Source organism: Maylandia zebra, linkage group LG5 (genome assembly GCF_041146795.1).
Source record: "Maylandia zebra isolate NMK-2024a linkage group LG5, Mzebra_GT3a, whole genome shotgun sequence".
Taxonomy (NCBI): Eukaryota; Metazoa; Chordata; class Actinopteri; order Cichliformes; family Cichlidae; genus Maylandia; species Maylandia zebra.
This window is the reverse complement of record NC_135171.1, coordinates 16,419,273-16,488,808: the sequence shown is the minus strand read 5'-3', so window position 1 is coordinate 16,488,808 and position 69,536 is coordinate 16,419,273. Positions and strand designations below refer to the sequence as shown.

Here is a 69,536-nt window from a genome sequence, read left to right as displayed (position 1 = left end):
TAGTCAGGTATGGGGAACAACAAATTCAGAGTCTGTGAATGGAGACGACAAGAAGCAGTGTATTTTGTAAAAATCTGAGATAAATAATCTGTGACCTGGCCATTTAGTGCTCTGTATGTTAAAACAAGAATTTTTAAACGAATCCTAAAATCTACTGGGAGCCAATAAAGAATATAAAATAGGAGTAATTTGAACTTGTTAGCTAGAACTTGTTAGTAGTCTGACTGCAGCATTTTGAATAGCTTTGAGGTGTGAAAGAGAGTGTCCGTGGTTAACTTTATTTATTAACAAGACATTATTCAGGTGAAATAATGACACTCAGACAAGTTCTGTTAAAATAGCAACGTGCACGGGTGAGCGGCTCTCAGGAGACACTCACACCGAGTGCAGGCGATAGCTCTTTATTTATAAGACACATCGCATATGCAAATACCTTCATCTTCCTTTAATACATGTTCTGTTAAAAACTTCCTGTGACTGAGTGTGTGTATGTTTGTATGGGGTCATATGAGTGTACTCTAATTTCGGGAACTGCTGTTAGAGATTTAATCTCTTGTGGTTAGGTCGCTGTCTCTGGCCTTCATCAACATACAGAGTTAAAATGTCAGTGTGCACAAAAATGAAAAGTACAGCATATTTGTGAAATATATGAACACATCAATATGAGCTTATAGTAAACAGTAGTAAATAAACTTATATATGTTAAAAATCTCATGACAGAGAGGATCTGTCCAAGCTGGTAAACAGAGCATTAAAATAATCTAAATGCGATGACACAAATGCAAGAACTATTTTTTCCAGCTCAGCTGAGGCGACAATATGTCGCAATTTTGAAATGTTCCTTAAATGAAAGAAACAGGAACAAGACAAAGATTTTATATGCAAGTCAAGGCCCAAAGAAGACTCAAATATTACTCCAAGATTTTGAATGTTGGTGTTAGTAGTTGAACAAAAAGAAGCAAGAACCCGACTGATTTAAGAATGTAGTTCAGGAGGAGCTATAATCATGGTCTAAGGTTTGTTAGTGTTTGAAACAAGGTAATTGCTAGAGAGCCAATCAGTAACCTGAGTTACCCAGTGGACTAAGCTGGACAGCCTATCCAGCTAATGAGGCTTAAAAGACTGTCATCGGCACAGAAATGATAAGAAATGTCACTAAAAGATTGAAAAATGCCAGCGAGAAAGAAGAAGCACCTAGAAAGAAAATAATGTATGCAAACCTGAACCCTGTGGAACCCTGCAGGTTAGGGAGGCTATGATAGAGGTGAACTTGTTTGTTCTAACAGAGAAGGTCCTGTCAGATAAGTAAGAAGAAAACCAGTCTAAGGCAGAGCCAGATACACCAGCCAGAACATTCAGCATATTAAGTAGGATTTTATGATCAATTGTATCAAAGGCTGCACTGAGATCAAGCAATATGATTACAGAACAATTCCCTGCATCAGAAGCCATTAAAAGATTATTATAAACCTTCAAGAGGGCGATCTCAGTGGAGCGCTGCTTTTGAAAGCCAGATTGAAAAAGGTAACAAATCTTTAATTTGCATAGTAAAGATCTGAACTGATTTTCTACAAGTTTTTCTAATAATTTGCTTATAAGTGACAATTTTGAAAATAGGCCAATAATTACCAGTAAAGTTGGGATGAACATTCGACATATTTAAAATACGATGGAACATAACTTTGCCTCAGTTCCACATGATAGACAGCAATGTGGGACCAATGCTGGTGAGTCCCAGACAGGAGAAAAGCAGGTAATGTATCTAAGGAGCATGACAAGAATTTCATTTTACCTATTACTGTAGTTAAGTCATTAAGTGTAATTGGAGGGAAAGAAAAGTAAATGACCCAGGGCACTGAGGACCATCATAAGGGAAGCTACTTGAGGAGATTTTGGATCTTAAGCCCATCACCTTATTTACAAAGTGATTGAGAAATGTATTGCAATCATCGTCAGAAAAGAACATAGCATGCTGGGTTGGAGGGGAAACAATCCTGTTGATAGTCTCAAATAATACCCTTGGATTATTCTTATGGAAATGTATGAGATTATTGAAATAAGAGGATCTAGCCTCTTTCACTGACTCATTATATATGTGAAGAAGCTCTACAAAGTATTTGTGATGGAAACTTAGACCCGTGCTTCCACAGATGTTCTGCTCTTTGACGGGAATGTCGAAGATCACAAGTTTGATTATCTAACCAGGGTGTGCAGGAACTGACAGAGCAATGACTACTCTGGTTTTGTGAGGAGCGATCTGAATAAAAGTGGCTATCAGGGTTCAATACAAGACTTAACAAGGAGCTCAACATGGTCACAAAAAGTTATGAAATTAAAAAGAAAACTTAGAAACGATAGCTATCAATAAAGCGCCTGTACCTAATACAAACTTGGGAAAAAGTTTAAAAGTTTAAGAGTCCATAATGCTCAGGAAATTCCTAGTGGTACTATTTGATGGGTCCTCTGCACGAATGTTGAAGTCCCCAACAATGATGACCTTGCCCAACTTAATAGCAGAAGTCTGACAGAAAAGATGCTGCAGACCCAGGTGGACCATAAATTGAAATACCATACATCGGTTGATCTCTTCCAGTTTTGATCATAATTATCTCAAAAGAGCTGTAACAGCTCGAAGAGATCATTTGGCATAAAAATGTCTTTTTAAAAATCACAGCTGTTCCACCTTCTCGTCCAGAGATCTGAAGTTCACAGAAAAATGAACAGTCTGCAGTGCATAGCTCTAAAAGATGTGAGACTTCATGCTGCCATGTCTCAGAGATAAACATAAAATCAAGCTAAATATAAGCTAAATTATATCAAATATAAGACTGTTGTCAATTGAGCGGCCATTGAAAACTCATTATTATACAAAATTTCAGTTATGTGAAAACAAAAAAAAATTAATTATCATCATTCAGAGTAACAATAACATTTAAAGTTGATATAGCAAGTTCCATTAAAAACACTTTCTAAATTCTGCTAGTACAAAATAGTCAACATTGTTTTTTGCTGTTATTTAGTGTGTTTGTTGGCCACACATACATGCAAATCCAATATTCTTTAACACAGCTTGGGTCGGGTCTCTACCACCTACTGGTAGAAGCATCTGTTCTTTGGGTTTCTGAATACACCACCAGCCAAAACCTAAACTGAGCACATGTTGTCACTAAAAACGTCATCTTTCACATACACAACCATTCAATACATTTTATCATATTACTAAAATGGCATGTCATTTTTTTTATCCATTAGCAAAGTATTAATATATGTACATAATAAATTTTGCATTAAATATGCAACAATATAATAAAAGTATTTACCTGAGTGCAACTGTTAATCACTGCTTGACTCTTTCAAAATATATATCTAATTAAAATGTGGTTGGCTGTTGTTTTTGTACCAGAGATTTCAAAGTGTGTAAATGGATGCAGTCGTCTGACTTAAATGACTTGTTTCAAATTCCTGAATGTTGTCTGCGTTCATCTTCAAACTAACAAGAAATCTAAAGAATTGGAACCAGATCCAAAGATCTGCATATCGTCAACATCTCCAGGTTTACCTCTGCTAAAGTGACTGATTTTGTCTTGCAAGAGGTCTCTTTCTCTCAGTAGGCTTTGCAGCAGGTTGTTGCAGCAGGAACATAAGTGGGTTGAATTTGACTGAAATTGCTCGGTCTGGCACATGTCTTCTATCACAGAGGTGTTGCAAGGAAACTGATTGATATCCTCTTTTGAATAAACTGGAAATAAACATAATTTTGGGGTCATATTTTTTATACTTTCCATCAGAAAACATGTTACAGTACTTATGATACATTTATTTTCCATTATAAATATATATTTGTGTTCACAACTTACCGGCAAGGTAGAGGGAGATATTGAGGATGGCTTGTAAGATACACAATACTCCTAAAGTTACAATCCCCATCCTCAGGAGTCTTCTTTCTGTAAACACAAAAACAGATAAATACATAGTACATTCACAATAGTGAGACAGCTTTCTGATTACTTCAAAATCGTGACTGTTTCTCTTTTAGTTTGCATTTTTCTCATATTCTTACCTGATTGAGCAGAGTTGATGCTGCTTGTTCCAGTTTTGACCTTTTTTCCCCCAAGGTCATGTATGGTGGAATACTCAGAAAGCTCTAATTCTTCCGCCATGAGGTTAACTTACAGTGAGATGGGTTAGTCGTGCCTCAGTTTCTGTGCCCTGGCATCTGTTGTTCCTCAAATGTGACGAGTTGCCTTGACGTTATTTTCTAAAGAAAAAGCTGCTCTTGATTTGAGGAAGTGTTTTCATTGTGGTTTTATGTTGATGAGTCAGCCTCTGGAAAGATTAAATTCAGATTTAATTTTAGTTTTGAAATATGTTTCTGTACATAGTTGATTAATCACATTTATCTTTTTACTTAATTTATAATCCATTTGCATAAATACCCACCCGCCTTTTAAAGACTTCATTCTTTATGCAGTTTAAAATGGTCACAAACTCAACAGAGAACCAATTTGTTAAGGTCTTGAACCAGGCTGGTCAAATTTGCTATAAATTGATCTGCAACAGCAAGCAGTTCATTTTGTTTGTCAATCAATGTTGTCAGCAGATTTCAGTCTACAGTTGTGATTTTGTAAAGGACAAAGGTAAAAATGTTTATTGCAAGAATTTTGATATTCAGGTTGTAGCATCCAGTCGAACTGAGAAGGCCAGAACTGATGGTTGTTGAATGACCTTTATTATTCCTTGCCGTGTATCAGACAACGAACCAACGTAAGAGCTAGACAAACAAATAAAACAATTACCATATTATTCATGTAACACCATCTAAACTGCTCATTACGCTGGTCTAACCGTTTTCTATTAAACTATATAATACATATTATGCATTTCAGATTGCTCAAATTAAATCATATACATTACAAACCTTGTTCCCCTGTCGACTGTAGCTAGAACCATTCGTCTTTGTACAATTTAACCATATTCTTCTCTCCCTTTTCTCCGTTAGCATTAGTTTTCCGTTTTCTTCCGTCTTTTTGTACATCAAGTTGTTTACCATTAAACAGAGGTGGGACCAAGTCATTGTTTTGCAAGTCTCAAGTAAGTCTCAAGTCTTTATCCTCAAGTCTCAAGTCAAGTCTCAAGTAATGTCAGGCAAGTCAGAGTCGAGTCTCAAGTCACTGGTGTAAAAGTCCGAGTCAAGTCACAAGTCTGAAACTTTGAATTTCAAGTCCTTTCGAGTCTTTAAAAAAAAAACGAAAAAATAATGTTGCAGTTATGCTAAATGTAAATATTAGACCATGTAATTTTAAAATCTGTGTTTTTCTCAACACATGACAAAATAGTGAACTTAGAAAATATACACAAATTGTGAAATTGCACCTCTTTAAAATGCAGCTCAATTAAACCTAGCTCCTAGAATAATTTTCACCGACAGTTCTGAGATACGCTGCATGTTATTCTTGGATGCGGTTGTAGGACCGGCTTTAAAATCGCATGACAAAAATATCATACACATTAAAAAGAACTGCATCACCAACGTAGCCTGGACAACATTTGCTAGTTAGATGAAGTCAGCTATCTCATTGTAGCATATTTATATGCATATTTATAATCATACGGTTCTTGGAGTGAGTGCATACACTCGTGAAGTTTAGTAACTTCAGGTCACTGCAACAAGTCCAGGTACAGTTTACCGACGGATGGGTGCAGGACCTTGAAATGCACCGTGTAGAACGAAAGACCATCGTACGTATCATAAGTTTACCAGTCTCACAAATTGTCGTCATAAATACACATTCGTTAACCGTTTATTAATAGGACCTTTGAGCTCAAGGGTAATTAATTAGTAGTGGAAATAATTTCTGGTAGCATCACAGAAATGTAACAGTGACAACAATATTGTATGCTGTAATCGTACTGGGCAATTAGTGATACAAAAAACCTGTTTTATCCTGTGAATAAAAGTATGTGTTTTTGTCAGTGTACCATAATAACAGAAGCGAAACGCAATATTGTGTCAGGACAATTCACTATTTATGCACAATAAACACAGGAGCATAGCGCGACAATTTCTGTTCAGCGCCAGACTTGCTTGTAACCTATATCACTAATTATGTTATGAAAGTGACGTATTAACTACTAAAAAACACTGACCTTCATGTAAATGCTTGGAGCAGACTAACCTGTGAGCTGGAGTGTTCTGGGACGTTATATTTGGTCTTTGAATGGCTGCAATCCAGGCCATCCGTCGCGTCTTTGTTACTTCGGAAACATGGCTTGAACAATTTCTCTTCAACGACGTAATCCGATAACAACCGATCTCTTTACCCGTCGGCTTCCCGTGGCTGTCATGCGACCGGCTATTGCAGTTAATCATACAACGGCTTCTTGACATTTTTGTGTTTCTTTTTATCGCTGTGTGACTGATTTCAATTGAAAGCCTGCGTGCGCTAGTACCGCTTGCCACGAGTTCCCAGAATCCTTTGCGGTTCTACCCGTGAATGACGTCACATTTTCAATCTCTATATAATATGCATGTTAAATTTTATATTTTGGGTAAAATATCAAGTCTTTTCAAGTAAACCGGTTCAAGTCCAATTCAAGTCCCAAGTCATTGGTGTAAAAGTCCAAGTCAAGTCACAAGTCTTAGAACATTTTTTCAAGTCAAGTCTAAAGTCATAAAATTAATGACTCGAGTCTGACTCGAGTCCAAGTCATGTGACTCGAGTCCACACCTCTGCCATTAAACCATTCACTTCCGGTCACACAAGAAGTTACCAAAAATAAAAGCACAAATGTTATATTGCGTGAATATGCGCTAGCTTTACATATCCGCCGTTACACAGGTAATATCACTTACACATACTTGTGATGTTATGATCTCACACTGTGTCCCCGGTCATGTCAGTTTAACTCTGTGCGCCATGCTTTTCGGCCAGGTTTCATGGACTCTGTGTGCACTACGTCTCGGACTACATCCTGTACAACTGTGTGTAGTGTTGTTTCACATCCAGCTTATCTAGACGCTGCTTGTGTGAGTTCTCCTGTACCTGTGGCTGCTCCTAAACTCACTCTTTCTAAGACTGCTAATTATGACATGGACAACTTAAGTACAGCAGAGTTGCTAGAACCAGCCCACCATAAGTCTCTGTTTACTGAAACTGTGTTTGGCTCCACTAACTTGGTTCACCCAGTGACTGTTACTGTTCCTGTGCTTCGCTCTCCGCCTCCAGTTCCTGTAACCAGGGCAGCGCGGGCCCGGCTTTCCCTTGCTCCCGTATCAGTTCCTCTGGAGAGGGTGGCTGAGGTCCAGCTGGTCCCTGCTTCTGTCCCCAGCCTGGCAGAGGCGCCGTTCATCCCGGCACCCGTACCTGCCCCTCGGGTGGGGTTGATGGACGCCCAGCCTATGCCTGCGCCAGTTCCGGTTCCCTGGGCGAGGTCTACTGTGACCCTGCCGACTCCTGCACCCGTCTCAGTCCCTCGGGTGGGAGCAGCAGAGGTCCAGCTAGCTCCTGCACCTACACCGCCCCCCAGGGTAAAGGCAGCCAGAGCCCAGCTTGTCCCTGCACCCGTATCTGTTTCTCGGGTGGGGATGACTGGTGTTCGGCCAGGCCCAGCACCCGTTCCTGTTCCTCGGAGGAGAGCAGCCAAGAGTCAGTCACCTGTTCAGTCACCGGTTCAACTACCTGCTGTCCCACCATCACTACAACCACAACTACAACTTGCACTTCAATCGATAGCACAGTCATCAGCTCAGTTCATTGCTCAGCAACCCGTTCAGACACTGCCCACCTCAGCTGGAAGCTTTGGTGAGCTTTCTCCGCCAGCTGGGGACTGCGTGGTGCTGACACACTTTGGACAGACTGTTTGCCCTGCACAGCCCCAGCCGTTGCATCCTAAGCCGACTGCGTGCCCTGTGCCGCTACAGTTAGCATCCGCTGAGCCAGAGGTCCCCGCACCTGCTGGCTCTGCATCAGTTTCCGCTGGGGGTTCAGGAGAACCTCTCCAGCCTTTCCTCGTCTCCGCTGGCGTCTCTGGTCAGCCCGGCCAGCACCTCCTCGTCTCCGCTGGAGGGTCCGAGGGGCCCGTCCAGCCGCCTGTCTCCGCTGGAGGGTCCGAGGGGCCCGTCCAGCACCTCCTCGTCTCCGCTGGAGGGTCCGAGGGGCCCGTCCAGCCGCCTGTCTCCGCTGGAGGGTCCGAGGGGCCCGTCCAGAGCCGCCTGTCTCCGTCTCCGCTGGAGGGTCCGAGGGGCCCGTCCAGCCGCCTGTCTCCACTGGAGGGTCCGAGGGGCCCGTTCAGCCACCAGCAGCCTCATCCACACCAGCTGCGGCCGCCGTGTCTCCGCCCACGCAGTTGCCTAGTCCAGCTTCATCAGAGTCTGCATCCTCGCCGTCGCCTGGTCCGGCCTCTGCTGCATCCTTGCCATCGCCTGGTCCGGCTTCGGCATCGCCTTCGCCTGGTCCAGCCTCAGCCTCAGCCTCAGCCTCGTCTTCGCCTGGTCCAGCTCTAGCATCTGCTTCTGCTACGCCTGGTCCAGCCTCTGCATCTGCTTCTGCTACGCCTGGTCCGGTCCCCGCATCGCCTTCGCCTGGTCCCACCTCGTCTGGTCCTGTGCCCACCGGGCCTCGGCCAGTACGCCTGACACTGGAGAGCCGCCGCTGCCTTCCGCGCGGCCGGCCCCCTGAACTGCTCCGTCTCCTTCGCCGCCGCCGCTGCCTTCCGCGCGGTCGGCCCCCTGAACTGCTCCGTCGTCACCTTCGCCGCCGCAGTTGCCTTTCGCACGGCTGGCCTCCTGACCGGCTCTATCACCTGTGTCGCCCGCCTGGTTGGCCCCCCGACCGTGTGACCCTTGAACTCTTGTGCCCGCAGGCTCCGGGTCGGCCTCCTGAACTGCACCACTGCTGCCTTCTGCACGACCGGCCTCCAGATACGAGAGGACGTGGCCTGTTGTGTTGCCGCCCTCCAGGCCGACCCCCTGAACTTTCTTTGGACTATTGTCTTGTGCTCCTGTGTTTTCTGTCGATTGTTTTGTTCCCTGTTCTGGTCCCTCCGTCCTGGTCCCCCGCCTCCCGCCCCGGGTGGGTTGTTTTCTGTTTTTCTTGTTTTGTTCGCAGGTTTGGGCTGTCGGGCTGCCAGCCCTTGAGGGGGGGGGGTCATGTCATGGTCCTGGGCCATGTGGGCCCAGTATTCTCAGTTTTTGTGTGTTTTGTATTTTATTCCCTAGTTATGCCTTGGTTCCTAGGATTATTTAGATAAAATGTTCCTTATTTGGTTACCTCCTGTGTGCCCCTGTGTATCTGTGAGCCCTCGTATCTCCTTGTGTTTTAATCTGTTTTCCCCAGCCCGTTATGTCTGTGTTTTCCCCGTGCTCTCTCTCCTCCTGTCTGAACCTCTGTACTTCCTGTTTTACTTTGCCCGTCTCCCGTCAGTGTTGCCTTCACTCTTGCCGTGTCTTGTTATGACTATCAGTGTCACCTGTGTTCCCCGTGTGCTCCCACTTCCCTCGTTAACCCTCTGTGTATTTATGTCTGCGTCTCCCTCGGTTCTGTGTCACATTCTCCCTCATGTTGTGTGTGTGTTCCTCCCTGTTCCTTGGCGAGCTTTGTATTTAGTTTTCCCAGTTTAGTTTTGTATTTCCTACGTTCTGCCTCTCCAGCATTAAAGCTGTGATTTTTGAGTTCATCCCCGAGTCTGTGAGTTTTGCAATTTGGGTCCTCCTCCTGCCTGCCACACAGCGATCCATGACACACTGTTCTGGTTGCAGAGACTTTTGCCGTTCAGTCATTTGGTCAGCTTCTCCTTCTGGACTGTGATCCAAACTAAGACTTTATCAACAAATACCCAGATATCTCAGCAATGAAATTGGGAATGGAAAGCCAAGGGCCATGGGGAAGAGTCATAATGATTTGACTGATCACCTACTTCTCATCTACTGGAACCATCAGCGAAAAGAAGAAAAAAGAAACACATCACGCAAGAATGATCTTGATCAAAAGAATTCAACAGATTTATTGAGCACATTTACTTATACTCCCCTACAGCACAAATCCTTTTAATTTGAGTACTCAATATACTTTCTCCAAGTTCCAGCCTCAAGCCAAGATGTCATTTTCATTTTATTATTGAAATGTTGCCATTTATATCACTGATGGAACAGATTTAATATTTCACAGTTTTGAAAAGCTCTAAAAATACAAAATTAGTTTTATACTAATACAGCTATAATGCTGCAGCCTTAAGGGATTTTTGTTTTCCTTCTGCAATCACTTGCATGCAATTTTTAAAAGTATGCTTGCATGCAAATCCAGACATATCTTCATTACTGCATTCAAAGCTAGTTGTGTTCAAAAGACTCCTTCATGGCTTTAAAGACAACTGACTTACCTTTGAATAAATAATGTGTGACTGTAGCAGAGTAATGCAGTAGTATTACTGCTCTATATAAATATACAATATCAAACCGAAACCAGCACTTTTTGCAACAAAAAAATGTCTTCAATGAAAAAAATCTTGTCCTGTCACTGAGGTAAACACACTCGCTACATAAGTCAACAATTTGAAGAGGGTGCGCATGCTTCATAGTGGGTAGTAGAAAGAGGGAATATAGACTTTGCCCATCCTATTGTTATAATCTGTCTGCAATGCGATGGCAAGATTCAGGCAAAAGTTTTTGCAGAGCAGTATGCAGTATCACCTGGCATTAAGAACCCAGCCTTGATATCCTTCAGCAGCTTTGTCACCAAATACACCTCCATCCATCGCATGTACAGTTAAAATAAAGAAAAAATGAAAAGGGTATGGAAAAGAAAAAAAATTGAACTGGTGCTTTTATTCCCAAAGACTTGATTGCCAATTGAAAAGCAACAGATGTTTGCCCATGTGAGAAACCAACTGATGGGTTGCATTCTCAATGGCAGTGATTTCCATGTAAACACATGAAACTCTTTGAGAGAAGAGATGGAGCACAGAAGTGTTTTGTTCATTGTGTTTCAACACCCAGTGTTAGGCTGCACAGCTGACAGACAGTGTAGCTGGTGTTTCACGGTCATTCTCTTTGAACGTACAGTATACAGTTTCCTAACAACACCAGGTGAATATGGAAAACTTTTTTTTAAAAAATCACAAACAGCACTAAATAATGGATAGAAAGATAAATTTCCCATGAGACATATTTTACCTAAGTCCTTTACACAGAGAAGAAGAAGCCTGTTATAATGTAATAGTAAAATGAAATAAAGCTGTGGCAACAGTAACAGCTCTTGGAAATTAGGGACTGTGAAATGAAATTAAATACGTGCTAACATATTACTACAAGCTGAAACTAAATCGAAGATGCATTTCATAGATATGTTTTAATTAAAAGGAATTATGCATTTGTTGAGTGTTACAACATAGAATAGTCTGTGTAAAACACACACACAGGAAATCCCACAAAAAACTGACAATAGACAACTGTCTGTTGAATATGCAGCTTTAAAGAATTTTCAATCATTTTTCCACCCAAAGTTTATTTTGTTTAAAAGGAGAAGGCAGCTTCTGACCAATCAGCATCTTCAGAGCTACCAGAGTCAGGGCACCTGGCTATCGTAGTGAGTCTACAGCAGGGGTGTCAAACTCAAATACACAGTGGGTCAAAATTCAAAACTGGAACAAAGTCGCGGGCTAACATTAATATTTATTGAAAAAAATTTTTTTCCTCCAGATATAAGAATGAATCTTTTCTTATGGACTCAAATACGTTTTGCTGGAAAACTGAATATGGAACAAGCAAAGCTTTATACTAAACAATATATATATTAGCTGTATAATACCAGTAGGCCAGCTCTAATAGTAATTTGGTATGGCTTCGCGGGCCAAATGTAATTAGGCTGCGGGCCAGACTAACCAGTTAACAAGCTAACAAGCACTGACTTTACTGTCTGTCTCTCTATAAGCCCAGAGGCTCCAAAGCAGTCTGTTTGGTATTCTTTGTCATACATGCTGCAGTTTGGGATGAACAAGCTAGTATCAGCACCAATGGAGATAAGTTGAGTGTACAGTTTTGTACGGGTTTGTACTACTGAACTGCCTCAGCAGCAAGAAAATACAGGGAGCCAAAGAGGAAAACACGATTACATTAGACACAACCTGTTCTGCTGTTAAAGTCTGTGATGTCTCCGATTTTAATTGCTGACAGTTAATTTTTTAACGGTAAAAAAACTAAGTAGGCGTTAGACAGGTAACACTTTTGTAAGTAAAAGCACATCTGGTGTCCTATTGTACAAACTTAGTTCATATCAAACCTCCAGGTATACCAGTGGAAAAGATGTGGCTGAGTATAGCATTATCCATGTTGTCATCTAACCATGACTAATCATAGCACTCTTATATTTTGTCTTTCAAAATGTGGAAATGCTATCTCAGTGTTTTTAAGCTTACATAACAAAGATTGCACATTTGACTGGCATAACCTTCTACCCAAAATGTAGTGGTATGCAAAAACTTGTGTCATCATATGCAGGATCAGCCACCGCCTGTCAACCTCAGGGCGAAGCTGTAACAAGGTACATGTGAATTACACATGTGATGGGGCTCCTACATACACTGACGCCTGTTAAGCTTACATTTATGTATGAACTCTGATCCAGCCAATTTAATTTTCCCCAGAGGTGAAATGCTTGGGAGGAAAATGCTAATATATGTCACCTGAGTAGACTGCCACTGTCAAAGCAATACTTTATCATTTCAAATTAAAGCTTGAGTGCTGCAAATGATACAAATACTGACAATGCTGTACCACTCCCATATCCTCCTAACAACCACATGGGAGTCCTACATGATAGAGATGTGGAGATGGGTGAAATTAATGGGTGTGTTCAGACAGAGCAGCACTGCTTCGTGACATGCAAGTGGATTACAGGAGGCAACAGTGCATTCTAGTGGCCAAGAGGAACATAAGTTGCATTGGGTTGTAGTTAGTGCCAGAATTTTGGGGAAAAGACGCTTTTCAAATGACTAAAACAGTGATCCAATGTCTTTGTATTTTTGATATTACATGTTTACAGGTTTCCTTTTTAATCAAAAAATCATACCGTCATGCTGCTAAGGCTCAACTTTAACTAACCTGGCAAAACCAATTGGTGATTGGTAGTGCTCTCACTCATGACTAGAGTGAGAGCACTACCAAAAAAATAAATAAAAGATGATTTTGGGCTGTGTGGCTTTGAAAGATACAAGTATATCATACGGTATTTATAGCTGTGTCCATCCATGCAGAAAAAAACAATCCCAAAATCAGAGGCAGAGGCACACACACTGCACACATGGTCACTGCACACATTCACTAGCAAACACTGAGCCTTTCATGCATACCGCCGTCTCCCAATATTTCATATCATGCACCTGTGCACACACACTTTCACATTCAGTTAAATGTATTCAGATGCACTGGTGCAGGAGGGCACGCAGAAGGATCCAGCAGCACACGTACAGTTATTTTAGTGTGTGTTTGCACACAGAGCTGGTTTTTGAAAAACAATACATTTATCGTGGAAACAATAGAAACAGAAGTCATAGGTGTGCAGGTGTGTGTGTCTGGATGTATCCACTAGTGCTTACACTGTCATTCAGCTGGCAGGAACCACATATATCAACGTAGCAGGTATTTGAGGGACTGCTTTTAGCCAGCATACTAAACAGATGCCTCAGTATATTTAATATTATTTAGCGTAAAATGTTTCTCAGGGTTTTCAAAGCACTCTTGGCAACCAGCTCTATTTTTTGCAAACCATCGCCTACAATTTGGTTAGTGTGCAATGCCGACTTCAAATACAGAGTGTGCGTATATCATGTGCAACTTTGTCTACCATAAAATCGGTCAGGATGACCGACAATTCGTCTTCTGCGAAAGAAACGAGCCTGATGTGACATGTTGTTTCTCATTAGTGGCGTGCAGCTCACTCCTTTCCCTCTTAAAACAAATATTCTGCCTTGAACATGTGCGTGACAGCTGGAGATGAGTACTCAGTTAAGTGGAAGAAAATAAATCAAAGCACAGTTGCCATCTTTTTGTGATGATTTGTCTAATTCTTGTGCGTCCACGCAGGGGAGGGGAGGAGAAGAGATGGAGAGGTAGCAAGGGAATGAGGAAGAAGAGGTGGTGTGTGTGCGTGTGGCATGGAGATTTGTGAGAATGTAAGGTGGAAAAGATGGGCACAGAGCGAGTCAGAGAGACAGAGACAGAGAGAAAGTGTGTGTTTGGACCAGCTGCACAGCAGATCTGTTTATTCTGCACAATTTGGCATCAAACACAACAGACTGCTGAGTGCTTGCTACTGCTTGTGGTGCCCCATTAAAATGGAATTTATTGCTGCCTTAAGAGCAAGCCCGAATTACACATTTTTCCCTCTCTGCTTCGTTCTTCTTTCTCTCTCATTTGCACTTTTTTTCTCCGGCTGTGGTGATGGCAGTGCCTCCAATTCTTGCACCACCTGTCAGACAAGTCAGAACGGCTCATTACAGACCCAAACAGGCAGGTATTGTAGGCATGCCCACCCATAAGTCAGCCATCACCACCATCTCCACTGTCACCTGAGTGAGTAGCACTGAGACATCACTGGAAAGAACCTGGAGTTTTCATGAATGCCATGATAATATTGCGGCATGCAAATGCTATATAATACTTGTGTTTCCTTTTCCAGCACGTCTCCCGCTTATTTCGTTGAAAAATGTCATCAAAACGCGCAGGCCGGCTTATAATAATCAAATATTTGGTTGAACATCAGTCTGCGAACGTTTCCATTAACACTTGTAACCAGAACTTCTGCGGCAAAGCGAGCACGAACTCTGTGCCCACATCACGCAACATAAATCTCCTCAACCAATGATAAATTCATATTTAATGACCATTGCCATCGTCTGGGAAGGAGGTGCATTCTTTCATTATTGCCTCTTTCCCCTGCTGCTTGGTTGAGATAATTGATTTCTCTGTGGTAACAAGGTATCGACCACAAATGGTAGCCAGCTAAGACAGCGGTTCGATTCAAAGGAGGGGTGGAGAGGGAGTGGAGTTTAAAAAAAAAAGAGAGAACAAGGGATGGAGCTGAAGACGAGAGCGCAAGAGTTCTGAAAGTCAAAAAGCCACACAATTATTTGCAGTTAAGCAAACACGGGTGGGTGTAAATTGGACAATGATTCTTGTCCTGTTTTCAGGCTTTTTAAAGGCAGAACATAGTTTGGTATTTCAGCTGTTCGCAGTGCTGTGCATTTAATCCGCCAAATGGAAAGCATATTGATCACACAATCTGTCACATAATTCATTGAAAAAAGTGTCAAAAACAAATCTGGAGGACCACTTTTCAAGCACATGCTTAGCCTGCTAAAGAAGCAGTTTATTGGCCCCGTTTACGAATATGCACGACCGTACCTTTGCTCGGCAAAAAACCTGAATTAACAGCTGGTTCAGCCCAGCTCCTTTTCTTGATATGATTTTAAAAGTATACCTCAATGATGCCTTGCCTAATTCACAAACAGGTTTTCCACTCTGAAGATCAAGTTCTCAAAACACAGAATTAACGTGTACAGAGCATTTCTCTGGTGCTTTACTTGACTTTTTTTCCTTCAGAGATGTATTGATTAGATGCGTTATTAGATGTTCGGATTTGACAGTCATCCATTTCTTTGACATCAACCTGACCTTAAGCAGACAATGGTGTAGACGGCGTGTACATGCCACACGGCCGAAAGGTTGACACGTACACTTTATTTTCACTCAATAATGGCAATAAGTAAACCTTGTGAATTGGGTAATTTATTGATTACATTCAGTTTCCAGAGACGGTGGTGGTAGTATTGTTGTTCCCTTTGCCATCACTGCCTGCAATTCACTGTATAAATAGAGGAATTAAACAGTGTTGTTGTTATGTGTTTACCAGCTTACACTGTAATTTATTTAAGAGCTCTTAATTGGACTACTTACTCATTTGGCCCTCGCTGGTCCCATAGCAGAACGGAGCTCTATCACTGCACACTGGGGCATGCTGGAATATGGAGCTACAGAGACACACTGCACACAGCCAGCTGTTTGATGTCTGCAACTGTAGAGTGTATGCTGCACCGTACAGCATAAATAAACACACAATCCCCCGATGAGAGGACAGATCGACACACAGGAGACCTTATTTCAGGCTAATGAACTATTAATGCTGATTTGAAATTCAAACATTTTTGGAGGGTCTTTTTTTTTTGCAGTCATTCGAGGCTCGCTGTGTGTGAGACAGAGAATGAAAGGAAGGGAGAACAAACCAATTTGGATGAACTATGCGCACACTATTTTCACACGCACGCACACACACACTCGACACAGCTGGGCTTAGATCTCTGAGGGGCTGATGCGTTGCTGAAGCTCTGTATTAAATGAGGCCATAGAAAATCTGTCAATGGGTTCAGCCTGGCTTAGCACTCTCCACAGCAACTGTTAATGGAATAACTATAAGATGTATAAATGATCACTGCTTTAATTCATAATAATGTTGGACCTCATCGCCTGCCCATTCAGCCCAACAGATTATGGAAATAGCTGTAATGACTATTGGAACAATGAGCCAAATTGCATTATCATTCAGTGCCACGTCAGCTTTGGAATAGCTGGTACGGTGCTTTTGCCCTTTCACTGAAGATCTTCAATAGCAATGGCCAGCATTCAATTTACACCAGGAAAAATTAAGCATTAAACATGAAAGGTTTTAGGCTGTGCATTAATAACCTGCTGATTTAATAGGGTAATACTAATCCATGTTCAAGTATAAGAGGGTTTTGTTTAGACTGAATTACCAGTAACAAAATCATATCCTACACGTCTGGTCTTACATGCTCTACAGTCTTCTTTCAGCCGGGTTCCTCAACCCACATGTCTAACCTCTTGCACAAATACCACCTACCAACACAAAAGAAACACTCTTTGCGTTTTATTTTTAGTTCAGGCATTGACTTCCACGTTATATGAGCAAAGACAAAGGGATAAATGTTAAGATTCACAGGCTCTCTGATGAATGACAATCGTTTACACGTTATTTCATTAGAGAAAAAGAACCACATGAAGGAATACATGTACAAGGATGTATCAAATATGCATAAAATAATGCAGTATTACAGGATTCTTACAACCACAAACAGCAGGATGTAGTTTTCATAAGTCAAAATGTTTCAGTTTTTATCCAAATGAATATCCCCAAATGCCTTTATTTGAACCGGTACCATCACACAGAGATTTGCTACAGGTGATGATGAGAGCAGAAGACTGACTTTTCTTATCGTTAGTCTAATGGTGCAAGAAAACTACAAATACTTCACTGTGCATACATGCAAATGAGTTTTCACAGTAATACAATAAAACAGCTGAAGCTTTATTTTGTTATGACCGCATAAATGTGAGTCACAGATCTCTTGACTTAACCATCCCACATTAGTAGAGTAACTTCTAAATATCTGCTGATATATTAAATGAAAGGAGTGCCAGGATTTCTGACTGATTACGTACATAGTATACAGTATGGTGTCTTTATAGGTTACGATTGCATATGGAAAGTGGTGCAACAGCAGCCTCTAGTGGTAAATGTTACCATGTAGAAAATACACTTTGGTTTTTACAGTGTGCAAAAAGCATTCTAATTTCCCAGTGGGTATCAGTGTTTACACAGAATATATTTTTTAAGTATTTGAAAGTTTTTCTCAAAAAAATGCCATGATTGGTAAAGATCAGAGCGTGTCAACATGAATATATAAAACAAAACATAAAATCATTAAAACAAATGTTTAAATGATATGGCAACCAATGCTCTCAACAAGCCAATATTAGTGATTCTCACCTCTTTGTTCATTCTAGCTCTTTGTGCTTTTCATGTGTGCTGATGCATACCAATGACTTTCTTATGGTCTATGATGCATCCATGTAACTGTGGTTACAACCACATGTTCAGGGAGGGGGGGGGGGCAGCATTGAAAACAGCATTAAACATCACATGAAGTAGGAAATCTCAATCCCTAAATTAGTGTGAGTATGGTTGCTCGGTCATTAAAAACTCTTATAATCAGAGACGGAGCCGATAATAAAACATTAGTGATTAAAGATACAAAAAAACAAAAAAACAAACCACAAATCCTACATTCTCTCATCTTTTAAAAAGAACAAAAATCTTGTTAGAAAGCTTTCTTAAAAAATATCTTCAGTAATTAAATTGGTAAAGTTATTGTGCTAAATTTGCATAGTCATATTCCAACATGATTATATAAATATACATATATATTCATTTACTGCAGTAAGTAACCTAGAAGCATAATGTAGTGAGGGGTTTTTCTTTCGTTACCATTACTTCAGCTGGGGGGAAGCAAAGAAGCTTCCTTGGCGATTACAGGCAGATGTCGCTTTGCTCTTGCTCCCAAATCTAAGGATGAAGAGGTCGGGGTTGAAGGGAGCACACAGAATTACAAGGTTAGTAAAAGTCATTTCAGACAAACAACTGAATCACTATTAAGATTATTGTTTTCAGGGAAAACCAGGAATCAATTCTTTATATGTGGACAACTGAGTTAACTTAATTTGATTATTGACTGCTCTCTATGCAGGCAGTCATGTTACCTACACGTGGCTTTTAGCGCCCTGAAAAACTTTCACAATCCAACATTTTCCAATTCTCTCTACCTAAAATATTGAGAGACAAATTTCTGCATATCCAATCTGAAGCCTTTAGTTAATATCATAAATGCATAGGAATATCCACAAGATGTTTTATTTCCCGCTGATTAAATGACAAGAACAGCAATGGATCTGCTCTAGTCCAGAGTCTCAGTAAGTACTGCTAGTGGCACAGCATGTTGTCGTACTTTTTACAATGTGACAAATTGAAATGTGTCATGTCTCTTGGAACCTATGAGGGAAGAAACAGCTTCACTTTTTTTAGACAAGTATGTGGATTTTGAATGCTGAAGTTCCAAAATCCTGAAGTCTCTACGTGATGTTGCTCACAGGATGAGATGTGAGGTCAAATATGTCCAATATTCTGTCGTTTTGCCAGTTGATGCATCATATACAGTACCAAATAAATTATAGCCAGAATCTTTTTACTTATGTATTTTCTTGATTGCTTATCCACCTCAGGGTCTTTGTAATAGTATACAGAAAAATAAACTGGAAATGTAAAATTTGTCTGTCTTTAGCTCAGAATTAAAGTGTGTGTTTTGGAACTTCCTGAAGCTTGTTATGTTAAGGGCAGAGATGTGAAAAAACTAAACCATCAGATGTAAATTTGACTGATTTAAACTGATAACATTTCAGTCTGGATAAGATGTATGTTCGATCTTGTTTACTGTGAAAAGAATTGGAAAAAGAGAGTGAACTCACAAGGTGGTACTGGAGAGGGTGTGCTTCATGCGCTGAGACAGTGAACTGGAGGAAGGTGTTTTGGCCATCATCTGGTGCTCTGGAGTAGTTACTGGCCCCAGTATGCTCACTACAGATAAACCCATAAATCAACAGAACCTCAATTTAACAAGACAATATTATCAAATCTGTTGAGTATAAATGCTGAAAAAAAGGATTAAGGTTGGTTGATTTGATTCGATTTTTATCGTATGCCCATTTGCTCCACCAGTTCTAAAATCTAATCAAACCCACTTTTATCGGGGTATTCATTTTAGAGGAGCCTTAATGTACCTTTCATTGATTTACCTTTGTGGTTTGGAGTGTCAGTGTTGTGAGCATTGTCAATGCTTGCATTATCTGGATAAGCAAACTGGCTCCAATAGCTGTCTGGAATACTGAGCAAGCGCTCTATAACCTAAGAAGACAGGAAATAAATCCATTATTTATAGTCGAACACACTGAAGGACAAACACTGATCACTGAGGTACAACCATATACACCCACACACACACACTATGTGCTACTTTATAAGACATGCATTAGAGTTCTAAACATAATGCCTATTCTGAGAAGCCAGTCCTTATTCTTCACTTTACCCTTGGTTGCCTGTTGGTGTCGTGCAGGATGGTCATAGGGTCTGGGTTAGGAACAGCATGACCTACAAGGGTGGGGCCAAACACCCTGGCCAGGTTATTTACATCCATCTTGGTGTCCACACTTCGAGACACCCTGATAATAGAAAGAAATTCAGTCTTCTTGAGCTGACCTTATAATGCAGATTCAAGATATTTCATAATTACAAACTGTAAATCTTGTGTGTTAAGCAGAGTAAATTAAAAAATAAGATAAAAGGATTCTTAACACGACTAAAGAAAGGAATGAAAATTACTTCTGCAGATGGATCATCACACATGCCAGTGTGTCTCGGTTTGGTTGAGGCAGCTCACTCATTGTCTGATACAACATAGCAAGACTGTTGTCATCATCCTGGATTTCTACAACATCCAAAAAAATAAATTAATAAATAATAAGTACATAAGATATTTTATATTCATGGATACTCTTCCCTCTATCCCAGGCAGGAAATTCAACCACTCAGTGCAAATTCAGCTCTCTTAAAATAAAAGCGTCAAACATTCAAACACATACGAATTCCTGCAGGTCCTGCAGTCTCACGAACTCACCCGCTGCTTCCATGAAGGCTTTGTTGAGGTGGAAGGTGAGCAGTGGCTCTGGAAGGTTTCTGAGGAAGTCTTTGAGGACGCCTGCAATGACATTGATGTCTTCGACTTTGTTAAGAGGAGGTAGAGTCTTTCCTCTAATGAGCTTTTCCTTCAGCTCTTTCACCACACGCTCATGGCCAGAGACTCTGTACAGGCCAACCTGGGGTAAGGAGGAAAAAAGAAACTAGAGCTCAGCTCTCACTGTCCAGCCTTACTGTGACTCTGCTTTACTTTGAAGTAAAATACCTAATTAGATGGAAACAATCTACTGTAATCACTTAACGGAAAGGATTGAACTGTTAACATGCAAACAACAAGTAAACAGGGCTTCAATAATGCCTTTCCCACCTCATGTAGGCCTCTTTTTTCAATCTCCTTAATGCAGTAGATAACCAAAGCAGGGATCATTGGAGCAGTGAGTGGAGCAAAGTCAGCCAGAGTAGACTACACAAGAATTATATCAATTAATTACTATGTAGGTGTGAAAAAAAAAACAAATCATGCAAAATATATGGAATAGAAGCGATGAGACCAATAAGAACAATGTACCTCTGTGTTCTTGACAGGAGTATTAAGAGCAGTAGGATTACAGGGCATGGGACACAGGTCACGACACTCAGGATGGGCCACAGCCCTGCAATCCTGGCAGCGAAGATACAGCTTGCCAAACTTTGTTCTTCTTCCACATGACACACAAAACTCTGACCGGATCACCTTAGTGATAGAGGGAACACAACTCAATTAAACAGGCCAGTAGGGATTAAGAAGATAGAAATATAATCTCAGTTATTTACAGTGAATTCATTTTAGTCAAGAATTTAGCCGTACTGTTTTGGAGATGAAGTGATGTTTCTTTCCTCCTTCATTAGTTTTGGGAGTCTGGAGTTGGGCTGGAAATTCTGAGACAGGTGTTCTGGGAGCCTCGCTGACAGTTTCAGAGTTGTCAGTAGTTGGTGTATCAATCCAAGATGGAGCAACTGCACATGTAAATCAAACCCCAAAACACTGAGGAAACTCACCAGTCCAAATCACTTATTTCAAGCGTACATTGGTTGTTTGGTATGATCATGTTGCTTTCAAGTGTGTTCGTAAGAGGCTATAAATAAAAGATGAAGAAAATTCTTACCGCTCTTCTTTCTGCTGCGCATCCAGTAGGGCACGGTCTCAATGGTGGAGACGGCCTCAACAGCGCCACCATTTACAGGTACAGTGATGGTTGTTTTGGCCACAATGGATTCATTCATCTGAAGTGTAAGGAAGGAGATATTTCATACTAATTCATAGATACAATCACCTAAACTTAGGCTTTCAGATCCAGACTTTTTTTAATGTTATTTAGCACATCCAGCTGCAGAGGTCAGTATTACCCTATCTGATGGGCATCCAGTAGAGCGAGGCTTCTTCACTGCCTGCAAGTGACCTTCTGAAGGTTTTCTGGAGGAACGCTGTGGATTGAAATTGAATTTTCAGAACCAAAGTAAATATCAAGAGACATCTGATGTCCCTTCTGACACTGAAACATGTCAAGATGACAGAAAATAAAAAAAATCAATGCAAGAAAAGATTCATGTGTGCAACATGTGATTTAAGGCATGACTCACTCGTTTCTGTCGTCTGCGCAATCTAACATTCTTCATCACAGATGAATCCCAGTCCTGCAGAAAACCACAGCATTTTACATTCACTTGGCCAATTTACTATCAATGTTTCTCAAAAACAAAAAAAAAAAAAACAACAACTATGCTGTCACACCATTTGATCAGCAGTTCTCATAAGATAAACCTTTAAGGATCATTTTACCAAAGAGTCATCCGTATGGTCGTAGCTGATGTCTGACACCAAAGAAGCTGATTCATCAATAGTAGTCAGTCTGTAAGACAGATCAAGTTAGTTGTCTGTGTATATGCCAAGTTTAAGAATAACACGGTTTTAATCACGCATATGAAATTCTCTCCCTTAAAATGTTCATGCATATGTCCTAACCTGCTACACGCAATAAAAGTTTAGCTTGTCTTTGCTCAGAGTATAGCCATTTCTTCTCAGCTTGTTTTTGTCCCTCTCCCATGCAAAGAAAAAAAGGAGAAGAAGAAGAAGAAAGAAACAGAAGTGTCTCCTTCTGACCTTCGGCTGGAGTTGAGGTTGCTATTTGCAGCTTGTGCTGCCTGGGAGTGGGCACTGAGGAAGGCCAGGGCTGAACGTTGTTCCTCACTGAGGAGGACGCTGCCACCGTTGTTCTCTGAAACCAGCAGCTCTCGGATCAGCTGTAGCTGCCGCTCCTTTTATACGCAAGGTTGAAAGAAACATAACTGTCAGTCAGCAACAAATTAATATTGTAATCTTCACAGTGAAATGGGCATCGTCATTATCTGAATATGAATCTTCATCTATTCTTTCTCCATCTAATTTCACATCAGCAATCCTGCTGGTTACATAAAGAAAGAGTAGAAAGAAAGAAAAACAGAGTAGCACTGACTAGCTTCTCATATACGGCCTCAGCTTTCTGCCGCCGGCGGATCTCCACGTCCACCTGGTTTCGAGCGTGTTTTAGTTTGACCTCCAAGGCTCCCCTCTCCGTCTCTGCTTTAGCCAGCATCTCCTTACTGGAAACTAACTCCTCGCCTGCCTGCAGCCATTTCTTGCGGCAATCCTCAAAGTTCACTGCCATCTGGAGGAACTCTGGAAAACAAGACAAGGGGATTGCTGTATTGCTGCTGTGCACACTATACAGTTCATTATTTTTATTACAAAATGTATGTATAAGTTCAACAAGGAAGATCTGTATCTCCTCATCTGTCCATTTTTACAGTGTTTGGCTGTTAGTCTATTTATTACATCACTTCTACTTTCCCACGCTGCAAAGCTCAATGCTAACACCATTGCTGTAGTCCAATCATCTTTCTTCAAACCAATTACCCTCAACTCTTCTTTAAATAGTACTGCTTATCTTTCATTCTCTCTTCCAGACTCCTTTGTGCAACCCACCTCCTCCCCATCCTTGCTTCATCCAAGCCTCCATCTTATCTTCAACGCCACAATCAGCATCTACACTCAAGGGGATCATGTCTTAATTCCCATCACTGCTGGGATTTTGTTCTGTTGTGATGGATCATTGGATTGTAATCGTCAAATAGCATAACTGAATTCTCTGTTACAATAAATCATGTTCAATTGCTTCTAATGATGGCTCCTAATTGAGATTTAGATCTGTTATTTATAATCTATACTATTTAGAAAGAGGACAAAAACATAAGATTGTTTGTAGTAAGTGAATAAATAAAAAATAAATGGAGATGATTGTGACTTTCTATTTATTTTACTAGACTCCAAATAGTTATTTCAATTTCTATTTGTATCATCAGGTGCGTTATCAATATTCACTAGCTTTCTATAACCCTGACTGAGTGAACCTTTAAATTACTAATGCAGAGGCTCTATAATCAGTGCTGCTTCTGTGTCCATACAATTCATCACACCCTCTAACAAGTACTCGAATGGGAGGAGCAGGTTGGTGTTAATAAGTTGGCTGAAATACATCCACCTTAGTACAGCTACCAAGTATAACACAATTCCAGAGCAGACGCGCTTAATGCTGTTACTTAATGCTTACAAACACTGCAGTTTCACTGAAAGGCTTCTACAAAGGTGACTAATACCAAAGCTACGTAAGAAATTAACTTACGTGGTTCAATGCTCTCATTCAGGCCGTCGACCTGGGCTCTGAGACTCTCAAACTGGTTGTACAGGTTCAATGCTGACAGCTCCATGGTGTCTTTCTGTAGATGTGTTAGCTGAAGATTAGTGAGACAATGTTCCTTTCACTTTAATTACACTTCACACTCTCAGTAATGAATCAAGTCAAAATGGGCAGTCACGTTAGACAAAAGGTTTATCGTATGACAAATAAATACTAAGTTTGTTTCCTTGTTGTTTAAGCACTAATATTGGCATTATCGTCAGTTTATTCAAACACTCGCAAGCGGCTAAGCTAACTCCATGCTAGGTTTATCATTACGATGAAGTCACTGGCATGCTAGCGCTAACTTTAGCAGGCTTGAGGTCAGCTGACTGTGCAGCCTATCGTTAAAGTAACCGAAAGAACACTGAAACAACAAAAACAACGTACCTATGCAATAAAGATGTTGTAACAGTGTGACGGGCAATGTAATGTAACACAATCCGATGCTAAGAGGGACGCTTATCCCCACAGTAACAACAAAGCCACACCTGCCCGATTAAGTTTACACATTCTTCTCCAAAGTTCAAAATCAGCGCCGCTTTTCTTACTCGTCTATTGAAACCGGAAGTTTGTGCGCCCTGGCACCCCCATGGAACCGGAGTTGTAACTGCACCATAAATGTGCGGCTCTTTATGTCCGATACACATATGCAGGTGTTACAATCTGTAATATCCATTATATATATCGTTAAAATACATCAAATGCAGTACATAGACACATGTTTCATATAAATATACTCTATAAATTTCTTATTTTCTTTAGCCCACATAATTAAACATTTCAGTTACATAAAACATGCAAATTTTGATTTTATGTACTGTATAGCCTATATAATAAGTATGTAGTCCAATAGGTATAAAATCCAGAAAGCTACACAACATAGGGGGGGTTCATTTACAAACACAAGTCTAACTTAGTTTCACACCCTTATTTTCTTAGAAAAACAAAAACAAAAACAAAAACAATCAATGCTTACATGCTTAAATTTACACAAAATGCCAGAAATCTGCAGTCATGAACACATTTTTCACCAACATCTCAAAAACTATTAAAGATTAAAGGTGAGTGGATGGAATGACCGCTATATTAAACAGTTTAAAGGTAATGTTTGAAAAGCACATGCCAACTCAGAGTGTAATGAAAGAAACAAAACCTTAAATAAACACTGCATTCTTGATGGCTTTTTACTGACTTAGTGCAAGCAATCGTTGCCAGTACGATTGTTTATTATGTTATTATTACTCTATGTGTTAATGTGTTGCATCATCTGTTATAGGTTTCCCGTTCATTTTTAGTTGTGTTAAATACATAAATAAAAAATACAGTGAAACAATAAAACTGGGGTTTCTGACAGTATTCATCTTTGCTGAAGCTCCACATAACTGCACTGGACCACATCCACACATACAGATGTCACATTGCATATGGACAAAAATCAAGCCATGAAGTCACAGCTAAACCTCAATTTCCTCTGTATCTCATTGTAAATGTGTATAGTGAAAATACTGCAAAAATGCATGCTGTTCTATCTGTAAACCTTAATAATGTGGTCTGGGTGTTCTATGAATGTTCCAAGAACCAATAAACACAAAATAGTTTGAACTGGCCCTCATCTTCCAAGATGGAGTGGCACATTCCCTCTATGTCTGATTTCCTTCCAACCTTGACCCATTCCCTCTATGTCTGGTTAAACCCTTAAAATTGTGCATTCATATCAGTGTAGCAATGTGAAGAAAATACAGGCAGAACTAAGAAGATCCAGTTTTTCTATGAAAAATTCACTATGTGTATGGAAACATTGTTATCCTTTGCAAAAAAAAAAAAAAACAAGCTCACAAACAAAAATGCAGAAAACCTGTTCAAATTTAGTTCTTACCACTGTGTGTTTTTAGTCAACAACAATCCATATACTGCCATGCCTCTGCTTCTCTTTGCAAATAAACAAGTTTACCTCAAGCTGAAGTGGAGAAAGTGATGATGGTGTACGAAAGACGCCTGCATGAAACAGGAGGAGATGTGATGAAAGAAATTGAATCAATCAGGACGGTTCCTCAGGTTTGTGATGATCATTTGACATAAACTGACTGGACTGACCAACTCAGCTACAAGAAAACAAAAAGGTCACCTATGTTAATCATGACATAATCAGAGAAATTAAGGGTTTAAATCTCAAGACATGTACAGATCATAGTAAAGAACAACTTTGCATGTTCTTGGTGACTGTGAACAAAGTTTTGTGATAAATGAATGCAATCTATAATATTTGTGAATCATGAACACATTGCCATTAAGCTTGCATAGAGTTTCAGTGATGTTTAATAATGAATTCGTGTTCAGCACTTAGGTTTTCGGTTAAATATCAGTCTATTGAAAATAAAACAGCTAAAGTCAGGTGAGAAACCTCAAGCCTGCTTATTGTATGCACACAATTTAAATTTATCACCCATAACATACATCTGGACACCTGTATGGACGGCAATACTAAAGTAAATCTCACATAATTATGATATATTTATTTAGATCAGCATCTCGCAGTAGCCATAACTTATTTTGCACACTATGCTTAAAAGATCAAATTTGGCCACATCTCCCTCAACATTAGTTAAAAATAATTTGTTCATTAGATGTACAGTTTTCACAGCACTTGTAGAAAAAGCTCCTGGTAGCGCTCACACGTGAAAACCAAATTCGATTGTTGGCTCCTGCCCCCTCAACACGTAAACCTTAGCACCTTGACTCCCAGTGTCACCCAAGCGAGGTGAAGGGATAAACATGTCGGCTTTATTTATTCAGAATAAGTTTCCCATAGTTATCATATTTAAAAAAAAAAAAATCTCATTTAGTTTCACAGTTTCGATAAGTATTTTAATAATTGTAATATTGCAATATGTAATGTATTTTAATCATCGATTCATCACAAAATATTTAAAGAAAATAAATCATCTTCGTGCGGAAAAAATAAATAAAATAAACAAAAAAACCCGTGTACAATAAAATTGGTGTACTGTGAAATATTGTCCGAGCGTTTAACTGCGCCTTTGATAAAGACGTTTCGCCCTTTTTCCCTACAGAATAAAATTTACCTGAAATGTATACAAACGCCTGTTTATAATGATTTATGCCCAACTTTTAACTTTAAACTATTTTACAAACGCAAATTTCAAATTTAAAAAATAGCTATCCGTTACGCTTTTACAATAGCCTATGAAGGTTAGAATTTAAACTAAATAAGCTGCTGCATTTGTCATTTTTTATTGAAAATATCTCTCCGTAAATGTTGTAAAGTCAAATAAAACTGGCAAATTAAAGTAAATCTCTACACCGCACCAGCCTTTTTTACACAGTATAGCCTCATAAAATCGATACAGCTGTGACATTAACCAAAAACACCAAGATGTACCAGAATCCTCTTGCTATACCATGACCTGGTTACAGGGTCCAAGGAGTTTCCTTATATTGCATTCAGGGGATTCATTGACCCCAGACCCACTGCAGCTGACGACACCTTTTACGTGCTGCAGAGTCCGAGGGAGAACACCATTCCACCGCCTCACCAGACTCACCAGCTGGTATGATGGTGCTCCCTGCTGGGTCAAGCCTCCATTCTCAGGGCAGTGGAATCAGGACACTGGTTCCCTTCAGATAATGCCACTGCTGATAGAAGCAGCAGGATGAATTCATAACTGCGCAGTGCAGTACTATAATCTCTCCTCAGATTTGTCTGACGTCGGTTGATTGGACTGCTTTTAACAGTGGAACTCCATAAGGACCCAAAATGTGCTGCAAAAACAACTCAAAATTATGTTCTTAATTGTTTTTTATCGCAGAGCTCCTCCTTTCCTTTGGAAGACTTTCATTAGCAGCAAGGAATGGTGATCTAGCTGCTGCATGAATTTGGATGTCAGTGGGACAGTGGTGGTGCAGGCAAACTCTGCTTACACCTGCAAACATTTAATAATTACAAAGTAAAATGTAAAAAAAAGTGTTCTGTGGACCCCAACAATATGATATAGGATAAGGTTAGGCGATTGGACGAATATATCGACCACCGACGATAGTCTGAGGCTTTCACCGATCATTTGTACAAGAGCGATTTATTTATTTGCCCATGAGTATGTTTGGTAATAATGTTGGTGGAAGCTAAGAGAAGCAGTCAACAGAAAAAAATAATAGGGTTGTTTTAACAGCACCCTCTTCCAGCTGCGAACAAATTCATTCATTCATTTACTCAAACTCATAACAAAATAAATGGACTTGTGCCTGCCCAGCTTTCAAGCTTGGAGATGCTTTTCAAAAAAACATGTCCTGTAATAACACATAAAGCAAACCTGTGGCTAAACTAAGAATCATTTCGAAAACGAATATTACTAGTTCAAAACTGCCTTAGACCTTTGCTGTTCTTCATGCTATGGAAGAATGTCTGTCCATGACCAATTTAAACTTAAGTGCCACAAAAACACAGCCCTATATCAGTAGTCCTGTGCATATTCTCTATAGTAACAAATGACATTTGCACATTAACATCACACACAGAGAGTAAATGCTTTTTATTATGTGTGATAAACAGGACACTAACATGATTGGCCAAAAGTTGGAGAAAAGCCACAGTTGTCCTTCCCAAAAGGTTGATTCTGTCCATCTGGACGTAGTGGGAGAAACGTTTCGTCACTCAACCAAGTGACTTCTTTAGTCTCAGCTGACTGCAGGTTTCCCCAAACTTATAAACAGTACATTCGCACAATGACTGAAACCAGCCCACTAGATGATTGAGCATACACACAGTTGTCTGTATTTGGCTGAGATTCAGCACTTCAGCACACGTCTTCTTCTGCAGCTTTCTGAGCATCTCCTTCTGTGGACACGCCACTTCACCCATCACCACAGCAACCACCTCTTGTCCTCCACCAAGCCTCTAAAAACATACTGTTACCAACTTTACATATTATGTTAGAAAAACATACTTACACAGATAACGGTTCAGATGTTTCCTCACAGAGGAGTGGAGTCTTGCCTAGGATTTTCATCACTTTTAAAAATATCATTGCTCGGCACAATCAAAGGCATTGGTTACTACTGACAACAAGAAATAACCATTTTTTAGTAGTGGGGAGGGAGGGTAACAGTATGCAATATACTCAGTTTTAGGTATTCAGTGTTAACTGTAGCTAGGCTCAAAGTGTTAATGCTAGCTTATTTTAAAAAACAACATTGGCATATGCAAAAACCTAGGGTGGCACTACGGGTGGCAAGAGATTATTTTAGGGTGGCACATAACACCCTTGTTGATCCGCCCCTGAGTATAAGGCGGCTGTGGCACTACAAAGTGCTGTTTCTTTGTTATTTATTGTAGACTGTACTATTTTTTATTCTTTATCATGCTGTTGCAACACAACAGTTTCACTTGTGGTATCAATAAAGTATATATTTATCTATCTATCTATTTATTTAAACAAACAAATAATCATCATGGGCATTTTTAATATTCCTGAAATGTATAGAACAAAAGTATTAAATGTTTTTATTTTTTTTAAGATTTTCACATGAGGCCACTTAGTTTGACATGCCTACCTTACTGACTGTGAGTAAATATTAGTCAGTGATATCAGTAACTTTTATATATAGACTATGCAGTTTTCACTATAAGTTTTATTCAGAGTAAGCCACCACAATATATATACTTCCTGCTCTTTCTGTGTATATTATTGAATGCAATACAGCAATGGGAAATTATGTGTGAAATTATAAAGTTGTGAAACAGTGAGTAATTGTGCCTTGTGTCTCGTTGCCATCATCGTGCCAACTGGGATGCAACCAACAGCATCATTAATCAGCAGCGGATGGCATATCTGGGTGTAGCAGGAGCTCTTTGTGCAAGATTTAATGACAACAACACACACACACGCTTTCAACTGCAGAACTTACATGTAAGTGTCCATATTAGAACAGTTTACAATTCAAAAAAAGGTTTTAGCTGGTTTATTTTTTTAAATGAGCATTACTTCAGAACTGTCTGAGTACTTCAAGTCCACTATAGCTGATTTGAGATAATCAGATTTGTCAGTCGATGCGTCCTTTATGTCTTTATCAATTATTCATCTTTATTTGTACATTTCCTCTAGTCATGGATCATTTGACTGCCAGAATATCTCTTTTCCCCTCTAATCAGCAGCTCTTTTTTAAAATGGATGGACTTGTTCTGTCTGCAAGTGTAACCACACACTTGAGGAAAAATGAGACATAATTAAATTTGCAGTGCAGTTCTTTTCTGCAGGATTTCCCCCATTCTCTGTGTTGCTATAAGTGCATGATTATGATATATTACATTTAGGTTTGCATTTAGAGTTTATTAAATCAGACAAACTGCTGTAAAAGGCACACACCCCTTTTAATGAGTTTATGCAGACAGGCAAGTCAACAAACATCCTTGCATCATTGAAGCATTGCACACCAGAAAACTGTATGGTGACATGTTTTTCTTACATTCGCAATCAAGTTTTCTTTTTTAGGCATTGTTTACTCGAATAACAAGTTTACAGATTTCCTCTGTCTGTCTAAAAGTTGCGTGGATACTACAAAAACAAGATCGACATTACAAACAAAAGTGTTATGTGCATTTCAAGACTAAAAAAGTATGAGGATGGTCTAATGCACAGAAGTTTGAAAGGAAGCACCCTGCAGATTGTGCTGAGTTAAGTCTTCTCACTGGCACCATTGGAAAGGTAATGGATCCACAAACAGCCTCATGGGGAGCACTTGGCAGGTATATAGTGCATCTACTTAGGCCCATACACTGAAGCACGACCCACTCTCTCTATACATCCTGTGTAAAGTGAAGTTTTTATGGCATGACAACTGTCCAATCCACATCAGAGGAAGATGTGCACCTAAAAGATGCAATGCAATCCAATTAGTCCTGAAAAATACTGAAGTTGAGCAGCTTACAATGTTACATTTTTGTTGAGGTGGTGTATTTAATTCAATTATCTGGTCATTGAAAGGCTGTGGTTTCCGATGAGGATGTATTAGATTACAGTCTACTGTAAGTGTGCTTTATATTTTAACCACAATAAAGGGAACTCTGCACATTACATCACAGCCTTACTTTGGAGTTCAAGCAACAGCACTCTGACAGCAAAAGCTGAAAGATAGAAGCTTTACACAGGTAGTTTTGTTGCAGAGATATATTGTTGTATCCCACTATAGATGAACAGATTTGACATCAGCCGCAATGTATTCTTTAGTCAGGGACAAAAAGTTAGCATACTTAGTTCACAGGACGTTTTCAAAGGACAGCAGAGGAATCTGCTAAGTGAGTCTGCAAAAATGTGGAAAAGCTATTGGCAAGTGAGTACTGTGAAAAGATAATGTGCATAGGTGGACTCCAAAACATCCCATCAATTAAATTACAAGTGGAATCATCCACTCAGAGAGTGGTTACTGGAAAGGGCTCCCTCCTTTTTTCACTGCTCCAGAGCCAAAGCATCACGAACGACAACAAAAACAACAACAACTTTCATTTCGTGAAACCTGACGCTTGGTAAACACTCTGCTCCACAAGTCAGACACATTCAAAAATGGATTAGACAGTTTGAAAATGGGCGAAAACTCTATAAAAATATTATTTTTTTAATAACTTAACATTTTATGAGCAGTATATCTTTTAAAGTACAAGAAGAAATGTTGAAACTAAACTTAATTATAAAAAGAAATCCAACTCTATTTATAAATTACAGATGTTAAACTCTGATTTACTAATGAAACAATTATCTTACATAGAGGTGAAATAAGCCCTAGTTTGTTCTCAGGCGAACAGCAAGAACAAGTCAGGCAGTGTTCAGTGCTCAAGCATATTCACAATGCATTTTTTAACAGTGCTGTTTCTCAGAAAAGTGCAGACGAAAGGAGGGAAAAAAAAGAAGTCCCTTTTGCATTGGCTCAGTATTACTAGTTTCAACATATGCTATCAGTTACTGTAGAACTGTTTAAAACCTTTAAAGTTAGTTACTTCCTTTGCAGTCGCTTCAGTTTAGTAGGAACATAAGTCATGAAATAAATCATAGCAAATGGGAGAAAAAAATGGCACGGGAGATGATTTACAGTGTGTATGTAACTGTACGAGGGAATGGCTATATGTAATTTCCAGTAACAGTTAAAATCCTCCTGTATTTCTGAAGTAATAAATAATGATGGTGCATGCAGAGAAATAAAAGGAGGTATTGATCATTCGCAGATCATCAAACCCGCTCAAGAGTCACAGTCTCTCCTCCACTAATCTCAATAAGAATCCCATATATGGTCCTAGGCACAGCTCATAGCTGCTGAAAATAAATATATTAACAAATTAAATGAAATCAGGCAAGAAAGTGAGTTTTCTGGAAGAGGCTTCACTGGCCCATGGTGCAAATGGGAATGACGATGATGAGAATGATAGTCACTGCAGTGGCTATAAGTGCAATCAGCTTGCAGATCTTGGCCCGGCGGAGATCAGCTTCTTTACGCCTGAGTAGAGCATCGTAGCCTGGATTGTAGATGTCGTCCATCCAGAACTCCATGTTGTTCGGGTTCAGAGACTCGGGAGCCTGAGGGACATAATTCCATTTAGTTTCTATACCAAGTAGATATATATTTATTATTTCACACTTGTTCCATGCTTTTATTGGCTGACCATTCATTTCCTTTTGCACTAAGACATTAAATGTGCAACACATAAATATAAATAAAGTTTGACTGATCGATATGGATGTCAGCTGACTCTGCATTAGGCACTGATATTAGGCAATCAAAAAAAAAAAAAAATCATACAACATATTTGCTTGTGTCATTTCCACACTGCTTGTGTCGCTTTAAAAGTCAGAAATTCTTGCCTGTAAGTCCAATGGTGAGATTCGTGCTTCTCTGTCATCTACAGTCCATATTGGTCTTCCCCTTCCCTCGGCCAATCTGGGGTCCAGGACCTTTCCAGAGCTTAGCCCCCCTGTGAGACTGCTGTCTTTGTGGTGGAACAGGGATGAGTTAAACACTTGTTCCACCAGGCTGGCAGGCTTTTGGGAGAGTAGGTTAGTGGTGCTGCCCGACTGATCTGCCTAGAATAAATATGCACCAAACACAGATTTTATGTATGCTGTTTAGATGACAACACATCTTTAAAGTATTTAAAATTCCGTAAGTCGACAATGTTAGTTATGCTAAATACCACAATGTATATACATTTCAATATACTTCTTTTCAGTCTTGACCAAATCTTAGTCATCCTAAAAGTTTAAACCAATAGCTCACTTGTCAAACAACCACATAATCACAGATGTCTAGTCGGCAAAATACAGAGTTAAAAACATGCCTTTTTGAGGCTGAACATCATGTTTATACTCATGGCTGAAACTGTTGTGTACATTTAAGGGCGATTAATTATATGCTTATGAACTAATCTCTAATCTAACATTTATTTTTTGTATCATAGAAAATATAGGATCAAATACTATGTGGAATTACTCTACCTGCCCGGTTTTTCTTTGTGAAGCTTTGCCATCTTTACTTTTCGAGAATGACACAGTCCAGTCTCTTGCAGAGTTAGACACATTCAGTTGTTTGGAGTCAGAGACACTTTTCTCTTCAGGCTGGGTTTTAGAGGCACGACTAGATGATGCATCCTTCTTCCCTTCTTTCACGCCCTTTGAATCTGCCTGACCTTTGCTGCTTTCTGTTTGATCTCCTGGAGTATTCCAACGGCTCCAGTCCAGACTACTGGAGCTGGTAGCGGGAAACAGATGTCCAGATGCAGACAAAGGTTGAGGTTCTGATGATTCGGAAGGAGTTAAAGGGTGGCTCATGAAAGAGGAGACACCACTAAGAGGTTCAAGCCATCTCCCACCTGTAACTTGTCCGCCACCTCCGGGTGGCTGCTGGATCTTTTCATCTAATCGCTGTAAAGCAGAAAGTACCTGGGAAATCTCAGACTTCACATCATTCAGCGATTCTAGTTGTCTTTCTATCTGGCTCATACGAAGCAGTAACTTACAGACACTGGCTTTCAGCCCATCGTCACTGCTTTCTAGAGAGTGAAAGAGCCTCTGGAGTTGACCTAGCCGGCCACGTCTAGCCTCAGGGGTGTCCTGGTTAGCGGTGCTATCACTGGGGTGCAGGACTCCTGTGGAACCACACATACTAATGTCATCTAAGAAACGAAAGATTGCACTGATGTCATCTTCCCCAAACTCAGGGTCATCTAATGAGGTCATAAAAGAGAGGCGATCAGCATGAACAAGGCTACGGAGTCGCCGAGGGTCCGGTGGGTCTGTCTGTGTTGCCTGAGCTTTGAATCCATCAGCTCCACCTGGCAATCCACTATCTCCACTCTCTCCTCCTGAAGACCCCCCAAAGCCCCTACTGATAGCAGGGGTTGAACGTCTTGGAAGTTGCCCCCCTTGTGATTCTATGCCCATCCCAATGCTGTCTAGGCCTAGCCGATCCTCTAGACTGTGACTTTTACTGCTCCATGCATGCTTTTTTGTCCTAGGAGGTTGAAGGTGCCGTGGGGATGGCTCCGGGATAGAGCCGGGTCCGAAATACGTTGAGTCCTGTAGGTCATCCAAGCTTTCATGTTTAACTCGCTGCTCTGGAGTCTGGTAAACTGCTGTTGGTGATGGGTAAGGATTAGGGATCATATCAAAGCTGAGATTGTCGAATCCTTTCTGCCCTTTGTTGGGACTGGGAGACTCACTGCTAACAGTGACCTGGGGTATTAAAGGTGGCTGGTTGTGGAAGTCTTTCCTGAAGATGTTTCTCTTCTGGTCAACCGATGTTCCCTGTTCAGCTTCAAACACCTCCACGGTGGCAGAATCTCCACTAGACTCACTGTCTGTTTCCAAAGGTAGGTAGATATTCTTCATTGCGTTGTCAGAGATTTGACTGCTAGGATACAGAAGGGTGGTGTGAGGCAAGTCGAAAGACACAGCCCTCGCTCTTATTGGGGGAGAGGACACAAGTGAGATAGGATCCGGGGGAAGACTTGCTCGTTTCCGCGCTGAGTAATTTGATTTTGGAAAAAGCAAGTGCTGGTCAATTGGCTGGCCACTGGAGTCAGAGTGGGTGCGTACTCGTTCTCGACCAGGGATATTCAGCTGGTGGATCCCAGGCAGACTGGGGCCTGGGGACTGGTCAACAGGCAGGACAGTGGGAGCTCTCATTGGTTGGCTCCCTTCAGAGACCCCACCCGTCATCTGAATAAGATTGAAGATAGTTACTATGTCAGCAGCGACACCTATGGGTGATAGCCCCTGGCCTCTGGTAGAAACTCTGTCCCTGAACAGAGTGGCTGGGAAACAGGGATCCCTGCTAGCTGCAGCAAAGAGCAAACTCCTGAGCTCAATAAGGTGCTCGAGGTCAAAGCGGCTGCTGACCATACGACAAAGATCCTGGAACGTAAGCCACTGGCGCATATTGGCCAGTTCCTCCAGGATCCCCAGAAGAACTCCAGGGTATTCCTGCTGCAGGTTAGCCATGGTTGCTCACCTGACAAGCAGAAGAAAGCAGTTAGGATAGGCAAAGTTTGCTACAATTTAAATATAGCAATTCTCAAATGCAAGACAATGCCACAAAACTACTAAGTATTAAAGCCACTTAAACATGATTGCAAAGGGAATTGAAGTCCTATATTTGACCAGTCAAAAAGTGAGTGAAGATAAAATAGTTTCCCCAGGAAAGCATGTTTGTTGAATTACTTAAATCAGAATAATGCACATGCTGTGTATAAATAACAAAAAACAATAGTGATGTAAGTGAAGTTATTGTAGCCTAGGCATTACTACTACTACACATTTCTTTTGTATTATTATTATAAAAATATAGTTTACCGGTTCTAAATGATGTCTTACTCATTTTACAGTCACATTTATTATGCTGAGGTTCTTATATTAGCTTACAAGTTTCTGTTAGTTACAGAAGTGATTCAGACACCTTCCTGTACAGAGGATACTTTTTTCAGTTTTGGAAAGCGACCTTATTCTGGGGTCCTAAAATAAACGATCATCTGATCTGATGACGGCGTCACACTGCGCACACTTACCTCACTGGACATTTTTAATCCACCTTTTCTATTAACAGCTTCAGGGCATTTACTGAACAAATGAAGACCATATGGATGAACATACTGACGTGCATTTGGAAACTCCAATTGTTGCATTTGTAAATGATCTAAATATACAAACAGTATGGACCGCTGTCTTTCTTTTGTTTTTAAAGAAAAAAAAAAAGACCATGACCTCTTTTGGATTAGTGTGTCAGATGGGATAAAACCAATTACAGAAAAATGCTGCAAATATGCAATTTAGGTTGTAAACACGTCGGTAACAGTGAAGCATATCCCAAGGCAAACCTAAGTGTATTTCCACTTACCTGAATCTACCAGTGCAGAATTACAGCCACGCCTGTATCCATCAACCAAACATCCAGATTTACACTGACAGAGAAACCGTATTCCAAATAGGTCTGGTGTAGCATCGTTTTAGTCATTCTTCTCACGGGCTTCTCTGCGTTTGAATCAGTGTCGAGCCCACAGCCCAGGCAGGAGAGGAGAAAATTAGAAATCAGGTCATCTTCCCACAAGTCCCTGCAGTCCCCTAAGGGACCTCAAAATACATCCAAACGGTTTCCCCTCACCACAGATCAGCGACGACACTTGTAAAGTCAACAGTACACCGACATTTCTAACTGACACAGTGCAGGAGAAACACTCTTGGCAGGGCACTGTGATGTGCAAGAGTGGGTCAGGACCTGGAGCATATTTTCTCAGGCTGCCATGGCAATAATTGGCTATGTGTGCAAGATGAGCATGAAAATAAAGGGCAGATTAAAAATTGATGTTTGCTAATTGACACTCCTTAAACTTCAAACCGACAGTGAACCATAAGGTGCAGGCTAAATTGCCTGCTGGATTGCTGTGCACACACAAAAGTGTCTGCCAGACTCCAGCCCTCCCAGAGTTTTCACCATTACTCTGCATTATCATCCATAAAGGGTTGTACTTAAAACCCCATTAGACCAAGAGAGATGCGAGGCTTTCATCGCTGAGTAGTAGCACTCTGCTACAATGAGGATGGACATCTCTAATTCATCCAACAACTCACTAGAAAAGCATCCATCATCCTGTGTACTCAGGAATCAATACAGAGAATGAGCAGTGGTATGAAAAGCAGTGTGGGTGTAGGCAGTAAATGCTTTACTGACAGGGCCAGTTGAGTAGCAGCTCTCATAGTCGGGTATGAAAGAAAGACACAATTCATCACTTTCAGTGAGTTGTTATGTCATGATACACTGAGGGAAACATTTCAGAATAACAGTATTTAAACTCTGACTTAAAACCTTTTTATGACAATACTAGTATCAACAGAGACATTTTGGCTTTATAAGAGGAAAACTATAACAACAACAAAAGAGTCAACCTTTTACAGAATATTACTGCAGGAAAATGTAAACGCTGTGAAATGATGTCAACTCTGATGAGATTCTCGTTTTCTTTCCTTCTTCTGTTTTGAACTCTTCACTGGTGTTACTACAGTCGGGGTGAGTGAAGGGTTCAAAGCTGGATCTAATGCTGGATTAAGGGCCAGCAGGTCCAGTATCGGGGCACTCTGATCACCTGTTCAAACGCAAACAAATTAAAAAGGACATGAAAGAGTGAAATGGGAATATACACAATTTAATTGTCTGGGGTAAGGGTGGTTACCAATGTCGTCCTCTTCACTGCTGTGTTCTGGATCATGGCTCTGGACAGAAATCCGGGCCAAAGCTGCAAGCTCAGTTATGAAGCTTTCTTCTGCCTCCTAATGGACAAAGCATCACAACACATCTAAAGGATGTAAATACACCTACTAGCAAAGAGTACAGTGCAGACGAAGCATACTAACCAGTAACTCTTCTTTGACCCTTTGCATGGTTTGATCCTGGGCTATTTTCTTTTGCCTAAGCTGCTCGCAAGTCATCTCCTGATCCAGATCATATTGCTCCAGCACCTTTCTTTTGTGAAGTTCAACCCTAATACATTTGAAAACAAAGATAAATTGAAAATTATATACAGTGGTCCCTCGTTTATCGAGCGAGTTACGTTCTAAAAATAACCCGCGAAGTAGCGCGCTGGGCCATTTATATGGATACATCATAATAACATCGGAATGGTTGGTAATATTAAAGTCCTGTTTGTGGCACATTAGTATATGTGAGGGGGCAAACTCCTCAAGATGGGTGGTGACCATGGTGGCCATTGAGAAGTCGGCTATCTTGGATACAACTTTTTCAATAGGAAGAGGGCCATGTGACACAGTTGTTGGAACAACAAAAGTGATGGTTTGGTGTGGTATATGGGTTACAACGATAGTGGGTCCATTCTTTATCAATGGAAACCTCAAGGCGACTGGATATTTGAAATTGCTACATGATGATGTGTTTCCCTCTTCATGCACTGAAGCTGGCACGTTCCCTGAGTTTTTCCAGCAAGATGGTGCACCACCACATTATGGGTGCCAGGTCCGAGCATTCCTAGATGAACAGTTTCCTGGAAAGTGGATTGGTCGTCGTGGGCCAGTTGAATGGCCCCCAAGGTCTCCCGGTCTGACCCCCTTAGACTTTTATCTTTGGGGTCATCTGAAGGCAATTGTCTATGGTGTGAAGATACGAGATGTGCAGCACCTGAAACTACAGATACTGGATGCCTGTGCTGGCATTTCTCCTGCGGTGTTGCTATCAGTGTTTGAAGAGTGGGAGAAGAGGGTTGCATTGACAATCCAACACAATGGGCAGCACATTGAACACATTTTTTAAGTGGTGAGAAACTTGTAAATAACTCATGAAAGAATAAAGTTACGTTGAAACCAAGCACACCATTGTTTTTCTTGTGACATTACCAATAAGTTTGATGTGTCACATGGCCCTCTTCCTATTGAAAAAACAAAAGTTGTATCTAAGATGGCCGACTTCTAAATGGCCACCATGGTCACCACCCATCTTGAGGAGTTTGCCCCCTCACATATACTAATGTGCCACAATAAGGACTTTAATATCACCAACCATTCCCATGTTATTATGATGTATCCATATAAATGGCCCACCCTGTATAATCCGTATAATCCACCCCCCCGGTAACTTCTGCCTTCCTTTAGCATGTCCAGAAGTCCAACTTTTTGTGCGATGGTTAGCATCTTCCTCTGCCTTTTGGGTGCTAGGGCAGGTACCTTTTACATTGCAAAATGTTTCGTCGACATTGTTGTGTTTGTTGGGGAGAAAACTTACAAACATACAGTACAGCACTTCGAGTCACAATGCTAGCGATCTGTAATTCTGTAATGTACAGGAGACACAGCACGGAGGAGATTGATTGACAATGGTCTCCAGCTGATCAGGACACAGAACACAATGTGCTGTAAAAAAAAAAATAAATAAAAAAAAAGCATGCAAGATTGCACACCAAAAAAAATCGTCGAAACAGTGAGGGTACGAAAGGTGAACCGTATTATACCAAGGGACCACTGTACATGTTTTGTAAGAATTAATTTACAATAAAGTACCACTTAAAAAAAAAAAATACCAGCTCTACCAGTTTTATGTACCTCTGTTGGAATTCAGCAGATCCGGGTTTCTTGCTCCAGTTCATTAGCTCTCTCAGCAAGGCCCTGCTGCTCTCTTGCCCCTCATTCACCTCTGAAGGATTGAAGGAAATGTTTACAAGAGTAAAAAGAGTAAGGTGGATTTTCTGTCTACTGACTACTAGCTGCCGTACAATTTTAAATGTAAAACTTGCCATTTATTATGCTCATTTCAGCTCTATTATGTTATTTTCTGACTCTAATAGAACACCTCTTCTTGATTCACAGATCAAAAGAAGCTTCAGTTATCTCACATTGGAAAATGGTGAACTCTATTCGATCGAGCACTTCTGAAGCAAGTCATTTCAGCTTCTCCTTCCTCCTTACAGGAAATCATTCATAGCTTAAGCAATAACAACACATCTGACTAGCATCATCTGCTCTCTTCTGTTAACAGTTTATCTCAACCCTGTACTATCACAGCTCTTACAGTAACACTCGCTAAGTGTTCACAGTCAGTGCTGTGTACTGGGAGAAAATGCCTAGAGTATTGCCTCCTTTTGAGGGAAATCAAATAACCACTTTATATATGAGTTACCTATCACCTTGAAGTAGTTTATAGGTAACAAGTCCTATTCTTCATACCTTGTTACAACTAAGGTATACCAAAGAGCATCTCTGAGCACACAACACATCAACCTTGAAGTAGATTGGCTACAGCAGCAGAAGACCACAATGAGTGGCACACCTGTCAGCTAAGAACAGGAAACTGAGGCTAGGCTCACCAAAACATTGGAAATACAAATCGAGTGTAACCAACATGAAGGCACCAATCCATCCTTCCTCTTCAACCATTTTACATCAAATAGCTCAAAGTGGTTTGTTGACAATAAGTTCATTGTACTTAATTGTCCTCCAGTCACCAGATTTCAAACCGAAAGAACTCCTTTGGGATTATTTGGAAGGGGACATTTGTAACAAATGAGAAAATTATTTTACAAATAAGAAGGCAGCTCCTTCAAGATTTCTGAGTACTCAGTAATGAATACAGGGTTACTCTGGTTACTTTAGTTTAAAAACTAAACTCGTGCTGGGTCTGTCTCACCCTGGTTTATTTTTGAATCATCCTGGCGCAGTTTTCTGGTGATATCCTGTAGGTGGGAATAGTAGCTTCGGACCAGCGAAGTAAGAGAATCTTTGGTCAAGTAAACGCTCTCTGCAGCAGCTTCCGTCAGGTGGTGCTAGTGGAATAAAAAGGTTTTAGCCTGCAACCTAATGAAAACCAACCACTGGAAGCTAATTCTCAGTTTATTAAAATAAGTGAAATTAAATAACTTTCACCCAGGTCTTACCTTCAGGCTAGAAGCGGTCTGTAACTCTGTAGGCGGGTCTTCCCTCATTTGTTGAATGGCATAGCTTAGGGTGTTGCCTAGTACCAGCTGTGCATGGCTCTGAAGGAGCTCTGTTCCCGTTTCCAGTTCAGACAGGAACTCCTGCTGGAAGCTATTCCCCAAGAGCTGACTCTCTGGGCCCAGATGTCTCTCTGCTAGGCTGGGCCTGCCATTCTGTGACCGTTAGCAGATAACAGTGTTCAACAGAAGAATTATTAAAACACTGAACAAATTAAAAACAACTGTGTTTATATGTGTGAATTTTCCCACCTTGAGAGTTAAATTGACACACAGCGGGTTTTTACTGGGATCTTCTATTAGTAGAGCTCTGAAATCAGTCTGAGATAGTGCCTTCAGCTTGGACAGCCTCATCTCTTTCAGCATATGTAGACAAAAGTGCCTGACCACAAAGTGCCTCTGCACAACCAGCAGAAAGTGCTCATGTTTCTTCTCTATCAGCTTCCCCATTTCACTAAGAGAAATATTACATTCCATTACTTCCTATTAACTCATAAGTGGATTTGGCCACAGTGCAGACCTAGTTTTTTTATACACTCAATATGTCATAAATATTTTTTACGATTTTACCTGTTGAGTGTGTAGCTCTGTTTGGCTACCATGTCTTGGATGAGCTTCATCTGTTGTTCCCTCAGGTGTTGCAGACAGGACTGCCCTAAAGCAATCCCTTCAGTCCATACCTACACAAAGAGAAGCTCAGTTTAAAACAAGGAAAAGCAATTTTGTAAGATTCTCATTTAATTAGATCACTGGGCAGGGTTTAAAAATCGGAAGAAATTACTGTATTTTCCACACTATAAGGCGCATGTAAAATCCTGAAATCTTCACAAAAATCAACAGTGCGCCTTATAATCTAGTGCGCCTTATGTATGAATTTTGGTTTGTGTTTACTGACCTCAAACTGATTTTATGTGGTACACGATGCTCAAAAATCTGTCAAAAACATTTTTTAGTACCACTTTTCGGAGCATTACGGTTACCGTTGCCAGGAGCCTCGCGGAGTAATACGTACTGTGCTTCAACATAACATTACCGTGTTGTGTGTGTATAACGACTCCAAAATGGCACCCCTCGAAGAGACATGCTTACGAAGTGGATTTTAAACTCTGAGCAATCAGTTATGCAGTAAAAAATGGAAATAGAGTAGCTACGAGACAATTCGGTATTAATGAGTCCATGGTGCGCAAGAGGAGGAAGCAAGAAGATGACCTAAAACTAATAAAGAAGACCAAAAGAAGTTTCCGAAGGGAACAAGGCGCGATTGCCGCAGTTAGAGGACAAAATTGAACAGTTATTGAACAGAGAACAGTAGGTAGAAGTGTCTCTACAGTCTCTATTCGACTCAAGGCAACAGCGGTAGCACGTGACATGCAGATCAACGACTTTCGAGGGGGACCCTCTTGGTGCTTCCGTTTTATGAAAAGGCATAATCTCTCAATCCGCACAAGAACTACTATCTCACAGCAACTACCAAACAATTACAAAGAAAAGCTGGCCATTTTCCGCACCTACTGCCAGAATAAGATCACTGAAAAGAAGACCCGGCCAGAACTCATCACTAACATGGACGAGGTCCACCTCACCTTTGACATCCCTGTGAACCGCACTGTCGAGAAAACAGGGACCAGTACGGTATCTATATGCACCGCAGAGAAGGAGAAGTCATCCTTCACTGTAGTTCTGGGCTGCCAAGCTAATGGCCAGAAACTACCACCCATGGTCATTTTCAAGAGGAAGACTTTGCCAAAAGAAAAGTTTCCGGCCGGCGTCATCGTCAAGGCTAACTCAAAGGGATGGATGGACGAGAAGATGAGCAAGTGGCTGAGGGAAGTTTATGTCAAGAGACCGGATGGCTTTTTCCACAAATCTCTGTCTCTTTTGATCTACAACTCCATGCGTGCCCGTCTCACCACTACAGGGAGTGCAGAATTATTAGGCAAATGAGTATTTTGTCCACATCATCCTCTTCATGCATGTTGTCTTACTCCAAGCTGTATAGGCTCAAAAGCCTACTACCAATTAAGCATATTAGGTGATGTGCATCTCTGTAATGAGAAGGGGTGTGGTCTAATGACATCAACATCCTATATCAGGTGTGCATAATTATTAGGCAACTTCCTTTCCTTTGGCAAAACGGGTCAAAAGAAGGACTTGACGGGCTCAGAAAAGTCAAAAATAGTGAGATATCTTGCAGAGGGATGCAGCAGTCTCAAGATTGCAAAGCTTCTGAAGCGTGATCATCAAACAATCAAGCGTTTCATTCAAAATAGTCAACAGGGTCGCAAGAAGTGTGTGGAAAAACCAAGGTGCCAAATAACTGCCCATGAACTGAGAAAAGTCAAGCATGCAGCTGCCAAGATGCCACTTGCCACCAGTTTGGCCATATTTCAGAGCTGCAACATCACTGGAGTGCCCAAAAGCACAAGGTGTGCAATACTCAGAGACATGGCCAAGGTAAGAAAGGCTGAAAGACGACCACCACTGAACAAGACACACAAGCTGAAACGTCAAGACTGGGCCAAGAAATATCTCAAGACTGGTTTTTCTAAGGTTTTATGGACTGATGAAATGAGAGTGAGTCTTGATGGGCCAGATGGATGGGCCCGTGGCTGGATTGGTAAAGGGCAGAGAGCTCCAGTCCGACTCAGACGCCAGCAAGGTGGAGGTGGAGTACTGGTTTGGGCTGGTATCATCAAAGATGAGCTTGTGGGGCCTTTTCGGGTTGAGGATGGAGTCAAGCTCAACTCCCAGTCCTACTGCCAGTTTCTGGAAGACACCTTCTTCAAGCAGTGGTACAGGAAGAAGTCTGCATCCTTCAAGAAAAACATGATTTTCATGCAGGACAATGCTCCATCACACGTGTCCAAGTACTCCACAGCGTGGCTGGCAAGAAAGGGTATAAAAGAAGAAAAACTAATGACATGGCCTCCTTGTTCACCTGATCTGAACCCCATTGAGAACCTGTGGTCCATCATCAAATGTGAGATTTACAAGGAGGGAAAACAGTACACCTCTCTGAACAGTGTCTGGGAGGCTGTGGTTGCTGCTGCACGCAATGTTGATGGTGAACAGATCAAAACACTGACAGAATCCATGGATGACAGGCTTTTGAGTGTCCTTGCAAAGAAAGGTGGCTATATTGGTCGCGGATTTGTTTTTGTTTTGTTTTTGAATGTCAGAAATGTATATTTGTGAATGTGGAGCTGTTATATTGGTTTCACTGGTAAAAATAAATAATTGAAATGGGTATATATTTGTTTTTTGTTAAGTTTCCTAATAATTATGCACAGTAATAGTCACCTGCACACACAGATATCCCCCTAAAATAGCTAAAACTAAAAACAAACTAAAAACTACTTCCAAAAACATTCAGCTTTGATATTAATGAGTTTTTTGGGTTCATTGAGAACATGGTTGTTGTTCAATAATAAAATTATTCCTCAAAAATACAACTTGCCTAATAATTCTGCACTCCCTGTAGATACTGGTGTCAACAGGTCGTTCAAAGTTAAATTATGAGCTGCGTGGGAGCATTGGATGACAGAAGGCGAACACACATTCACCAAGACAGGGAGGCAACGCCGAGCAAGTTACGCCACTATCTGTCAATGGATCGTGGATGCTTGGGCTAAGGTATCAGTCAAGTGTTGTCCGAGCTTTCACAAAGGCTGGAATAATCACTGAACAGCTAAGTAACAGCAACGAGACTGATTCGGATAATGATGAGAGGGATCCGGGCATGCTTAATGCCGAAATTGCCCAGATGTTTAACTCAGACATGGAAGGTGAAGAATCTGATGGAATTGTGGAAGTTGAATGGACTGAAAAAGTTACAGCGTAGTGTTACAGCTTAACAACGTTAAGAGTTACTGTGAATGAGCTTAATAAAGGTCGAGTTATCTGACTGTTTTGTTTGTCTTAATGCGCCTTATAATATGGTGCGCCTTATGTATGAAAACAGACCCACTCTTCAACAGTGCGCCTTATAGTGTGGAAAAAAACGGTACAGGGAAAAAAAATTCATTAAATTTGAAATGTGAAATGAAACAATGACACAGATTCAACACAAGTTTTCTACCTGTTCATATGTATCCAGCTCAGCCCTAATGTCATCCAGTTGCTGCCTGGTAGTGCACTCCACCTGCTGTAGCTGAGCAGACAGCTCCTGCTCCAGATCCAGCCACAGTTTCTCACAGTGTTCAGCAGAGAGCTTTGTCTGAGCAGGAACAGAGGAGAGAAAAACATCCTTGGCCAGCTCCCCGAGCCTCTTGGACCAAGAGGTATGAAGTTTCTGAAGACACAGAAACTACATAAGAAAAACAGACGAGCTCTGTAAGCAGACAGAATTTAGCGATTGATCATTTACCTTCCAGAGGTCACAGAGGCCGTCAACCACCCTTCTGTCCTGCTGCTGCTCCAAGTCCCAAATCTGTTGCCTGTGCTTCATCAGCAACTCATGATATACCTGGAGGGCACATAAGCTCAGACTTACTTGCACACTTTCCATGGTCTCTTTTGCCTAGTTATTGTAACTACAGTGACTAAAACTGACAAGAGGAAAATTCCTCAAGTACCAACAGAAAATCATATTCTTTAAAGCTCTTTCACACAATCCCATTTCAACAGTAATCCTTAAGGTATTGGACCTGACCTTGGTAAGCTCCTGTAGGTCACTGGGACTCTGTTTCAGTTCTAAGGCACGGCTCTTCTCCTTGGTGTGACTCCTCTGAAGCTTCTTCCTCTTGGACACCTTTTTGCTGCACTTCTCATTCACCAGCTCATTTGTCTTTTTCATGCAATCTGCAGCATAGAGGAATCTGTCAAGCTCAGGATTATCAAGACAACTGCATTTGTTTTATTGCAGTGCAAAGATAGTTTGATGAATATAGAATAAAAGTTAAGTAATATGCTTTACTTGGTGTATTTAGCAAGTAGTCGTGACAGAACAATGTCTCCTAACTGCATAGCTCCATAGTCTACTTAGGTTTCTCACAATTATTAAAATCTCGAGCACAAAAGGAAATAAAAGTACCAATAAGTCCAAAAAGAAAAGATTCTTTGGCTGAAAATTGTAGGCACAGTTAACGTCTAAACAGCATTGTCCTGTTTTTGTTGTCTATGACAACAGTGAGGGATATGTAGAAAGAGGCTGAGAGTCTGGGATGCACTAATACATACAGTATGATACTCTCTGCTGTCCTGAAAGAACTTGACCTTATTTAAGGAGCTAAAGAGGATTCCCAGAAAATGGCCTATTTTCAGAGTCCACCACTTAAATTTAAGAACTAGGCTAGATATTACAGATTGCCATTTGTCTCTGGGAACCATTTGAGTATATTAGAAGATAACTCCACACACATTTGGTCAATCACTGCAAAACTGTCATTACATTTTTTTTTCCTGTTTAGTAAATATATGCCTTAAGAAACATACATCTTACTGTCAAATATAATTCTCTTATTTGGTAGAACCACACAATAATTTCATGAGATTCAACTAAAACTATTTCAGTTTATTCGTCTTACCGTCAGTGCACTGCTGAAGGCCTTCAATCAGTGTAGCCTGAATTTTTGAAAGTATCTTTTCCATTTGGCTAAATTTCAACATGTTATCGCTTGTCAGCTGTTCCAGAGTTGTAGCCATCAAGCCTTGCCTTAGAGTCACCTCCTGTCTTAGCAAGGCAGGCTGGGATTGAATGAGACCTGTCAGCTCCTCCCACCACAACAACTTCTGTTGCATTTTCTAAGAAATGGAAAATAACAGAAATACTCAGAAGCATTTTTTCAGTCTTAAAATGATGACAAAAGTGATGAGAATAAAAATAAACGCTACTCCAAATGACGAGTGTTGGTTAACCTTTAGATCTACTTCTTGAGCCTTCAGCAGATGCTTCTCTACTAACAGAAGTGTCTGAATCAGAGTCTGAATCACATTCTGAGCTTCATCTGGAGAGAAAGAGCTGGTCTTCTTAAGTAGCTGTTTGCACAAGTCCTCCACCTGTTTGCTGAAACTTTTGGACTATGAAGAGAAACAAACATTGTGCAGCCATGTTTATTCATGGAAGGACAGCATAAATAGATGGAGTCTAAAAGATGTGAAACAGCTGTTCCTCTCGACTTTTACCATTTGAAGGCCACGTTCAAGAAGATCTTTCTGACTTCTCTCAATTTCTTCCAATGTGCACGGATCATCTTGACTCTTCTCACTCACAGCTTGGCCTGCAGTTAACTGTTTCCTCAACTCATTCAGTTCCTTAAACGATAAAAACTGATGCTTACATTAAAAGTTTTAAAAGTCAGTGATTCTAAATAGAGTACTAGTAATTGACTCCTACCTTTTCTTGCATCTGAAGAATATTCTTGGAAAAGGAAGCATCATTTTTGTCTTTTGGAAACCGATAGTTCAATATTATTTTCACCATCTGTAGAAAAATCTAAAATATGAATAAAAAATATATATTAGTATGACAACATTCTTTAAAGGATATCTACAAGAAATCTAGTACATTATAAGACAGATGATTAAAGCTCACCAGATATTTTTCGTCTTGAAGCTGAGAGCAGTGATGTTGTATGTCCTGCAGGGCCAAACAGTAAAGGCTGATCCTACTTCCAAAACTGTGTAAACAAATGGGTGAGTGTTGTTACTTGGATCTGTGCAATGTGCCATGATTAATTGGTGGTTATAATGTGTGTGTACAGTTATTTTTTACCCCGTTTGTGTCAGTGTGTGAGGATAGTGGGAAACCCTGTTAAATCTCTGGTTCTGTAAGCTCTTGGGGAACAGCGAAGAGAAAATGAACTGACTGCTGCCATCGTTGTCCTGCTCTTGGCTCACAGACTCTCCATCCATGAAGGAGGACGACTCTTCATTAGGCATCACTGGCAACTTTGAGTGCTCATGTAGAGACGGATTGGATGCTCCATCTGCTAAAGGCTGACAGGAACAGTGAAACATAAAGCGGAATCAGTAGCCAAGTAGGCCATGTTTCCTTCTTGTCATTGTAAAACACAACTTATACATATTCTTTATATCAATTGTATTTCTAACTAGCATTGTGCATATTGTAGTTAATGAAATATGCAGTTAATGGAAGAATGCAACTACTACTTATTAGTGTATGTCAATCGAAGCCAAACTTCCATCAGTTAATTTGCATCAAGTTAATATTCAATCCACTTTGATCACATGCACTTAACAATACTGTGGGTATATTTGGCAAAATATTTTTCAACTGCAATGTTAGTTAATCACGTGGATTCGTCTGCATACGTAAATTCATTCACATTCTACTGATATTTGTGGTAAACAGACAAAATTAACAGCTTTAGCCCCCCAAAAAAGGAAAGACTTTAGCATATCTGGAATAAAACACTGTTTAGTTGTGTACGTGTAATTCTGCCACATGTTCTAGAGATGGTGGACTTACTCTGTATTTTTGGTTGATGGGATAAACCACTTTTGCTCTGGATGCAAAAGCAGCCACATCGCTGTTCACGGGTGGCTGCTTCTTCTCCTGCTCAATAAGTAAACAGAGTAAACTATTAAAGAGAAGTCTTAACCATCAAAAACTTTGTGACACTGAATAAAAATCCAAGTTTATGTATGCACAGTTTTGGTCAGAAGTTTACAAGCAGTCATCATGGGTATGAATGTTGTGGTAATTTTGGACTTGATTTACCTCATTCATGTACCTGTGCAAAACAACACTAACTTTCAGTAATTGAGTCTTAGAGTAATACTTTGTCATGAGTGGTTCCACTTGGAGCCTCCTCCTTGCATTTGCTGACATAGTCCCTTTGGTTGTTGTCTAATTCAGCATCATCAGGTTCAAGCAGTCTACTTGCATTGTAACCCTGATGGGACAAAAGAGAAAACAAACATCTCAAATATGGAATGTAAAGTGTAAGGAATCAATACAGTGGATTCAGCGGATGTGGAAGAGACTATTTATGCTTACTTGTCTCGTCAACAGCAAAGGCTTCAGACAGAAGACATACAAAAGAGCAGCAGCTAATATTCCCGACAGCCCTCCGCACACTGTAGTTACTGTCAGCAGTCCTGTGTACAGATGCAGCGACTCGGGGAAACTGACCAAAACGTCGGTGGCGCATTCCGCCATCATTTCCCTCTCTTCCATCTTTGCTTTGCTTCAAACTGTAGAAATAATACGGAGCATTTTGTAGGACTCACCGAGTAAACAATAACATCTGACGCTAGCTAAAAAAAAAACAACAAAAAAAAACAATCTCTACACCAAACTTATCTGCTCGAGAATGATTTCAAAGGTTTTCGTGTTTCGTTAAAAAATACGGTTCTAAACTTGAGCAAGCTACGATTTCCAGCAACTTATTTGAGCCAAAACCTTGTCCTAAAACGACTAACTAAAAAAAAAGAGGGCTGGAAGGAGATTTTCAGAGTGAGTCAAAACCGTGCTGCTAGATCGGAAATGAAATACGTTTGCTTTCAATGTTAAAGCACGATGAATTATCTCTGCATAAAAATAAGGGAGTCAATGTCTATAAGAACACTGACACAAGTAAGAGAAAAAAAGATTTCCAGCAAACTTAGAGTTTCTTAACATATGTGGTTTTTTTCTAGCGCTATAAAAGTATTTGATTTTAGGCTGATATTTTATTTTGAAACCACAGACCGGAAACTATCCAGTGCACTTTGTTCCTCTTGACTTTCTTGGAGTTAAACAGTTCTTCCCAAGTTTTGGAGATGTTTTCCGAAGTTTTTCCGCAGTAGCGGTTATTATGAAGCTTGACTTTGTTTAGGTCTATAAATCGTTGAAACGGCGTAAGCCGTTTCTCCGTATATGTTAAAGTTCAAGGACGACGGTCTTGAGCACCGGAGACGCTGTTACATTAGGTGTTTCTCAAGAAAATCTAGAGAAATGTTTTCGTCGCCACAGCACAGTGAAGTGCAGACACAATGCAGACAGTTAGCTAGCGGCTTCCCTCGGTGGTAGCACACCAAGTCACGAATGCTTCGGGTACACTTTACCGTGGAGAGGGTCGCAATATGTATATATTTCTTAAATATCGAAGTATCGTGTTTTGCTCCAGCCTTTTTATATTCACGTTGCGGTCCCGATGTAACAAGGCGCACCGGTGTTTTGGAGGACACAACTGGAAACCAGTCTTGTTATAACGGCACTGCCCTGAGTACATCATGGCACACAACATCTTCTTTCCCTGTGAAACATAGGGTGAGTTGCTCAGTGGTAAAAAAAAAAAAAAGCCAATGGTATTTGTTTAGCTGTCAGCTAGAAATTAAATTTAGCAACCAATAGATTGATTCACATCATCTAAATAAATTAACCGTTCTTTCGTAACAAACTCTTGTTTTTGTTTGTTTGTTGTTGTTGTTTTTACAGTTGCAGTCATAAGTTTACATCCACTCATCACGAGCTTGACTTTCATGGTAATTTGGGGGCTTTTAATGATTTCTATGAACTGGTGGAATGATGGTACCGCTCCATCTTCAATGGCTCTAAAAAAACAAGAACTGTGTGCACAAGTTTGAATTTATGTTGGATTTTCTCTAATCCTTCTCCTTGGTGATCATGACTGACTACAACTGTTAGTTTCTTTTTAACACCATAAAAAGGATTTGTTTGATACCACTCATGGATTGATCAGTGCTCAGAACAATGGGAAAGTCCAAGGAACTCAGTGAAGATCTGAAAAGGAGAATTCTACCAAATCATTAAATATGTATGCAAGTATTCCACCCTTTAAAAAGAGCGGTGAAAATAAATAATTCAAAATTACCATGACAATCACTATCATGATGAGTGCATGTCAACCTCTGACCATAACTGCTGGCCATAACATAATTACATATTTAATATAATAGATGTGTACCTCTTAATGCTCTTATCCCATCAGATCCTTGCCAGTATGGATTCAATACAACATGACCCAGGCAGACAATCAGCAGACCCATTACTTAGAAAGGATGGTTTGTGCTTTTTCTTAGCCAATAACACAGAAAATAACTTTTAAAATAATGAAATAATATGCTGATTCAACTGTACATTACTCCATGATGTGAAAAATAATGTTTGGTTGTGCTTTTTTTGCCCACTTGTGTTGTTCATTTGAGTGTAAATTTCCATAATGAACGCTGTAATAGTTTTGCTTGGGGAATGTGTGATATACAGGCTCTCTTTCAGCTTTTGTAGCTGCTTTTTTCAAGCTGTTCAAGCACCATGTGTACACATTTACCTGACAGGTACAGTGGAAATTGGTGAGGCTAAAGCCTTTTTCGGGAGGGGACCTCTCGCATCTTCAGCTCCTGCTGGTCCGTGGGGACACTCTTTTTACTCTTCATTTTCCTATGTATCAAATGGCTTGCACCTCAGGAACAGCAGAAGCACCCTCACCCGATATAACCTGGGCCACTCGCTGCCTCAGGTATGTTTCTACATGATTATTACTAAACTATTCCAAAAAAATTGTGTTGGAAGAAACTAAATATATATTGTTTTGGGGTTTTTTTTCTTTTTTATAATCCTGCAGGTTCAGAGTGTAGTGCCTCCAGCTGCATTTGGAGTAAAATTTCACAAGTGTGCACAGGTACATCAACAATATTGAAAGAATTTAAAAATAAATGCACATTTAATGAACCAATTAACCTGATATAAATTTATTTTTCAATCATGTGACCAAGGTGAAGCTTGACACTGATCCCCCTCAGTTGACGTTCTTTCTGCTGGTTCGCAACGTGGGCCCTGTGGGTGGCACCAACCTATCTCAGGTGGCTATCCGGGACTCGATTTCAGGATTAGTACCTCTAAAATCTGAAGGCAGGGTTGTGGAAAGAGGCTACCAGACATTTGCCATTGAGTCGTTGTTGGGTATGTTTGGGAATGAGGATGTTTAAGAAGATTATTTTTAGCCAGACTATGTCTGCATGCTGCTTCGGCAGTTGATATGTTTATTTTGCTCACTTAGCTGGATCTCAAGTTGTTCTCAATTATACTGCTCACGTAAGGAGTCAAAAGAGCGAAGTCCTTGACCTTCCAGCTTTTCTCACCTTCTCTAATGCCTCACAGGTACTTTTTTCAATCTTCCTAATTGGCAACACTGTCAAACCAAAGCTTTCTAGATCCTAATTTGCAGGATAATAAGGTCATTTCCAGTCCTGTTAGCCTGGTTGTTTATTTCTTTCTTGGTTCCACAGAATGATGTCAGCATGTTTGGCCCATTAAGGGCTAATCTAACGCTGAGGATGAATTCCACAGACAGGGTAAGTTTGGGGCAGCACCTTAATTTGTAACAAAATCTACATGACAGCATAAGTTGTTTATTGTTGTCATTTCTTCAGTGTTATATTTAGCATGTTCATAAAAGGGACTTAATTGTAAGTGTGACATATAGGTCTCTCTTTTAGATCTATCCTAACCACGGTGTTCATTTTGCTGGATTTGTTGCTGGGTTCTTTGTCACCATGGTGCTGCTGCTGCTGGGGTTTCTGGCCATAAACGTGATAGGACTCAGAACTAGACTGAATCTTCTTCAAAAAAGGGTATCACAAGTTCATCTCTTAAACCTAAGGATAAAGTGTAATATTGACCATGAACAATTTAAATGCAGTTGCTATAACAGTGCTTAATGCTTATTGCAATATATTTCATTTGCATAGTAATGTCTGTATATGTTCTTTTGTTTTGTTCTTCATCTTCATTCTGCCGTATGGTGTTTCTTTTGCTTCAGAGAAACAGAAGTGATTCAGACCCTGAGTTTGCAGACTCCAACTTGAGTGAGACAGTCAAGGATGAGGCAACATTTGAAGACAAGATTGTGGACACCATGGTTCTGGAGGATCCACAGAACATGTACAGGGCTTTGGAAAAGTGAGTAGATCAGCCCAGCATGACTTAATTTCCATTAATGGAACAATACCAAAAAACAATTAGTACAAAAATGAATCGTTAATTGTGTTACTGTAAAGTTGTTCCTTTTTCTACATTATGTCAAAATCAATACCTGCACCTTATTCTGTTTATTGTGTGTTTTATCTCTTTAGTCTTGAAATGTCTTCACTGCTACATGCCACCAATAACCTGGAAGCCATCCGGATTCAGATTTACAAGGGCGTGATGTCCTCCTTGCTTGCCAGACTTCAATTTCAGGGCCAGGCCAGTGCTCAAGCCCAGGAGAGGCTGCTTAGTGTGCTTCACGGGCAGCTGCTAGGCATGGAGGGACGGCTCAAGGAGGAGCGAGGGGCTCGCATGGTTGCCTTGGCTGGTCAGTGTAACCTGGAGACTCGGGAAGAAATGGAAACAGAGCACTGCAGAGAGGCTGCTGAGAAGGCCCAGGCTGAGCTTCTGTGTCAACATGCAGATCAACAGGTAGTAACAATCTGTTTTTGCATTGTTAACTCTGCCAAGGATGTTAGCATTATGGGATTACACAAAAACTACTAGGTCAGTGTTTATGATATTGGACAAAGGAAGAAATCTGTTCTGAATCAAGGTGTGTATACTAGTTTTGTTTTTAACAGTTCAGTCACACTGGCAGCTGGTAGTGTAGTAGGGTGTAGGGCATCTACCGTAAAACTGCCAACTTAAACATGTAGAGCTATCTGCTGTGATGGGGGACCCCAGCCATCAAGGGCTGACTGAAATGTAATCGTTAAACCACTATGGCAGAGGCACCGCAAGTACAACAGCTGTTTTGGAATATGAAGGTTTCTATGAATAAAATAAATATAAACATGTGTTAGAAGAAAGATTTCATTTTCACAACTTTAAGATTAATTTTGAAATCTTGAAATCTCAGGAACTTCTTCAGTGTAGTGTCCTCCTGGAGAAGCTGCACAAGTTGAGCCAGAGTCAGCTTCAACGCATCTTATTGGTTCGTCATGAAGAGGCCTCAGCGAAGCTCCAGAGGCAGATCATTGAGTGGCGACGGGTGGAGCTGCACAAGATTTTCTCAGAGGAACTGGAGGAGGCCACCAGGATGGGAGAGTTGGAGAAGAGCACAGCCAAGAATCTTCAGCACGAATACTTTACTTGTCAGGTGAACAGTCAGAGCCTTTTGAGTTGAGTTATCATTTAATTGTCATGCCTGTTTAAAGAAAAATGTTGTGATATGCATACATCTACACTTGTGGTGAAACATTAACATGAAACACAAAGGACGTAAATAGTGATGACTTCATAAAGTTGTTGTTTTGTTTTTGTTTGTTTTTATCCAGGATCAGCTAGAGGAGGTGCTGGATGTAGTCCTTGCCAATCTGCGCTATGTGCTAGCTGAACGCAGCGCACAGAGGAAGTTTCTGGTGCACAGCCTCCACAGCCTTAACAGCCTGATTTCTGACACTTTCTCCAGCACCTCCAGCAACTTGGACAGCTGGTTCACTTACATCAGGGGGTTGGTGCCAATTTAAAAAAAACACAAATGTTCCTGCGTCTTAATAAAAAAATAACTGAAACATGTCTGGTAATCATGTGATATATACAAAACAAAATATGCAGTATCTAAAAGTTCAGGGACATAAATGCTCTAGTGTTTTTAAAAATCTTGTTGATATCTACAAATACAAGTACACTATGCTAGAGTTGTTTCACTGTGGTACTCTGCTCCCTTCTCCACCAGAGGGAGCAAACTGCCTGCAGTGCAGGTCGACCACCTACAGGAGAAGGCTCAGAAAGAGCTGGTGATGCTGAGACAGAGACTGGATGAGGCACTGAAGCAGGAGAGGAGAGCCATGCATTGTGGACTGATTAAGAAGAGGAGGGAGCTCATATCTGACATGGTGAGCAAAAGTGGATATACACAGGTCTCTGCATTTATTCATTGTAACTGATGTCAAAAATATGTTTTGCAAGGTATTTCCGTTTGAAAAATGAAATCCTTTTTTTTGCCTTGTCCAGGTGACGGTCCACAAACAGAGACAGAAGGACCTGTCGAACATGTGCAAGGGTCTGGAGGGAGGGATAGAGGTAGGACAGCATCTGCACTGTTGGCAGAATTTACTGACAGCTCACAGCTTGGAGCTAGCAGAGCTTATCAACAACCTGGATGAGGAAGCTGCTGCAGACATCCGCAAGGTGCCACACTCAGACTTCACATCACTTTGTGTGTCAATTTTCTCCTGTGAGACATGAAGTTGCATAAATATGAAGTGAGGTTGGTCTCATACCTGTTCTTTAGATCACCATGCGTGTGATCCAGGGTGCCATAGCAGACATCAAAGCCATCCAGCCTTCTGCAGCTCAGGCTGTATTAGCCCTCTTGCCTCCAGGAGAGCAAGACTTTCCACTGCAGATGGAACCAGGGCAAGGATCAGGACAGGGAGCGAGTGCTCTCCTGGTGGGTCAGGAAAGACTGCACCAGGAAGGCAAGGCAGCCTTGCGTATCCTCAGCTCCACCAGGGAGGCTCTGAAGGAAGACATGGAGAAAGAGCTACAGGAGCAGAAGGCACTTAGGACACGCTGCAAAGATTTCTTCAGGTCAGTGAGGCAATTTTACTGATTTCAGAAACTAAAGATTGTGTATGCGGTCCCAGTAGAAGATGGAAAATCAAAGAAAGAAACAACAAACTGGTTCCACAGGTTTAGGATGATAGCAGGTGGGAATTCTTAAAGCAGCTGCAATGGTAGCAGATGCCACACACTGTTTACTTCCAAGGAACTTTTTATCTTTTATAAATAATATATACATTGGATAATGCTACCCAGTAAGTTTAGAAGAGTCAAGCTGGTTCACCTGTCACATTTCTCTTTTCCTTTCTATCATAGGTGTTTGTGTTTGTCCCAGCTAACTCTGTCTGAAGATGACAGGCTAAAGATGAAACTGGAGTTTCAGAAATGTCTTTCTGTGATAGATCGCTGTCTGGTGATGCCACACGCTGTCGCCAGAACTAAACTTCTGTGTGCTCTGGCAGCTTGGAGGAAGGAGAGCGAGAAACAGATGGTGCATATATAATCACATGTTACTCATTTTAAATGCTCTTAAAATGTTGCTGTATAGAATTGCATATTGTACTGATTGTCATTCATTTCATAGTTTGAAAAAAAGTTCGTGCTACCCTGAATTGGAAAGTGGATGGATTGGGTGGGGGGCTTTTTCCTGCCTTATTCACTAAACTTAAAATTAAATCAACAATGCCGTCATAGATTTCTCCCCCTCTTCTTTTAAAAGGCATTAGCTAAAGCAGTATGGCTAAACAATTTAGCTTCTTTGCACTGCAGTTTTTCAACTGCTGGCAATGCTCTGAATTAAATTTCCCTGGGAAACGCTGATCAAAGCATGCATCGTTTTATGGAGGCATGTAATGTGGTGGTAAAGCAAGTACTCATCTCATTTTCATCACCAGGCCTTTATGCATTTTGGTATTGATAAGTTCTTTTGAGTCAGTTCGTGGCATTTTTCCCATGGGAAATTTTTTTCCCATGTTTATTCAGTATGCATTAATATCTTCTTGTTTTTGAATCTCTTTATAATATTCTTAAGGTAACTCAAAGTAAGAAACTGACCAGTGGAAAACCACACTGCTGTAATCCTCAATTGTGTGACTGCTGGATGAGTGTACATTGTTATTGAGAAATTATAAAGGGGATCCACAGAGTGGCTTCATTTCTGATCACGTCATGACATTTAGCTTGGAGTTCTTTCCCAACCACCTTCCGGATACTGTGGCTTTTTGCAGATGAATCCACAATCCAAGGGGAAAACCAGTGAGGCCAGACAGAAAGCAGACACATCCGACCTGCAACTTTTCCAGAAAAAGCTTAAGGATAGGATTCAACTATATGAGAGGGAGAAGGAGATGGAGAGCAGTATAATGAGCAAGGTATAGCTGTTTCCTAAAACCTTGATAATTTATTTTTAAGTTTATTTATTATCATCCTGTATTTTTACAGCATGTTAAAGTGATCCAGGAAATTCACAGAGCAAAGAAAACCAGAAGTCTTGAAGACAGTTTGAGTTTAACATCACAATTGTGCATCAGTAGGTTTTGAGTTTATACCAGATGACTGAAAATCATCCATTCTCAATATGGCAGGTGTTGGAGGAGATGAAGCATGAGAGAGAAGATGATCTGCACTCTCAGGCAGACAGCCTGGCTGTGCAAATGGCTATCGTCCATTACCAGAAGGCTGAGAGGCGAGCCAAAGTTTTGGAGACCTGCAGAGCAATGCTGACTCTCCATAGCCTGCTTGTTCAACAGCTCAAAGAAAGGAAGCATTTGGAGAGACAAGACATGGCTCAGAGTATACAAAGCCACTGCTTGGTAGGTAGTATCTGACTTGTGTGCGGTAGCTGCTTCTCTCCTGAAGCCTATAAATTTTCATTCTGTGAAATTTTTCATTTTTATCTTTAATTATTGGGTTTCTTCTGAGACTTGGTTATTTGAAGGTCACTTTGACTTTTGCCACAGGGCCTAGAGGAAGCAGAGCAACAGCTTCAGGAGGAAAGAACAACGTTGGACAGCCTGCAAATGTCTCAGCCCACTATAAAGTCAAGTAAAACACATCAGGACGACTCTGGTGTGGGAGATGAGAACTGTGAGCAAGAAACCGTGTTTCAGTTGCAGACAGATTGCAGGATGGGGGCCATCCTTCAGGATGCACTTTATAAGCGTGAGAAGGTTACTTCACTGATGGCTGAGAGGTAAGCTATTATTCAGCATTATTTAGAGAGCAATGAGGACTTTGGGGGTATTGATATAAGCCATTCTGATGTTTTCAGGTTTCACTTAATGACTGCCAAGAGTCAAAGCATGGAAGATTTAAAAGAACAAATGGAGCTCAAGAGACTGTATGCAAACTGTGACCAGGTCTCAGGTTTTTTTTCCCATGATAAGTGTTTGGATAATATGTGTAATAAAAGCAATCAAAACTTTGTACCAGTTAGTTCAGACAAAATGTGGGCTAACGAATACTCTGCACTGCTCTTCGTTACAGGATCTGGACTTTGCATCTCAGCTGGTCAAGCGGTGTCATGTGTCTACCGAGGTTCTCCTGGAGGCCCTACGTCTCCTTCTCCCAACCCTGCCTGAAAGTGAACTCCTTTCAATCAGTGATGCCCTGTGCCCCAAGCAGCACCCTCCCTCAGGGTCTGCAGAACAGGAACACCCAGGGTAAGAACCAGGTTCTGAGTTTCTATCCTTTTATAAGAATCTGGAGGTTCATACATCATCTGTCAACAGTGTTCAGTGCGTTTGACTTATGAGAGTGAATCTTATTATATTGTAACAGTAAATAGAGTTCTGTCAAAGAGATAATCAACTTTTTTTTCCTGAAGGAATATCTGAACAGAATAACATAACCACTACAGTTTGCTAGGGAAAAGGGAAGTAATGTAAATGAGCCGGTAGAAATGGTTGACAACAAAATTGCAATCTTTAATGAGTGAAATTAATACATATGCTAAGAACAAACGGAGCAGAAAACACAATGAAAGAACTTTTGTGTTTTCATTGATTTTGGAAATGGTGTCTTTCCAGCAACCTTATAGATTTATTCATTACTTCATACGATTTTTCATGAAGTCATACTTCACTGACTTGTTGCAGTTCTGTGCCTGGGCATGGTTAGTGATCACACTATGGGTATACTGCATCAGGGCATGCTACTCTTAACCATTATCAGGCACTGTACACAGCAATCACTGCACACAGCTGGACTTTGGAGGTCAAACGTGCTCAGGCTTTGTAGGATACCTATAATGAGTACATCCTAAGAGCCTGGGGGCTCTCTTAAGCAGGTGAGTAAATTACAGATTCAGTCTGATTCACACATGAGGCTGGGACACTGGTTCAGTCCAGCACAAGGGCCAATGGAGTAGATGACTCACAAGAAAGCAACAGAATATCAAGTGCAGCCACTAATCTTGATTGAGCAATAAAACTTATAAATTTTTTATCAGGGCAATAACATTAGACGGTGAAGTTCTTTGAGGAAATTTAAATTGGACATATTGGAGCATAATGCTATTAGTTTGACTCTTGGCTTAATCTATTATAGCTGTGCAGTATTTAATGTGTGTCATGCTCTTTTACTGAAACTCTAAAGATTGTTTGTTCCTTGTTTAGCTGAGTGATTTAATGAAGTTAGATGAAATTACTTCTCATCATTTTTAAGTTGGGTCTCCAGCATACATAACCTGCATGCAACAACAAGTTGGTCTAGTCTTGCTAAGGAAATGATAATGTTTTGTTTTTCTTTTTTTCTTTCTGCTAGTACACAGCCAGTCTCAACAGTTCAAGTTCTGTTTTTTTAAGAAAATATATTTGAAGTCTCTTATTTGAGAAGAAACAAAACTCTGTGTTTCCCCAGCAGCCAGTTGAAACACAACCATCTCTGCGTATTGTCTTAAATGTAAATAACAAAAGCTGTTTTCCCTGAGCCAAGATAAAGAGATAAATGATTTTACTCATCATTTAATTTCCCCTCTTGTCCTGGTGCACTGGAACAGTTTTGTGTGCACCCCGCTGAGTCTGGATTGTTTTACTGATGAATGATGCCTCATGCTTTGGATCTGAGCTTCTGGCCAAAGGACAAGGGAGTGAAAAGTTTGGAACAATATGCAAGACATGTGTTTTTCTTTTCATTAGTTCTTTTGTTTCTGCTTTTTGTTTGGAGAATGGAGTTCACCAATTCTTAACAGCTGTTTTAGTTTTATTGAAAAGAGAATTCATGTATATAGTATTGTTTAATTTTAACAGTGACTATTATATTCATTTTTAGTTCCCTATTTTATTCGCTGGACTGTGCTACAGTAGCTTTGCGTGATTTACAGTTCAAAATAATTCTTGCTGGGCCTTTAGTGCTGCCCCTCTGTCTGAAAGGAGCCCTTTCAGCTTTTCACCTTTAAGACCATCATCCAAGAAGCCAGCGCTCTTTCCATTGGCTGCCCCTCATAAACACGGCAGATAGGCGGGACTTGTGTGCTCCAAGCCAAAACTGTGTTCTTGAGAGCCATATTAGAAATATATGCTCGCACTAACATCATTCAGAGTACCAAAAATGATCTGAAATCTGATTTTTTGACTCATATTTAAATATTATTTATACACACATATAGTCTGTGAACTCCTGTTTTGAAGAGTTGGTAGTTATGTCTGCTGTTCTGAGGACAAATGTCTCCCTTGATTTGTCAGTGTCCTTTGCTAATTTGGACACTAATATAAAGCAATCAGGTTGCTCCAAAGTGGTCAGGCTTTAAATTTCCCTCTATCCAATACCACAGTTTGCTTTAATACACTGCAAAAAAGCAAATGTTGACAAAACTCAAAATACTGAGGCAGCTTGGTTCAATGGCTGTCTTGAGTTTTCTTGGCTTTTCACTGTTCATGTTGATTTTAGACTTTCATGTTGAAACAGCAGTTTTGGCAACTTGAAAATCACCTTATTCATCATAATATACCTACAGTGTAGGAGAATTATTTGAGGACTTGTCATAGCATGCTGTATTAAATCCATAGGTAGGTGTTCAGAGGTTCTGTCCATGCCATCTGCTCGCTGCATAGCTAATGTACCACATATAGTCCCCCCATTACAAAACCCTGTTGATGACTCATTTGCATTTTGACAGATATTGTCTATGAAGTGTCACAAGTACAGAGAAACCAGAAGACTTGCACTGTTTACTGTCAAAATAAAGACTGCCTGAGGGATATACAGGGTCTTTGCCTGGTTTTAGCAGGAGATTAATGTTTGCAGAATTCATATTTGATGGAAGTCTGCCCTTTTCTTTAATTTCCAACAACGTTCTGTAGAAAACTGGTGCTAGAATCGACCAGAATTCTTTGTAGAATTCTGCAGGAAAGCCATCTGGACCTGGAGCCTTATTATTGTGCATACTTATCAGGGCTTCCTGGAGTTCACCTGGTGTCAGTGGTGAATCCAGTGCCATTGCTTGAGTGTCCAATAATTTTGGAAGAGTTATGTTGTCCAAAAACTGATCAATTTCTTTTTTAGATGGGTTTATTTGTGGTGAATACAACGTTTTATAGAAATCCCTGAAAATGTTGTTTATTTGTATCGGATCATATATTGTGTTCCCAGATGAATCTTGAACAGCACATATAGTTGTTTTTTCTTTATTTATTTTTAGCTGGTTTGCTAGAAATTGACCGGATTTATTACCATGTTCATAATTTTGTAGGCGTAGTCTTTGTACTAAGAATTTTGTTTTTTTATCAATTATCTCATTTAATTCTAGTTTTGTTTTGCGTATTTTGTTCAATGTTTCCTGATCTTGGTGGGACGCGTAGGCTTCTTCTAGTGATTTGATGTTTTTTTCTAATTCCTGAATATTTTTGTTTTCTTTTTTCTTTTTATGTGATGAGAAAGAAATTATTTTACCTCTCATCACAGCTTTCCCTGCTTCCCATAGAACAGAAGCTGATGTTTCGGGAGTGTCATTATAGTTCAAATATGAAGTCCACTCTTTTTTAAAATATTTAATAAAGTCTTCATCTTTAAGTAGTGATATATTAAATCTCCAGTTTTTTCTTGGCGTAGTATTATTCTTGTGCATTAGTGTTAAAGATACAGGACCATGATCGCTGACAGCTATAGGATGAATCTCAGTGTCTGAAATGTTGTTCAGCAGTGAGCTGCTGACCAAAAAATAATCCAGACGAGAGTAGGAGTGATGGACATGTGAGAAAAAAGTATATTCCTTACTGGTGGGGTGAAGGGAGCGCCATGCATCGCAAAGACCAAAGTCGCTCATATACTGTTTGATTATATTTGTGGACTGCCAATTACGCTGAGTTCCCGCTGTATTGAGCCTATCCATGTCTTCATTTAGTCCAAGGTTGAGGTCACCTCCAAGAACAAGTGTGCCATCTAAGTGTTCAGAGAGTGCACTGAAAAAACCGTGAAAGAATGAGGGATCATCAACATTTGGACCATATACACTTGCAATACATAGCTTTTTATCACGTATAGATAGTTTAATGATTAAGAATCTGCCCTCTGGATCTATAACTGTATCGAGTACTGTGAAATTAATATTTTTATGTATTAAAATTGCTGCTCCCCTTTGTCTAGAATTATAACAAGCTGAGAACACATTAGGAAACTCAGGTGTTTTAAGTTCATTCGAACCTCTAAGAGGTCTGTGGGTCTCTTGTAATAGGACAACATCTGCCTGTAGTTTTTTGAGTTGGTTAAATATTTTTAACCTCTTTTCTCTGGAGCCAGCTCCATTTATATTCCATGTAATGAACCTCAGTGTACCCATAGATGTTTGTGTATAACTAGGGATGTATGCTGTGTGCGTTGCTTAGACAGGTGGAGAGAATACGTCACTTGTTCATAAATAAAGAGAAGGAGAGAGAGAAAAAATGTGTGGCGAGATGCTCCCTGAGTCTGACTTTGTGTATGCATAGTTACTAATATGAGTAGGCTTGGCTTAAGTGTGTGTGTATCTTATATGACTGTGTGCGCTGTCTGACTGATGTAAATGTGCTGCCGTTGAGCGCATGGTGCGTATGTGTCGAAATAAAGGATGTTTGTGGATGAGTGTCGAAGCAGGTGATCGAGGCAGTGAAAGGAATAAAGAAAGAAACCAAGGACAGGGGTGAGCAGCATAAAACCAAGAGGGGGAAAAGAGAGGAGGAAAAAAAAAAAACGAGAAGAAAAAAAAAAACAGAAACAAAACGTAAACATTCCAATTCAGTTTGGTAAAGTAAATCCGTTGGGCATCTTTCTTTGCCTTTAGACAACAATTCTGATGGCAAAAGAGCCAAACGGGACAGGCCAAAAAAAAAAAAAATAAAGACTGCCTACCTAAGACCGACTCTGTGTTTTGAAGGCAATCTTAAAAATATAGTAATTCTCCTAAAGGTTTTTTCAGTTAGACTTATCCGGATTTATTAATTAAACTTCCCAGCTTAACATGTTGTACCCTACTACGAAGGAGATAAAATATTTAATCATTTTTCTCTAAATGTGAGATTACAAAACTGATGAATTGTTGCAGTGTGTGAATAGTTAGGAATTGTTTTATTAAACCAGTTGTCTGCAGACTTTGTAAAGCAGCTGACAGTTTTGTATTCTGTTGGTGACTTTTTGTTTAGGTGTGCTGAGGAGCTGAACAGAGTTCTTCCTGTGAAACTGAGAGAAGATGTGGTGCATAAAAATATGCTGAATATTCCAAGTTGTGCTTTGGATAAAGAGGGGTGAGTTAAACACATTTCTTTGTTCTTCTACCAACCACCATATAAAGACTTCATGTTACACCACAGCCAAGGCTAATTTGTAGTTTAGTGGTCACCAGATATTACTGTCAGATCCTTAAATTGAAGTGAAATGTGCCTGTCGGATTGCATGGTTTGGCTGCGGTGACCACACGCATGAGGTAAGCGCGTTAACACTCTAGTCCTGCTAACAAAAGCTCCTTTGTCCTCCAAATCTCACAGACTCCAGGAAAAGAGGCAAAGTCTGATGGAAAAACTGCTCCCCAGGTCCGGTCTTGTGCTTCAAGGGGATACTGCACCGCTGCTGACTAAGGAGAAGGGAAAGAAGAACAGCTGTAGCAAAGCACAGCAGCCACTTTATAAATCTGGGCTGCCTGTTAAAGAGCAGCAGAGCGACAGTGGAAGAGAAGAAGTTGTGGACACGGTAAAGGAAGCAGAGGAACACACGCCTTCAGCCTCTGCTTGCTGTGCGCCGGGGAGCCCAGCAACCGGGGAAAAGCTGTTTGTTTTCCGGGATCCACCTGAATCATGTAACAGTGTAGATGTCCCAAATAGAAAAAGGAAGAGGAATTTCCTCAATCTGAAGAAAGGTTCAGTGGCCCCAACAAACCTACCTTGAAATTTGTCTTGCCTTTTGTATTATTTTTTTTAATGAGGATGGTATTTTATATATGATCATGCTCCAAAAAATCTGGTACTTCAAAGTGTTTATATGATCTGACTTTGTTTTATTTTTTAATAAAATCAGCTGGCTTAAGTTGTTTCCAGTCATTTCTCCCTGTCTTCTCAATAATTCAGATTGCTAATAAGCTGGTCAGAAATGACTGGTTGAGTAATAAATTGTTATGTTGTCCTAAACATCTTCCCAAAAGGCAAAACTTCACTAATCAATAATAGGAGAAAGGAACATGCCAAAGTGAAACCTTGTAGCTGTGTGTTAATGAGAAAGCTGCTACTTTCAAACATCTGTGTTAAAAGCCCTACATTGGACAAACGGATACAAAGTTTCCAAACACGCTCACACCTGTGATTTCTACTAATGAACTTCGTGACTGCAGGTCAGATGATTTAACGTACAAAGTGGCTGACTTTAGTCTTTGATTAATAGCTCTCCTTAATATCTTGCTTTTATGTAATGACGGGCAGTAGGACAGAAAACACCGCAAAATCCGTCCGCCCATTGTCAGCAGGGAGAAATCAGTCACCGCTGCTATTTAGACATGGCTGATTTGCTCTCCACAACGCAGAAGATCCCAAATGTCTTTTTGGGGTTTTTTTGTGTGAGCTGTGCTGCTCCTCCACGTCATCCTACGTGTTTTTTTTCTTCCACTCCATCCTTAAAACAGCAGCCGGCCCTCCTCTGTACTACTTGACAGCCTCTACCAGTCCAGTCCTGCAGAGCGTTATCCGACATGAAGCTGGGACTCGCAGCTCTCCTGTGCCTCTCCAGCCTCGTGTGGCTGTCGGAGTGCACACCTCCGACCTGCTACTCCAGAGCTCTCGACCTGAGCAAAGAAATCATGATGCTGCTGGATAAAATACACACTTCTCATCGCACGGTAAGAGAGTCTACGTTTGTGGCGCTTTTGGCATCTTGATGCCACCAGTTATTTAACTCAACTCTCATGTTTGCTGGGTTGCAGAAAACATGTGCTGAGATTCTGCCTGCCATCTTCCTGGACGTGCATGTAAGTTGTTAATTTTTTAAATGTTCAATTTTCTCTTACTGTATAATTTCCCAGTAAATGAAGCACTAAATGTATCAATTTAATACAAAATCAACTGACTAATTTAGCTGTTAAACTGGCAGACGACAAATATTTCCTGTGGCAAATTTGTACAGTTTGGATATGTGCATTGAGAATGCCCGAGGCACAAAATCTTAAGCTTTGATTTGACCTGATGTGCAAATGTTTGCAGTTTGACAGCTGCCGCTGTGCAAAAGAAAAAAAAAAGTATTTCTCTTGGAGATTGAATGTAAATACTTGTTTCATGACTCCAGAACTCCTGCATCACTACCAAGCTCCGTGACTTTCTTTACGTGGTGTTGAACCATCCCAACCAGTACTGCAGAGAGAAACCCAGAATGGTTCTGCTGAAGCGCAAAATCCAGAACCTTTACAGCATCATCACCAGAATCTGTTATCGGGTAAGCACTCCGCAGTGTGTGTGGGTTTCTTTTTGAGCTTTTATGTTTTCAAGTAGAGCAGCTACACCACATGTTTCTTGTTTCTTGTTTCTTGGCAGGACTTGGTGTTTTTCACAGACGACTGCCAGGCTATTGATACTGGAAACACCAGTCCTTACTATGCAGAGGACAGGCTTCAGCTGCTCCAAGAGGACAGATGATCAACAAAAACACAGATATCCGGGCATACGCTGCTGTTACATTCATATAAATACCACAGTAACAACACGTAGAATGGTAGAACATGCACCATAAACACCACATACTAAAGTGTATCAGATGCAGCATAAACACATCATAAGGCTTTGGTAGTGCACGCAGTGCTGCTTCACACTGTACCCAGTTGGGTACACACTCATGTTATTGGACATGCATGGCTACATTCCAGCAAGGAGTGCAGAACTTTCCACAGGAAATTTGCTGAATGTCAACCATGCCGATGAAAACCTTGAAATAACAAACCAAGGGAGCCAGCCTTAACCGCTGCTTACTTACCAGGGCTGATCAAAGCTCCGCGTGTCATTAAGAGAAATATATCGTTGTTGTCGCAACCTGTAGCCTGACAAACATGTATTTGAGGGAGCACTGTAACGCATTTTGTAAACATCTGAAGACCTGAACATGGTGGGGAAAGTGTTATGCAAGAAATAGATATCTAAGCCATGCTTGTACAGTATGTTCCTTCTGATAGGGTTTGAAAGAGTTGTGTCAGTTCTGCTGCTTGTACTCATGCTGAATGAATATCATGGATCAACGGCATTAAGCAGACTGAATGTAAAATAACAGATGTATCACTGTCAGAGAGAGAAACTCACTGCCTTTTATGAGTACTTACCCATGATTACCCACATATGCAATAAACCCTCTCTTTATGTGTCAGAGTTCATGCCCTTGTTGATTTGTTCTTCAGAGTTATTAAAAAAATGTCTGCCAGTTGTTTTTGGAAAGAAGGGATTATAAAAACAAAAAGAAAAGAACTGGAGGGTGAGTCAGCAGAGGAGCCCTCCCTGAAAACATTATTCATACTCTTAACTTATTTTTCATTCAGCTCTTATTGATTAATTTAACTTAATTAGAAAGCTTTTTGTTTTTTATTTAAAGCTGTTCTGTATTGAGTTACCACTGTGTCATTTGTCTCTTCAGTAAGCGGTGAATGTGTTTTGAAATGTGACCCATTAACTGTGACTGAAAGAAATCCACAGACAAAATGACTTTTTATTTCATTTTGGCGTTTTGGCCACACAAGGTTACTTGGACAAATAATTATGCTGAAATCTTGGATTTTCAAGACTGTTCTTCCCAGATGTGAGTTGTGGCCTTTGCTGCCCTCTGTTGCTGAAACCACACAACCAACCTACGGAAAATCTCCTACTTTTGTTAATTTATACAGACAGAAAAGAATTCTGGGATTTGTTGACCTTTCAAAACTAAAATGTACAAGAAAAAGTTGTCCTCTTTTCACATACATTTTTCAAAGTGTGAAACTGTTTTCTCATCACAGGCTGAAATTTTGCTTTTTATGTATACAGCACTTTTCTCAGCGCCCTATATTACTGCTTGGATGTCATTCAAACAATTATGAATAGATCTGCTTTATGAGTCATTTTGGATGAGGTCATGGTGTTTTGAATGCCGGCCTCTGTGGCGATGCAAGTCCTTGGTTTCCGTTCATATCAGTGTAAAAATAAAATGGAGTGCTTGAAATTACCTGTAAGGTACAGCATTACCTATTAGACATTCTCATTTAAATTTTTTGACAAAAGACAAGAGGCTTAATTATTTTTACATGACAAAGTTGCTCTTTTCTTTCACTGTCAAGTCACAGAAAGAATGGCCAAAACAGGAACATGCTTCATGAAAGAAACCAGTTGAAAATTCTAGTGAATTATTTAGCTCTTGAATTTTTCATTTGACATCAATACATCAATACTATTCAAAAGTAGTCTGAAATTCTGATCTAGGTTTGCTTTTTTGTTTATTTTTTAGAGTAATTGATGTATCTGATGTTGCAAGTGTAAAGTATTATGTTTTAAATTTGTCCCAAGTTTACCGATGCCTGATGCCACCCCAGCTTGTTGTTAGATTTGCATTTTTAAACATTACAGACTGAGATTACCTAATGTGTTCAGTGTATTGTTGAGCTCTAAAACAGCTGGTCATAAGTACATCTAGACTGTGTTGTCTCTCTCTTTTTTTTCACTTTTTATTCAGCAATTTAAATCAAGAAAAACAGAACAGGTGGGATACTGCATTGCACTGCATTCTTACAAAAAGGTAGCTTGCTCCTCAGCTTACATAAAGGCGACCCATTTCTTCAACTTCTTTAGAAAGGTGTCTCCTTTAGAGTTTGGCAAGAAAGTCAACCTCTCCATTATAAAGATTCCCCTAACAGTGTCAATCTATTCATTAAGACTTGGAGGGACTTTGGTTTTAATATTCAGATACTGGATTTATCCTTGATAGGTAGTTCTCATTTGTTTCATAGTCAAGTCTCAGCTTTAGAAGGATTTTGACAGTGCTCTGATCTGTCACAAGGTGGTGCTGATTGACCTATAATTCTACATCTTATATCATTCTACATGTTGTACATCTGCAACAGAAATGCATTTTAAACCTAACCTTTGAATGAAAGTAATACTAGAAAAAACACTTTTAAAGGGTCTTACACTGTTTATCTTTCAATTGCAGTATTTTTTAAGCAATCATCACCCTCTGATTCATTTTGTTCAGAAGCCATCACTTGACCTATCCGTCTTAGGTAATTATAAGCCTTTTTCCATCCATGCTTTTATTTAAAAAATTCTTGAAAGAGTAGTTGTAAAACAGCTAACTGAACATATGCGGTGGAATTGTTTATTTGAAGAGTTTCAATCTGGTTTCAGAGCTTTAGTGAAGGTTACAAGTGATCTTCTTTCAGCCTCTGACAGTGGACTCATCTCTGTGCTTGTCCTGGTAGATTTCAGTGCAGCGTTCAATACTGTTGACAATAACATTTTATTACTGCGATTAGAACATGCTGTAGATATTAAAGGTACTGTGCTGCAGTGGTCTGAATCATATCTATTTAGTAGACTCCAGTTTGCTCATGTAAACGGAGAGTCCTCTTCACACACTAAGATTAATTATGGAGTTCCACAGGGTTCTGTGCGAGGACCAGCTCTGTTTACATTATACATGCTTCCCTTAGGCAGTATCAGTATTAACTATGCAGATGACACCCAACTTTATCTGTCCATGAAGTCAGATAACACACACCAATTAGTTAACTACAGTAATGTCTTAAAGACCTGGATTACCTCAAATTTTCTGCTTTTAAATTAAGATAAAACTGAGGCCCTGAAAATCTTAGAAATGCAGTTTCTAGCCAAATGCTTTCTCTGGATGGCATTACTCTGGCCTCCAGTAACACTGTTAGGAATCTTAGAGTCCTTTTTGATGAGGACATGTCCTTAAATGCACATTTTGAACAAATATCTAGGACTGCTTTCTTCCATTTGCACAATATCTATAAAATTCTTTTAGAGTGGCGCTGAAAAACTAGTTCAGTGCAGCATTTATTACTTCTAGGCTGGACTAAAAACTCCCTGAAAACCCTTCAGTTAATCTAAAATGCTGCAGCAAGAGTGCTGACAGGGACTAGAAATAGAGCATATTACTCCTGTATTGGCTTCCCTTCATTGGATCCCTATTAAATCTAGAATTGAAATTAAAATCCTGCTCCTCAAATACAAGTTCTTTAATAATCAGTCTCATTGTATCTTAATGACATCAGAGTACCACATCACCCCATTAGAGTTCTTCACTCTCAGACTGCAAGTTTACTTGTGGTTCCTAGAGTATTT

The 69,536-nt window shown here is 40.3% G+C and overlaps 5 protein-coding genes and 1 long non-coding RNA gene across 10 annotated transcripts; 2 read left to right on the top strand and 4 right to left on the bottom strand.

The window, feature by feature from the left end:
• Window positions 1-327: 327 nt before the first annotated feature.
• On the bottom strand, window positions 328-5,017 carry LOC105940781 (uncharacterized). 2 transcript variants are annotated; one of them, XR_013098612.1, is made up of 5 exons: window positions 4,919-5,017; window positions 4,441-4,771; window positions 4,061-4,326; window positions 3,858-3,944; window positions 328-3,739 (listed from the first exon to the last, which is right to left on the bottom strand). It is a non-coding gene; the product is annotated as an uncharacterized LOC105940781 (long non-coding RNA). The 2 variants fall into 2 exon arrangements; XR_013098613.1 differs by lacking the exon at window positions 4,441-4,771 and having other exon boundaries at window positions 4,919-5,012.
• Window positions 5,018-16,922: 11,905 nt separating this feature from the next.
• On the bottom strand, window positions 16,923-24,933 carry LOC101476502 (rac GTPase-activating protein 1). 2 transcript variants are annotated; one of them, XM_004545183.3, is made up of 17 exons: window positions 24,737-24,933; window positions 24,293-24,401; window positions 23,087-23,289; window positions 22,735-22,889; window positions 22,414-22,483; window positions 22,215-22,268; window positions 21,981-22,058; window positions 21,740-21,857; window positions 21,442-21,590; window positions 21,163-21,327; window positions 20,962-21,057; window positions 20,575-20,773; window positions 20,280-20,385; window positions 19,987-20,119; window positions 19,697-19,805; window positions 19,370-19,478; window positions 16,923-18,413 (listed from the first exon to the last, which is right to left on the bottom strand). In XM_004545183.3, exons 2-17 carry the CDS (start codon window positions 24,375-24,377, stop codon window positions 18,338-18,340), a joined length of 1,905 nt encoding a protein of 634 aa, XP_004545240.2. In that variant the 5' UTR covers window positions 24,378-24,401; window positions 24,737-24,933; the 3' UTR covers window positions 16,923-18,337. The 2 variants fall into 2 exon arrangements, with proteins under 2 accessions (XP_004545240.2, XP_012772914.2); XM_012917460.3 differs by having other exon boundaries at window positions 24,293-24,386.
• Window positions 24,934-30,824: 5,891 nt separating this feature from the next.
• On the bottom strand, window positions 30,825-35,847 carry LOC101476783 (major intrinsically disordered Notch2-binding receptor 1-like). The gene is made up of 3 exons (XM_004545184.3): window positions 33,844-35,847; window positions 33,214-33,432; window positions 30,825-32,928 (listed from the first exon to the last, which is right to left on the bottom strand). The coding sequence occupies exons 1-3, from the start codon at window positions 35,845-35,847 to the stop codon at window positions 32,734-32,736; spliced, it is 2,418 nt and encodes an 805-aa protein (XP_004545241.1). The 3' UTR covers window positions 30,825-32,733.
• A 1,810-nt stretch (window positions 35,848-37,657) lies between these two features.
• evc (EvC ciliary complex subunit 1) lies at window positions 37,658-49,760 on the bottom strand. Of its 2 annotated transcripts, XM_004545185.3 has the most exons (20): window positions 49,291-49,760; window positions 49,073-49,186; window positions 48,760-48,846; window positions 48,043-48,266; window positions 47,863-47,947; window positions 47,665-47,763; window positions 47,454-47,582; window positions 47,187-47,348; window positions 46,856-47,072; window positions 45,982-46,130; window positions 45,697-45,795; window positions 45,409-45,621; window positions 41,901-42,010; window positions 41,583-41,784; window positions 41,274-41,486; window positions 41,027-41,162; window positions 39,946-40,036; window positions 38,251-38,377; window positions 38,070-38,166; window positions 37,658-37,982 (listed from the first exon to the last, which is right to left on the bottom strand). In XM_004545185.3, exons 1-20 carry the CDS (start codon window positions 49,468-49,470, stop codon window positions 37,834-37,836), a joined length of 2,883 nt encoding a protein of 960 aa, XP_004545242.2. In that variant the 5' UTR covers window positions 49,471-49,760; the 3' UTR covers window positions 37,658-37,833. The 2 variants fall into 2 exon arrangements, with proteins under 2 accessions (XP_004545242.2, XP_076739988.1); XM_076883873.1 differs by lacking the exons at window positions 49,073-49,186; window positions 49,291-49,760 and adding an exon at window positions 49,012-49,035.
• Window positions 49,761-50,008: 248 nt separating this feature from the next.
• Window positions 50,009-64,263, top strand: LOC101477337 (limbin). 2 transcript variants are annotated; one of them, XM_004545186.4, is made up of 23 exons: window positions 50,009-50,544; window positions 51,227-51,299; window positions 51,573-51,754; window positions 51,860-51,916; window positions 52,011-52,197; window positions 52,295-52,395; window positions 52,524-52,589; window positions 52,734-52,868; window positions 53,057-53,196; window positions 53,370-53,694; window positions 54,125-54,364; window positions 54,543-54,718; window positions 54,944-55,103; window positions 55,222-55,398; window positions 55,502-55,800; window positions 56,089-56,263; window positions 57,000-57,143; window positions 57,357-57,584; window positions 57,732-57,964; window positions 58,043-58,130; window positions 58,258-58,433; window positions 63,387-63,488; window positions 63,729-64,263. In XM_004545186.4, the coding sequence occupies exons 1-23, from the start codon at window positions 50,320-50,322 to the stop codon at window positions 64,123-64,125; spliced, it is 4,086 nt and encodes a 1,361-aa protein (XP_004545243.2). In that variant the 5' UTR covers window positions 50,009-50,319; the 3' UTR covers window positions 64,126-64,263. The 2 variants fall into 2 exon arrangements, with proteins under 2 accessions (XP_004545243.2, XP_004545244.2); XM_004545187.4 differs by lacking the exon at window positions 52,734-52,868.
• Window positions 64,264-64,859: 596 nt separating this feature from the next.
• LOC101477812 (cytokine-like protein 1) lies at window positions 64,860-66,575 on the top strand. Its single transcript, XM_004545188.4, has 4 exons — window positions 64,860-65,065; window positions 65,150-65,194; window positions 65,509-65,655; window positions 65,754-66,575. The coding sequence occupies exons 1-4, from the start codon at window positions 64,919-64,921 to the stop codon at window positions 65,853-65,855; spliced, it is 441 nt and encodes a 146-aa protein (XP_004545245.1). The 5' UTR covers window positions 64,860-64,918; the 3' UTR covers window positions 65,856-66,575.
• Window positions 66,576-69,536: the final 2,961 nt, after the last annotated feature.

Excerpts from the sequence above, each read along its gene's own strand:
- LOC101476502 (XM_004545183.3), bottom strand. The coding sequence starts at position 24,377 with ATGGAGCTGTCAGCATTGAACCTGTACAACCAGTTTGAGAGTCTCAGA. Across the intron at positions 21,858-21,980 it reads CTGGATGCCCATCAGATAGG|ATGAATGAATCCATTGTGGC; the intron begins GTAATACTGACC and ends CTTACACTTCAG. Across the intron at positions 21,328-21,441 it reads ATCACTTCATCTCCAAAACA|GTGATCCGGTCAGAGTTTTG; the intron begins GTACGGCTAAAT and ends TCTATCACTAAG.
- LOC101476783 (XM_004545184.3), bottom strand. The coding sequence starts at position 35,847 with ATGGCTAACCTGCAGCAGGAATACCCTGGAGTTCTTCTGGGGATCCTG. Across the intron at positions 33,433-33,843 it reads CACAAAGAAAAACCGGGCAG|GCAGATCAGTCGGGCAGCAC; the intron begins GTAGAGTAATTC and ends TATTTATTCTAG. Across the intron at positions 32,929-33,213 it reads TCTCACCATTGGACTTACAG|GCTCCCGAGTCTCTGAACCC; the intron begins GCAAGAATTTCT and ends TATGTCCCTCAG.
- evc (XM_004545185.3), bottom strand. The coding sequence starts at position 49,470 with ATGGAAGAGAGGGAAATGATGGCGGAATGCGCCACCGACGTTTTGGTC. Across the intron at positions 46,131-46,855 it reads CCTTCAGCAGTGCACTGACG|ATTGCATGAAAAAGACAAAT; the intron begins GTAAGACGAATA and ends TCTATGCTGCAG. Across the intron at positions 45,796-45,981 it reads ACCTACAGGAGCTTACCAAG|GTATATCATGAGTTGCTGAT; the intron begins GTCAGGTCCAAT and ends TGTGCCCTCCAG.
- LOC101477337 (XM_004545186.4), top strand. The coding sequence starts at position 50,320 with ATGCTTCGGGTACACTTTACCGTGGAGAGGGTCGCAATATGTATATAT. Across the intron at positions 55,104-55,221 it reads GGGAGCTCATATCTGACATG|GTGACGGTCCACAAACAGAG; the intron begins GTGAGCAAAAGT and ends TGCCTTGTCCAG. Across the intron at positions 63,489-63,728 it reads TGTGCTTTGGATAAAGAGGG|ACTCCAGGAAAAGAGGCAAA; the intron begins GTGAGTTAAACA and ends CAAATCTCACAG.
- LOC101477812 (XM_004545188.4), top strand. The coding sequence starts at position 64,919 with ATGAAGCTGGGACTCGCAGCTCTCCTGTGCCTCTCCAGCCTCGTGTGG. Across the intron at positions 65,195-65,508 it reads CCATCTTCCTGGACGTGCAT|AACTCCTGCATCACTACCAA; the intron begins GTAAGTTGTTAA and ends TCATGACTCCAG. Across the intron at positions 65,656-65,753 it reads TCACCAGAATCTGTTATCGG|GACTTGGTGTTTTTCACAGA; the intron begins GTAAGCACTCCG and ends GTTTCTTGGCAG.